The 70,955-nt window shown below is 41.4% G+C and overlaps 4 protein-coding genes and 1 long non-coding RNA gene across 6 annotated transcripts; 3 read left to right on the top strand and 2 right to left on the bottom strand.

Moving 5' to 3' along the window:
- Positions 1-3,222: 3,222 nt before the first annotated feature.
- LOC128450952 (hepatic sodium/bile acid cotransporter) lies at positions 3,223-6,781 on the top strand. The gene is made up of 6 exons (XM_053434715.1): positions 3,223-3,497; positions 4,655-5,083; positions 5,277-5,481; positions 5,739-5,917; positions 6,151-6,350; positions 6,515-6,781. The coding sequence occupies exons 2-6, from the start codon at positions 4,695-4,697 to the stop codon at positions 6,565-6,567; spliced, it is 1,026 nt and encodes a 341-aa protein (XP_053290690.1). The 5' UTR covers positions 3,223-3,497; positions 4,655-4,694; the 3' UTR covers positions 6,568-6,781.
- A 420-nt stretch (positions 6,782-7,201) lies between these two features.
- On the bottom strand, positions 7,202-14,674 carry LOC128451368 (sushi domain-containing protein 4). Its single transcript, XM_053435165.1, has 11 exons — positions 14,221-14,674; positions 13,462-13,603; positions 11,861-12,052; positions 11,474-11,665; positions 10,945-11,136; positions 10,315-10,509; positions 9,918-10,109; positions 9,440-9,634; positions 9,227-9,356; positions 8,697-9,100; positions 7,202-8,544 (listed from the first exon to the last, which is right to left on the bottom strand). The coding sequence occupies exons 1-11, from the start codon at positions 14,221-14,223 to the stop codon at positions 8,519-8,521; spliced, it is 1,863 nt and encodes a 620-aa protein (XP_053291140.1). The 5' UTR covers positions 14,224-14,674; the 3' UTR covers positions 7,202-8,518.
- Positions 14,675-17,753: 3,079 nt separating this feature from the next.
- On the top strand, positions 17,754-49,856 carry fsip1 (fibrous sheath interacting protein 1). Of its 2 annotated transcripts, none has more exons than XM_053434923.1 (10): positions 17,754-17,998; positions 18,075-18,132; positions 18,646-18,806; positions 18,895-18,973; positions 19,068-19,163; positions 19,693-19,817; positions 20,056-20,175; positions 23,052-23,213; positions 38,842-38,994; positions 49,044-49,856. In XM_053434923.1, exons 1-10 carry the CDS (start codon positions 17,903-17,905, stop codon positions 49,146-49,148), a joined length of 1,155 nt encoding a protein of 384 aa, XP_053290898.1. In that variant the 5' UTR covers positions 17,754-17,902; the 3' UTR covers positions 49,149-49,856. The 2 variants fall into 2 exon arrangements, with proteins under 2 accessions (XP_053290898.1, XP_053290897.1); XM_053434922.1 differs by having other exon boundaries at positions 18,892-18,973.
- Positions 49,857-52,707: 2,851 nt separating this feature from the next.
- On the bottom strand, positions 52,708-61,557 carry LOC128450720 (thrombospondin-1). Its single transcript, XM_053434342.1, has 22 exons — positions 61,418-61,557; positions 61,245-61,326; positions 60,372-60,931; positions 60,199-60,277; positions 59,971-60,060; positions 59,771-59,871; positions 59,287-59,412; positions 58,773-58,869; positions 58,502-58,675; positions 58,228-58,404; positions 57,974-58,147; positions 57,573-57,853; positions 57,271-57,489; positions 57,058-57,165; positions 56,476-56,635; positions 56,247-56,365; positions 55,608-55,842; positions 55,286-55,513; positions 54,913-55,184; positions 54,718-54,815; positions 54,486-54,625; positions 52,708-54,393 (listed from the first exon to the last, which is right to left on the bottom strand). The coding sequence occupies exons 2-22, from the start codon at positions 61,306-61,308 to the stop codon at positions 54,386-54,388; spliced, it is 3,510 nt and encodes a 1,169-aa protein (XP_053290317.1). The 5' UTR covers positions 61,309-61,326; positions 61,418-61,557; the 3' UTR covers positions 52,708-54,385.
- A 4,251-nt stretch (positions 61,558-65,808) lies between these two features.
- On the top strand, positions 65,809-66,756 carry LOC128451349 (uncharacterized). The gene is made up of 3 exons (XR_008340092.1): positions 65,809-65,913; positions 66,352-66,491; positions 66,608-66,756. It is a non-coding gene; the product is annotated as an uncharacterized LOC128451349 (long non-coding RNA).
- Positions 66,757-70,955: the final 4,199 nt, after the last annotated feature.

Below are 70,955 nucleotides of genomic sequence, written 5' to 3'. Positions count from 1 at the left end.
ATTTCATGCAGCTGTCTGATAAGTTCTGGAGGTTGGACAGAGCGACTTTGTTGACATTGTTTTGTTTCGTTGTTTTGGTTTCGAGGATCCTAATGTTTACATCAACAGGACATTGTTTGGATATAGCAGGAACATCATATTCCTTTCTCCAATGGCCCACATGGCATCAGCTGTCTCAAGTCCTTTCATGAAGAGAACATTTTGCTTAGCAACTATCAGAGTAGTAGTAGCGTCACGGAGAGCGGCTTCTTGTCACTTCCTGGATCCTTGACAAGAGGCGGTGGACTACAGCTTTGGACCAATAAGGGAGAACCAAATTGATTTGCGGTGACTCCCCTCCAATCTTTTATAACCAATTATATTAAATCTACTGTTAGAATTATATCAAACCCCTTTTGTTCAGGGCCATTATTAACTACCTATTGCTAACTGATTTAGCCTAGGCTGTGATAATTGTCCATAGCTATGTTGTTCAACTTTCATTGCATCTTAATAAATACTTAAAATGGACCAGTCCGGCTCATCTCTTATTTAGGATAAACCAACACGCCTGACAGTACATATCAAATAAATTTTCTCAGAGTTGGTTCTTGTCATTTCAGTATGTTCAAGTGTTCACTTTGACACTAAGTTTGGTTTACAATTGTGACAATCGACCATGCCACAGGGCTCTCAGTTGTTCACAGGTAGCCTAAATAAATGACTGTACTTCAAGTTCTGCACAGCAAAATGAATAAAAAATAAAAGGTAAATAGTAAATCAATAATAAAGTGAACAGTGCACTTAACAGGTGAGTAGCCTACTTAGGGGAGAGCGGGGTAATGTGGGACATCGGGTAATGTGAGACACCCCCTGTATCTAGGCAACGGAACACATTTGTGGTCATGTGACCATTATGTTTTCAAGCCCCTCCCATTCCCCCCTTGCCATGAAGGAGAAGTTGCTGCTGGTGCTGTGGAAAGTATGTTTTTTCACAAAAATGTGTTTTTTGCATGTAAAAGTAAATTTTCTTGCTTTGAACTTAATCAACTGTTGTGTTAAAACAAATTGAATCAGGTAGAAAAACTTATTTCATACATGTTGGTGAACTTCCAACATATAAAACCATGTGATTGATGCTAGCTGAAGATTAGCCTGAATTGCTAAGAGATGATGTTTTTTCTAAAATGGTGGCTTCGGGGTAAAGTGGGACAAATGCTGAGGGGTAAAGTGAGACACTCTCTCACTTTACCCCACCATGAAGCACAAGTTAAGCTTAGTCTTAAACATATTTTAGTGTTATATTACATTATGTTTTATTTTTAATGTCATAAACATTGTAGAAAAGCCATCATGCCAAGAAACTATACACAAGGAAGACAGCCTGGGGCCAAACACCCCTCGCAGAGATGGAGAGTGCAGCCGCTGAGGTCATGCAAGGAAAGAAGTCCTTAAGAAAAGCTGGAAGGGATAGAAATATTGACAAGACAACCCTCCAAAGATTCATAAAGAAAAAAGAGAAAGGGGAAGTAAAATCAGTAGCCTGGGGTGCAGTAGCTGAGGCAAAGAGAATATTCACAGATGAGATGGAGGAGGAGCTGGCCAAACACTTGAAACAACTAGCTGACCAGTTCCATGGCCTTGCTCCAGTTAAGTGCCGTGAACTGGCATTTGAATACGCAGAGAAAAACAATATCCCTGTCCCTGCCAATTGGACAGAGAAACAATGTGCAGGTAAGCTAGGGTGTGCAAGAGATCACAGGAATCATAATAATCATAAATGTGCTTAATTGACCAATCCCCATGATTCTGTTACTAGTCCGATATTAGTGGTTGTCAATCTAGCTGTCAGGATTTTAACTATTACAACATGTGTTGTTATGGTAGTTTTAAAGTGGAAAAAGTAAGTGGATCACTTTACCCCGTAGCTGAGGTAAAATGGGACACAGACCACTTTTTTTAAAACAATCATAATTTCACTGCCCTTTGTCCTGAAGACATTCTGATCATTTCCTTTGCTAGAAAACATCCTGAATTAATGGGAAATGTGTAAATTTTACTGATATATCATTTTAGCTCGCCAAGAGGGGAGCAAATGAAAAAATGTCCCACATTACCCCGCTCTCCCCTACTTACTCTTACTCTTTTACATTGGCCAGTGGCATGGTAGGCCACACAGTTCTATATTACAGTGTTAAGTGTCTCATACAGGTTCACACTGACATCTTTATGACATAATATTCCTTCCAGTTTGGTTCTTGAGACCCAACCACTGAGTAGCCCGTTTAGTTGCCTTTAAGAACAACTAACTTTTCAAATATTTCTGGTGTTAATTACCTCCTGTGTGGATGGAATATTATTCCTGCAGACGAGAACAGTCTCTCAAGCGGAGCTGAAGAGGGGAGGGTTGTGTTAAATCGAACAAAAAGGAGCTTGATAAGTGGGTACTGGTAAAGAGAAAGCAGGTCTTTTCTGGTGTCCTCCATAAAACGAAGGGTCTCTAACTTCGCTTTGCTGTGGCTTGTGATCTCCTGTCTTTCCTGGACTTGAGTTTCTTTAGCTGAGAAAACAAAGAAGTAATCTTCCTCGGCGTCTTGGAGGTTGGAGGAAGCCGTTTCACCCTCTGCCACCAGGCCAAGATCTTCAGCTGAGCGGAGCATAAGCTGGTGGATTCGTGGTGGTAGCCAGCACATTTTGAAGAATGGGTGAACTCATGAACTGTTTTTTGTTTCGTGGAGAAAGTATTTTGAGTATTTTAAATACAAAATTTCTCCATTCTGAAGTATTTTGTTACAAATTACGTTAGATTTTTTATCGGCCCTATCAAATACAAATTACAAAATACTCAAAGTAGTTGAAAGACGTATTTCAAATACAAGTAATAGAAATACTGCCCATCTCTGTATTAACCGGATCTCTACTTTACCTTGGAGATTAGGCAACAACATTTCAGTCTTGTCTAATATATGTGAGGTCTAAATAAAAGCCCTTGGTGTGCAAAGCGCCTCAGTCTCACAAAAACAGGGTGCCCCTTTTGAAAAGGCTGGTAACTTTGCCATGGAAACTCATTCCTCTGCCTGTTTGCATAATTTTAATTGTGAGTTCACACATGCCAATGTGGCCGAGCGAATACAGAGCCCCATTAGAGGTACAGAAGCCCACTGATGCCAATCTTTCCCATGGTTCCCAGAAAAAGGGGAACTACGGGAACAACTCATTAAGGAAAAGGGTAGCTTCCAGTAACACATGGAAGCTGGATTCACTGGAAGTCTGTGCAACATATGGACATGAAAACAGATGGGGAGGGAGTTCCCAACAGGATTAAAAAAACAAAATGTTTACTCCTGGAGTCAGTTGCAGTGATGTCGAACGTGTTGTCAGGAGTCCATGTGTGAGAGAGGGGAGGGCAGGCATTCCACACAGAGACAAAAGGAGGTAGTCACAAACATGTGAAGGGAGATGCAGATGAGCTTGAACGGAGCACTGTCTGAAACTGCAGAAGCTGACCCGAGGTGAAGGTAAGAAACGTTTTACTTAAATATCCTAATATAATATTATAATATCTTTCTATTCAAGATTAAGACTGTTGCTACGTTGTTGTGTTATTATTATTAGTTATTTCTATTGTCAGTAGACCCAGAATTAGATTAAACCTTATCCTTCCGTCCTGTAAAACTCGACTGCAAAAAAAAATTCACAAGATCTATGTTTTTGCAGGTTATGATAATTTCAGTTTTATGTGTTGAGTTGATTGTTTTATTTTCTTCTCTCAAGGGCATTTATTGATTTTAATAGAATTATAATGTTATCACTATCCTGTATTCCCTATCACATAAGAATCAATGACTAGTTGAATCAAGGACAACTGGACTATTAGATACTTGACGACGTTACATCTCTAATCCCGGATGCCTCTTCGGCTCTTCGGCTCAGATAGAAATGTACAGAGGTGTCAAGTAACGAAGTCCAAATACTTCGTTACCTTACTTAAGTAGAAATTTTGCGTATCTTTACTTTACTGGAGTATTTATTTTTCAGACGACTTTTTACTTCTACCAAAAAACTGCCCCTTAACTGACACAGGGGAAACTTATATAGTGGCTAATCAAGCCGCTCAAACAAACTAAGCAAATTAAATAAAGATTACCACCATGTAACTGAGTTTCAGTGTGTGGTTGCTGGGGCAGCCATCACAGAAAAGAAAAGGGGGCTTCCGGGTTCTGGTGTTTTTGCTCCAGTTACCTTCTGTTTCTCGGTTAGCTGTACACAAAGCTCTACTAACGGTATTAAACTTCCAAAGATTTGTTTAAATTCTACTCCTCTGTTGTGATCGCTCCCACCTGCTCTACCACTACACCAATCATGCAGGTGAGCGGTGATCCTTCAATTCTAAGTGGCTGATCGCTCACTACCTGTTGAATCTGCCAATCATGTTGAGCTGGAGGCGGGACTGAATCACACTGTCAATTCTGAGAAACTGACATCTCACTATTGTTGAAATAAATAGTCCTTGATGCATATTTTAACCAGTTATTGTTACTGGATTACAATTGTAACAGCTGTTCCTTGACTTGCATGTAGGAGGTGACAACTTTCATAAAATTCTATTCAATTTAAATGGAAATCGACAGTAATACATCTCCAATGTATTTATTTTGTTTGCTTTGTGTGACAGGTGAAAACCTAGGGGCAGTAGGATTTGGACAAGTGCTACAATGAATGTGACAGAAGTCCACCAGGATCACGCAAACATCTACAGTCCAGGAAATGTTTCTGGCAATGGAAGCAGGCCTTCCCTGGACCTCTTGTCCCCCCATGACACAATCATCAACATTTTCACCATCTTGATCCTCTTAATCACCATGATATCCCTCGGTTGTACGATGGAGATTTCCAAAATTAAAGGCCATTTCATCAAGCCAAAAGGAGTAGGCATTGCATTGGTGTCCCAGTTTGGCATCATGCCTCTCACTGCTTTCTGCCTGGCCAAAATCTTTCAGATGGATAACATGAAGGCTGTGACTTTGCTCATATGTGGAAGCTGTCCAGGGGGAAGCTTATCAAACATTTTTTCCCTGGCCTTCAAGGGGGACATGAACCTCAGGTAAACATTTATTGATGTATTGACTCCTGTCTTGTTGGAGGAATGCAAATTGCTATAATAATTAACTACCTAAGCTGTGTCAGCACAATCTGCTGTCATTAAGATTTCTCCTGATAAACAGAAAATCAAGGCTCTTGTTTTGCATGAATAATTTCAGACATGTCTAATAATGTTGCATCTTGTCCGCTTCCAGCATTGTATTGACCACTTGCTCCACCTTCGCGGCCCTGGGTATGATGCCTTTGCTGCTCTTTATTTTCTGCCGAGGCTTCCCCGGTCTTGAAAATGCCATCCCTTACACCGGCATCATCTCGACCCTCGTGCTCACACTGGTGCCTTGTACCATCGGCATCGCCATCAATCACTACAAACCAAAGTTGGCAGTAATGGTGAAAAAAGTAAGACTCGTGTATTTCTGTCTCACATAAACACAAACATCACACGAGCAGATCATTTGTTGTAGACCAGGACCCAGAAACTGAGGGAATTCAGCCATCACTCACCTTTTCTCTTCAACATCCAAAGGTTGTCGGAGGAAAAAAAAAGACTATTGGAAACAAGTTGTGTTTTTACCAACATTATTCATCACAGATTCCTCTCAAATGTAAAGGACCCAAGTGGATTCTCTTAACATGCTTCATGTCTCTCTCAACAGGTTGGTCTCAGCATCCTCTTTATTTGCACCATCCTCATTATTATCCTGTCTGGCACTGCCATCAAGGACGTGCTGTGGCTCTCCCTCACAGCAGATAATGTGATGGTGGCTGCTCTGATGCCACTCATTGGCTACGTGCTGGGATATGTCTTGTCTCTTATTTTCGGACTCGATGCTCAGTAAGTAAACACACACTAGATATACAAATCTTTCCCGTGTCCCAGCTACTACAGAATAACGTGAGCCACCATAGTGCATATAAATGACATGTGCAGTAGTCTGTCATACAGCTGTGTTGAAAAGCCTCAGATAATGTGAAATCTGGAAAAGTGTTATTTTAACAGTGTTCACCTTGTTTAGTGTCAAATTGATGTTTGATAAAATCTAATGATATCTCTCCATCTTTTTGCAGATGCAGGAGAACCATCTCCATGGAGACTGGTTGTCAAAACATCCAACTGTGCTTTGCCATCCTAAAGGTGGCTTTTCCACTGGAGGTCCTCGGACCCATGTTTTTCTTTCCCCTGATATATATGGTGTTCCAATGTATTGAGGCCTTTCTCCTGATCCTTTGTCTCAGATGTTACCAAACATTCGCAGCACCAGCTGAGGGTAAATATCACAGCTGTCGGCCTGTGTGTGTGTCTGTGTGTGTTTTTGTAGAGCGAGGCTGAGAGAGGGTGGTGGAAGAGGTTATATGAGCACATTTGTCACCATTGGTGAGTTTGGGTGCAGATCAAACAATGCAGACATCTAATATCATCTGTCTCTTGCAGATACAAGATATAGCAGTGTTGCCATTAAACATGAAGCAGTGAACACAGCATGACAGCGTTACCAAAAAGGACTTGATGCTGGAGAAGGACAAGAAGAGGAGCTGAATCGTGCACACAGAGGACAGAGCTCTTCAGTGAATTAACTGTATTATCTTCACTCAGGCCTGTGATACGGATAGATTGTTTAAGCATGTGGATAAACCAACACTTTAATTGTCTAACATACGTTAATTTTAACATAGAAAGTAAAAAAAAAAAATTAGATTTAGTATTTATATTTTTGTATCTAAAATGTTATGAATTGAAATTAGCTATATATATATATATATATAAAATTGAGTATATTTGAGCATTTAGATTTTGAGAATGAAATGTTTTATTTGCTATTAAATACTTGAATTAAAATTTGTTGAGTGAAAGGTCAATGATATGACTATAGGGCGCTCTGAGCGCACACACTTCAACAAAGGCCCAGCAGTTCCCTTAAGAAACCTAATTAAATTCATTAGATTAGATAAAAAAAAATTATCAAGTCATGAATATCAGTCCCCAAAAAGTCAGATTTTCCACCATCCTAAACCATGAAAATGTATTCCTAGAAAATTGGGTTGGTCGTTTTATTGCTGACAGGCATACAAACCTCCTTGACGGAGGTAAAGAGCACTCTAATGAAAGCAATAGAGACAATTTGAACATCTCAAATCATATTTAATCAAAAATGATCATGTGTTATAATACAGAGCAAACATAATTTAAAACTTCACATATATTAAAATGCCATCTTCACAAAAAAAAGACAAATACATTTCTCAGTCCAAAAGTAAACTCAAATGACAGTCAAACAAAGTGAACACTGACATTACACTAAACCATACACTTAATCATTTTTTGTGTCTTGCCACTTTTTAAAGCGTCACATTGAACGTGCCGTCATTAGAAATCAAAATGAAGCAGCAAAGTGAAGACCTTTTTTTTCAAGAACTGTGAAGGCATCAAAAGAAGCCATGGCTGATCAACAGCATTCTGGACACATAAATAAAATATGCAGTTTTAGTTTCCTTAAAACAGGAGTTTCCAAGCAGCCTGAATAAATTAATAAGATAATATTTTCCAGTGTACAAGTGATGTGTCTGACAGAACACACATGATATCACTAAAGCAGTAGAGGCGTTTAACTGACATTCATGTTTGAAATTCCTTATTGTATATATATCATAGATAAACTGTGCATAGAAGTGGAAAGCTAAGGCCATTGGGGGAAAGGGTAAGTAGAAGAGAAGTAGTGATGAAATGTGTTGAATGCAGGCCCCACAAAAAAAAAACCTAAGTCACTTTAAATGTTTGTCCTCAATCCAAAGAAAAACTTAGAGGTGATCTCTTCGGTTGGACAAGCAGCCTTATACTGTACAGTGACGTCTGGAATGGTATGAATCATAATTAATAACCATTAAATAATGATAAATATAATTACAAAAAAGACAATGCTGCGATTGGACATGACTTGGACAGCAATCTAGAACCTGGCTTTCATGCAGCTCTTCTAACGTGTGTCTTACATTGTGTGATATGATACGTGGTTAAAGATAAGGAGCAGTAAACAGGACAATGATGAGATTAAAAGCTCCCAAAATAAGTTTGCAGCTTCACCCATCTATCAGAAGTATGTTAGTGTTTTTAGTTTTCCAAACGACGCATTCTTTCAGAGCTGAGTGTTCCTGTTTCTGATTTTAATCTACATTTTCAAACCGAGCTTCAGACATTTGATGTGATATGAGTAGTGTAGGAATTCCTATAAAAAAATGTAAGCATGTATCTACATGAGAATCCCTCCTCTGTTCTCCTTTGGTGTGGCCAGAGAAAGTGTTTTCTGAGTGAGCCGCGGCTTCACTCTGAGGCTCTTCGGCCAGGCTGGCCTGTTTTGACAGCTGTGTTGACAAACTCTCAAGAGGCATCCCGCTCACCAGTAGCAACTCTGGTTGCCGCAAATAAGTCCAGTGTATGTTTTCAGGCCTCCTTCAGCAATGGCATATCTGGGGAAAACAGATAAAAAGATCTTCGTCATTTTCTTTTTTGTCACTTTCATAATACACTTTACTGCAAACATAGGAGTGAAATGCCATAAACTAAAGATAGTGGTGGCTCGTAACAAAGTACATTTGTATGTACATGAAGAGGGTTTTACCATCAGAGTAGTCCATTTCAGAGTCCAGAGACAGGCTGTGTTGATCGCTGCCCGAAGGCGTCCATCTTTGTGAGGATGAAGGAGCCGTAGCACCTGCATTCTCCAGAACCCAGGTGGAGGGTGAGGGCAAGGGTGAGGGGGATGAGGAAGATGAGGATGGTGGTACAGGGTGGACCACAGCCATCTCTGAATGTTGCTGTTTGAGGGATGAAGGCCTAGAGGGGCCAGCCTCTGGCGCTGTGGCATGCTGACCCTCAGATAGCACGATTTGGACTCGAGACTCAGAGCTGAGGGCCGAAGCTGAGGCTCCACTGCGGTTCACAGCCTCCTCATACGACGGCAGAGTCACCTGGACACCTTCCACCATGATGGACACGGGCTGGCCGGACACACCTGGATCACGTCTAGATGTGAAGGGCCAGGTTAGAGTTTAAATCCGCCAACCTCTGTTACTTTTCAGAACAGTTCCTTGAATGTAAAAGTATAGTGTTTGGGGTCAATTATAAAATGATTGTAGTGAACAAACTAACCGATTGAGGGATTTCAGTTTTGGCTGTAAAAGTACAAACAGCACCACGAGGAGCAGGATGAGGGCCACTGAGCTGGCTGTGGATGCTACTATGGACAAGGCGGGCATCCCCAGTGGTAAAGGAACTCGGTCTGGGAGACATGAACAGCTGATAATCTGAACAGAATATTGTAATTATCTATACAATAGTTAAAATGTGTCATCGTATCTTTACCTTGATCCATGAGGCAGCTGAGCTTCATTTGACTGTCCCACTCTCCATATTGGCAGGTCAGGTATTTATAGTCCCCCTTCAGAATATAACCTTCCTCACAGAAATACTCAATCACAGTTCCATGAGAAAGTCTTTGGCATGGGGAGGGGTGGCAGTTGTAACCCCCGTTCTCTGGCTCATACGGGGTCTGGCATACTGTCCACAGGAAAAAAGAAAAAGCAATAAATACAGGGTTGTACGTTGTTTCATTAAGCTTTTAACCCGAGTGACGACAGATTAATCAGCTGGTTGATTAAATTGGTTGATATCTGGCAATTTAAGATTATCAAAGCTTGTATCTCTGAGATAAAGAGACAAAAGTTCTAAAGAGATTTGACACTATAGAAATAGTATAATAATAGTTGTGATTGAATTGGTCTGAAGCTCTGTGCTGATTGGTAATTATGATTGACAGTACTTTGTAAGGTTTTGTCTTTACCTTCACTGCGTAAACATCGAGGAGGTTCAGAGGACCAGTGTCCCTCTGCACTGCAGGTGAGGATGCTGGGTCCGTCTAGCAGGTAACTTAGGTCACAGTTATATTCTAGTACTGTGCCCACAGTGAAGAAGCTCCTGTTCGTTTCTGTCAGATTAGTCGAGCCGTGCTGCACCATGGAGGGTCTAATGCAACCTTAAAAAGGGGAAAACATCCAAAAATAACATTAATATCCATAATTAATCTTTCATAACAAATATGTAATTTGTTTAAGCAGTCATTCAGATTTCATTTTTTTTCTCCAACTGCTTCATATTACAAGGTAGAACAGATAAAAGAAAAAAATGATGGTGATGAAACTAAATACAAATATTGTGGGAGAGATTTAATCTGCCTTTACCTTGCTCCAGGACGCAGCTGACTGGCATTAGGTTGTCCCATTTCCCATACTGACACGTAAGGAATTTATAATCTGCCTTCAGAACATAACCTTCATCACAGAAGTATTGAATCATGGCACCATGAGTAAGTCTTCCACATGGGGAGGGGTGGCAGGTGTAGCCTCCGTTGTCTGGCCGATATGGAGGCTGGCATACTGGCCATGGACCGAAATAAATACAAGAAATACATATTAACTCCAGTGCCCCTGTTTCACTAAGGTGTCGACTTCTCATATTGTTGAGTCCTTGTAAGAAATGTCAATTTTGTCTCCAACAATAAATGAGTCTATGGAGAGTGTGCTATGAACTGGGAAGCACGTAATGTGTTATCACAGATGATGGATGTTGATTAAAGACATGAAATGTGTCTCTTACTGTGTTTTTGTTCAACAGATATCAATGTATGTTATCAATGCAAACAACATCTAGGTTGAAGCTACTGAAGTGAATTGAAATACAAACAGAAAAGACACACAGCAAAATTGAAAATGAAACTGACACTAACACCAAATCAAAAATATCTTGTACTTACATATGTACTGTATGTATATTATGTAATGCAGAGGGATGTGGAGGAGATTTGTCTTTACCGTCACTGCGAATACAGCGAGGAGGTTCAGAGGACCAGTGTCCCAGTGTGGTGCAGGTGAGGATACTGGGTCCAGCTGGCAGGTAACCAGGGTCACAGTCGTACTCGAGTACTGTGCCCACAGGGAACAAGCTCCTGTTGCTGTCTGTCAGATTAGTTGAGCCGTGCTGCACCATGGAGGGTCTCACACAACCTTACAGAAGGGATGACATTCAAAACAGTCGATTTACCTACCAAAGTCTTTTAAGTTACTTAATCCTAATAGTGCTACATATACGTTTTCTAGAAAGAAAATCATTAATTGTTAACAAACAGCTATTTTTGCTATGATGAGCTTTGTAGTAATTATAAAAATTACATATAGTACCTTTAATAAATATGGTGTTTTGGTTATGTAGCACATTTCAAAATAGTGTTACAGAGTGATTTTACAAAATCTGCATATGTTAAACAAATCATTTTCCTGATAGGTGGATTTTAAGGCCAATGCATTAACCTACGGATAGATCGGAGTTCGAGGACTAACCCACCTTGGCTTACACAGCTGATCTGCATGGGGCCGTCCCACTGCCCATCCTGACAAGTCAGGTAGTTATAATCTCCACTGAGAACAAATCCCTCATCACAGAAGAACTCGATCACAGAGCCATGGGAAAACATTCGACAGGGGTTTGGGTGGCAGGTGTAGCCCCCATTCTCAGGTTTAGTGAGGGGTAGACATGCTGATGAAGAGGGAAAAATATACAATGTACATTTTGAGGAACCTGACCAACGTTTAAAGTGCTTTTGTGTTAAAAAATGAATCTTGAAAATGACTGGGAGTATAGATTCCTACTAGTAAAGGCAAGATATTAAATGAGACTGACTTCCTCTTAGTTTACAGGTCAAAAAAGACAGAGGTGGGAAGAATGTCTTACCACCACTGGGTATACAGTGAGGAGGTTCGGAGGACCAGTGTCCCAGCGTGGTGCAGGTGAGGATGCTGGGACCATCTGGCAGGTAACTAGGGTCACAGCTGTACTGCAGAACTGTGCCCACAGGGAACAAGCCCCTGTTGCTCTCTGGGAGGTTTACCCAGCTGTTCTGGACCATGTACGGCGTCACGCATCCTGGGAAGAGAAAAGCAGAGAAGAGGGAATTCTGTGAAACTCACTTTTTAGCGACAAGTATTTTGAGCCTGGTTGGAGACATGACTCAGAAGCCACCAGTAACACGGATACTGAATGACCTGTGGTAACCACGACAACAGGTTGGAGATTTTATGCATATACAGCACAAAGATTAGGTGATGGGATCAACGTAACTTCTCTGCAGTTTTTCATCTGGACAGGATGAACTTGTCTAAGCAATCACATTATATTGATATCACAATATTGTGTGTAAGTAGGAAATCTATGAACAGGTGGTGAAAGAGGAAAAGTGAATCGGTTACAACAATTAGTTTAATCTTTTAGAGGACACACGGTAAACATACATAAGCCCCTATTACACATGTATATTTCAGTCCCGATACCAATACAGTGGATCAGATGGTCTTTGTTTTATTACTGTGTACTGCAAGCATAGACTTGCTGTTTGTGGGGCTACTGGTTCAGGTTGATACAAATCTATTTAATACCTGACAGAAACATAGCGTGCCTCTTGGTCGATTAAATTACAATGTGTGAATGCACTCAAGACGTATTGAGAACACAATGTGGGACTGCCAACTCAATTAATGTCTTCCAGCCAGCTACAATCTCATTATGAACTTAATTTTTGTTTCACTTGTCAAAACAATATGCCAACACATTTATTTGTTTGTGGTGGCCAATCATAAGAACAATGTTAGCTGCCAGGTATTGATTCCAAAGTTTTGAGGAGCTGTGTGCAGAACACTGAAACACTCGGCCGCTCCTTGCCAGCACACAAACACACACTATTGTCTGTCTATCTTAGTGAGCACATTCAATGGCATTATGCATTTACATCACAACCAAATTAACCCTAAATGAATTCTAAACCTAACCTCTTAATCCTTTATGGGCAAAATGTCATCATGCCATAAGACCTATGTACAAATGGTCAACACAAGGTCATAAATGCACACACACACACACACACACACACACACACACGCACACGCACACGCACACACACGTACACGCACGTCATCGTCGACGAATGTGTTGAGCACAACAGATAAGTTCTTGCTTGGGTATAACCCTAACCCTACACTAAACATCTAGTATTAAGACAACGGGATCATGTCCCATAGTTTCTGGGCTGACCTTTTTCTGAGAATAAATATGCTTGGATAGCCTGTCTCTTACTAACATTGAAACCAGTGTCAGACACTTAAATAAGTCTCTGCCATCCTGTAGAACATGCTAAACGCTTTCACAGTCAGGACTCACCGACCCACTTAGGCAGTGTCATGACAAAGGAGACTTGATATTATCCCAGTAATGAAGGTGTGGATTCATATATTAGACACATAACCCACAAAGCGTGTGAAGCCATAAACCATGCGTCTTACCTGTCCCGTGTGCAGTGGACACTAATGTCAGTCCCAGCAGCAACAGAAAGGACTGTTTAGTGGCTGAGGTGTGGGCCCGAGAGGCTTTTGATATTGACTCTATCATTCCATTGCACATCTTCCACTGCAGAGTCAACTCAACCTGGTAGGGTCAGAAAGGCAGATCAATACGCGGGTAAAACACATGAAGAGGACAGTCCACTGCGGCATGTGTTGACACCTGCCTGGTGCAGGTACTCTGCAGAGCCTGGGCAGCTGCCAGCGAAATGGGCGTGAGGGTGGAACAGAGGTACAAAGACGGAACCCAGAGGAGAATAGAAGGATGCTATGAGCATCTGTCAAGCTAGCGTTGATCAGAAGCTCCTCTCGTTAATAATCTTTATCAATGTTATCTAAGCATTCACTTTAACTGATGAGACATCAGACATTTAAAATATAGCAAACGTTGGTTCTGAGTGGTTTCGTCTCTGCGGCTGCACGCCCATTCTCACTTCTTCATCATAATTTACGATGGCTAAGTTTGCTAAAGGGAACAAAGCCAAAACACAAAGTAAAACATTTACAGACACGGTACATGACATGACGATGGACGACAACTAGCTAGCAACCTGCGCTACCACCTATATATAATGAATACTGAACAAAGCAAAACACAGATCATACTCAGCGTTAGGCATAGCGACCCCTGAAAATCAATATTAGCCCTCTTAGCTAGCTAACGCTAGCTAGACATAAAAATTACCAGTTACCGTTACTTACCATAGGTACACTGCCTCGGGACCTCCACCCTCGCTTTCTGACGCCGCAGCCTCAAACTAACAACGCGTCAGCTTCACCGGAGACATTTAAAATCACCGTGGGGACAACGAACAACAGGATGTATCGAGCAGAGCGGCACCACTACAGCTAACCGCTAGCTAACTTGGTACCCGCTAGCCGCAGTAACGGAGAGACGGCAAGCTCATAGCGTGGCATCGGCAGCTCGTAGAGGCAGGCACTCCTTCTGCTGCCACTGACACGTAAAGGCAGCTGCCAGGGGTCACTCCTGCCACCCTGTTTGAGGGAAAGAGGGATGGTGTGTGTCTTCCTGTGTAATGACCTTTATCCAGGCATCATCTTTAGATGTTGATGGAGAGTTGAGCTGTTGTTAAAACGATGTACAACAATCTGCTACTACAAGAATGTGGTAGGACTTGGCATTGATGTCAACAGTGTTGTGCAAGTTCACTACTCTCATGAACAAGTTCAAAGTTCAGTTCATACAAGTAAACATGAATAGTTCACGTTCATAGTTCACCATTTAAATTCTGAACTAGTTCATATTTCAGTTCATTTCATAGTTTTAAGGTGGAAAGTGAGAATGAAAGACTTAACTTGTTAAAGAAAACCTTATCCATCACTACCCCTTGCCTTTACTGTCGGAATGTTTATCAGACAGTGTGTAAAAATCCCTCATATAATAATAAGGTGCATCGGATCTCGGATGTAGTTGCTGAGTCTGCGTCTCTGCTTTCTCTTGCCATCTGTATATGAGACCGAGAGCTGTTGTGTTGCAGGTATGGCCTGCCCCTTTAAGGAAAGTTTGTAGTGTGTGACGTAGTGCACCAGGGTATTGTGGGAAAATACGCTAAAAGTGTGTTTATAACGAGAAGTGACGGACCACCTAGAGGTGATTCGAGTGTTGCTCCTGCTGTATATCCGAGAAATAAAGTGGCCGCATTCCAAGTAAAGAAACATCTCCTCCTCCTTCTTCACGGAGCGGTCCGGACGGCTGGTTACCGACCAGACAGCGAGCCAAGATAACCAGTGACAGGGGCGGCTGCTGGTACAGGCAACATAGGAGACTGATTTATCAAGACGTGACACATGCAATGTAAAACAATACATTAACGTCACACCATCATCCTCTAACCCCGGGACGCACCGGAGGTAGAAGCGCTGTGAAAAGAGTATTTACCCCTGAACCACCGCGGAGAAATGATGATGAAATGTAATATAACATTTTTAAATATAAAATTAAATATAAAGAAATTTTATTAAATTAAATTTAAAAAAAAAAAATTTAATTAAATTCTGCGCAGAAGCCCATTGCGCACATCCTGCGCAGAAGCCCAATGCGCAGGAATTGCGTGCGCAGCTTTTTTTTTTTTTAATTACATTTTTTCCTGTTTTTATATTGAATTAATTTAAATTAACATAGTGTAATAGAAGAAGTCCTGCCAATTTTAAGTATAACATAATGCCAACTTGAAAATGGGAATGAGTGGGATTCGAACCCGGGTTGCTATTGGTAGAGACCAGGCCACTTCAACTGATGGTTTCCACTCGGAACTAAGCACCATAAGACGATGGACAAATTATCGTGTGTGTCGCTGTCATTTTTTGCTGCTTTTGATAAACACTTCAGAGAAAATATGTTCTACTTTACTACATATATCTGACAGCCTTACTTAAAAGTTACTTTTATATTTTTGGCTTTTAGATACTAGATGAAACCTATCGTTAGAGAATAACCCAGTGGGGGGGGGGGGGGGGGTAACGTAGTGCGAAGTCTAGTTAGTTGGTTTCGGTTAGGCTAAATCAAGGACATTTTACGGGCACTGAGCAACGACATGATGAAAGCATTCGATTTAGACAGCGTCTCTCCTGAGAAGAAAGTATTGAAATGTCCCGAGGGTCAGTGAACAGGTAGGGGTGGGGCACGTGACAGTCTAGGCCAATGGCTGTACGGTTTTGTGGGATGCCAGGCTCTCATTGGCTGATGAGTTGGCGTATCAAGGGTGAATGAGGAAGGGGAGTGAAGAACACAGTGGTGGATGACAGGAGTGTCGGGGTTCGTGTTTGCTGGACTTTAATAAAGTTACACATAAAGAGAGAAGTTTCCTTTCGTCTATACGCGAGGACGCTACAATATGAACGTGTTCACCGTTCAAATTTGTCATTGAGTTGCGTTGAGTTCATCGTTCTCCTAAAAGTGAACGTGTTCAATGAGTGCGTTCTTTTGCGTTCGTTCATGCACAACACTGGATGTCAATGGAACATGAGGATCAATGACTGAAACTGGAACCCTGCTTTCTTTTCAATGAGATACATAAAAAGACTCAAATTTGCCCTGACTTTACTAGTCAGTCTGAAATGATGAGGGCGAGAAGCTGTTATTAATGTATCATTAGCCAATTCATGTTCGTGCCTCGTGAACTAAGAGTCTTTAATATCAAAGTCACTCTAACCCAGTCCTTACTACAATACCTTTGCTATCTTTGACAGATGTGAAACACATTTTGAATGTCTATCCGTTATAAATAGTAAAACATCTTTTATTTTTCAAGTTGTACTTGGTTACCTCGGTGGAGAAGTAATTGAAATTACTGGTTAGCCAGGAAAGTATAAATAGCAGTTTGCTTCAGTATCAGTATATTTCACTTTATTTTAACAGTATAAGCCAGCATTTAGCAGTATCGCTAAATTAAATGAATTTATATAAATACTGAAGACATGAAAATAAAACTTGGTTAAAAAGAAGTAGGTCAGTAGCTGATTGTTGTGTACAGCGTTTTTCATATGTCTAGTAAATGCACTGATGCTTTACATCATAGAAGTTACTAACTCTTAAAATTATAATTATAGTAACAATTAGACTATTTTAAATGTTCTTATGGATGTTAGTGTATTTAACTAAGGATCCTTGGAGAATGCCTATGGGATCCCATCATAAGGAAAACATTTGGGCAAAGGTCTACTTATTATAGTATATTAAACTGAATATGGTGTCTATGCAATTAGAAAGTAACATTTTGTGAGTCTCTCTTTGCTGTGTTGTAACACAAAAACACAGAATACATTTATCCAGCCTATTGTGCCAGCGGGTGCCTGATCGCACCGCTACTAATACCTCTGTTCCTTTGTTTACTATTTCCATCTACTTTGGTACAAGAAATTGCTCCAAGAGCAGTGGCATCTCTGTGCATCATTGCTATATTGAAGATAAGGATAACAAAGTACATTTTTCCTTTGGTCTATCACAGTTTAGTCAGGCAAAGTATCACAGAGTCTTTGCTAACAAACTATCTAATTAACTTTCGTAAACCAATATATCTCATTGAATAAATCACAGACAGCTTTAGTTGCTCACAGACAGTGTGGCGGCAGTGACAACTGCCCCCAAACAGTGTGGCATCATAGGAAGCTGCCTCGAAACAGTGTGGCCTCAACGGCAGCTGCCTTCACATTTCAGTGGCAGTTTCCTGTTGACAGCGGAAGTGCATCATCGAGCCTACAACTGAGCCCGATTTCCCTCGGTAACTATAGCAACAGATATAGCTACAACATCCGGTTTACGTTCCTAGTTAATAAAAGCGGAAAACAGCGGAAAGTTTCTGAGGACAAATAGATCATATTTAGCAAACAGCTACTTCAAAGTTACAAATACCAAGTTGTCACGATGGAAACGATCAGAGGAAGTTTAGAGGACATTTCCCGACCTGCTTCGAGTGAACCAACGAGCAGCCGTGCGTCCAGAAGAGGTCCTGATGTTCAGGTATAGAAGTTCACACGTGACAGAACAAAACCAAATCGAATAACCTCCACTAACTTTGGAAAACAATTTCCTGTAGATCCAGATGAGCTCTGAGGAGACTGCAACCAGTTCCTCAGCCTGTGGTCCTGACCAAGGTAGGTGTGATGTACTGTGCTGGAAAGTGCTTTGATTGGTCAAGAGTAGAAGTGCGTTATATTAATGCCATGTATAGTGAATGTGCAGTGGAGTGGATGGTCCAGTTTTCAAACTGGAAAGGTACTCTACCTCCCCAAAGGTTCCTTATAAAATCAAATTTAATTCACTTGATTCTTATTTGGATCTGCACCAAATTCAAAATATACTGATTCAAATCAGCTCCTGAAAGTAACCCAATTTTTTTGTTTAAATCAAGATCCATGAATTATTCTGTAAAAAATCAACAAAACTGTTACTAAAAAACACCTTGTAAAGAAAGTGAAGAAGAAATCCACTTCCTGTGGAGGTGCAAGTTACAATTACCATGTAACTTGCATCTTTTCACCAAGCTACGTGGTTATCGTTCCAATAGTTTTTGCATTATCCTGCTAACAAACAGACAGAAAAAAACATCCCCTGAGGTAATAGTGAAGTGTCCCCACATTGTAATAGAGCTTTTGTGTTTCTTTTAGGTCAGTGTCACTATGACATCACGGATGGAGATCCAGAAGTACAGAGAGCTATGGAGGAAATGAGACGTCTTGATGAAATACTGTCTGTAAAGATCTGCAGAGAAAAAGAAGTCAAGCGTCAGAGGAAAGAGCATCAAGCCAAACTCTGGCAAGATCTCCAGGTAGATACAGTCTGTGTGCAGTGCTGTTTGGACAATAAAAAAAGGAGATCATTCTAATCACACTCACTTGTGTTTTTTTCTACAGCAGAATAAACTTCAAAGTCACTCTGAATGTGCTCATGAAGCTTTGAACACAAAGCTGTTTTTAGCCCTGGAAGAAGACATTGGTAAGCATAAACAACACACGAGCAACACTGTTCAAATGTGTTGTGCATACAGTCACTGTGACACATCTAAAAATATGTTTTTTTTGTGTTAAAGGGAAAGAGGAAGAAGAAGAAAAGGAGGACAACTATGTGCCTGTCTTTGAAACCCAGATTCCTGACAGTGACCGTGAGAGACAACGTTTGGAGCCGAGTGAGATATTGAAAGTTATACATGAGAGAACATGCAGCACACATATTTTTCTATGTCTCCCACAAGCAAAACCAATAAATGTTTCTCTGTTGCACTGCTTAGAATTTGCACTTGATGGCGCCATGAGCTCAGAGAACTTAAGGCTGTTGTTTCTTTCCCCCTTGCAGTCTGGTGCAGACAGTGGTGCTATAACTTAGATATTACAAAGCAGGTCTCCTGAAGTGAATGCATGACAATTTACCCCTAATGTGACACTTTGAACTGTTTCCTCATCAAATTGTAGTTGTTTAGTTTGAAACCTGCGAGGCATTCATTGTGTTTCTCTGTTCAGGCGTTTTTTATTTTATCATTGGGACATCTTAGTTCTAAGGAAGCACTGTCTTCCCACCCACTATGCAAATTATAGCATTTAATAAGTAATTTCTTTATTTCTGCAGAAAGCCTTTGATTTTCTTTGTATCCTCAGATTAAGCTGATGTTTATTAATAAAGCTCAATATTTACCTGGTGTAGTGTCCTTTATCCGACAGGTTATAAGAAGCCAGAGAACTTCACGGACTCATCGGAGATTGGGGAAGAGCAATGTGAAGACAGCCACTGTGGAGCTTCCAGAGGCAAGAAAAAACAGAGGGACTTTGTCAAGAGAAACATTGAGGTATGTCAAAGTTCATGCTGGGCCAAATGCAGTGCTGGGGCATATCACATGACTTAGAGCGAGTCCCTCGATCATTTTGTTTTTTCCAGGGAGGAAAATATTTGCCCGTGTAGTTCAAGAGAAAAGACACATATTACGCCTCTCAGGGCACCACTGAAAAGAATAGACATTCAAATACTTCAAACAATTATTCTCATGGTCTTTTTGTTCTTCTTCTCCAATGTATGTAATGCAATAGCTTGCAGTTGGTGATGGGGACCAAATGCTTTTGACCCAGGCTGAGAAACAGCGTCTGGCCGAGCTCCTCCAACAAATAGTCGAAGAGGAAGAGGACGTTGCCAGAGGCGCAGACAGCGAGGTAGGCTGACATGGAGCCCTAACAGACAACATGTGCTGTCGGATGAGACTGTTTTTCAAGTTCCTTAATACTTCCCCTCGTGTCTGGAGGTCTTACCAGTGGTGATCCCATCCCCTGCGACAGACATTTTTAACTTTTATTTACTACATTTGAAAGAAGTATTTCATTGAAATATTGTTGTTTAATCACAGCCTCTGCCTTCAACAATGGTTTCCTTTCTGACCTTATTTGTCGGCATGTGTGACATTATCTAACATTTGGCCCCTTTGATCAATGTTATTGAAGATTTTCAAATAGCTCAGCCACGCATTGGCCCAGAGAGCAGCACACGTAGCGTAACAATGGTCAGAGATCAATATTTTGATGACTGCTTGGCAGCTGAGACAGCCTCTGGGCAGACGATCACGACTCCTCAGTGCATTTCAGATTATGAACCAGATGTGAAGGAGCAATATGCAGCTCGTAAGGAATGCCCCATTTCAAGGATTCGTCTTTACAATCATGTTTTTCCAACAAATTCTTTGCGGTGCCTCTGTGAAATTCAGAAGCCGGGATCTCTCGTACAGCTCTACCATAAGCTGCAGCTGCTCTCGTGGTGAGCGTGTGCTGAGGAGAGGAGAACGAGGCCCTCTTTTTCCCCTCTTGATGGGTCTTCGTCCGAGACCCTGTGCCACCTGGAGCAGCAGACCGCTTTTCTGTTAACTCACCCACGCCACGCTAACTTCAAATGTTTTTATTCTCACTTTTAATTAGCTTTAATAGACCTTTGGCAGCTGCGAGGCCAGTTGGGAAGTGAGAGGGAACATACTAACCTTTCACATACGGTTCCATTTAGCTTGACCCTGACAGCTCTGCATCCGTGCGACGGCTCGCCAGGGATTTTTCTTTTATGTGTCGCTGCTCTTTTTATGATGTTTGCCTGGACTTTTTAGAACAACACTGGAGTAAACGTGGTGGCCGATACCAAACGGAGCGGAGCGCAGATGCTCGGGTTTTTTGTTTGTTTTATTGGCTGGAGAAAGATTTCCTGTTATTGTGAGGCGTGCTATTATGAATGGAGCGAGCACATTATTTATGTCACCGGGACTTTGGCCATCATGCGTCTTCAGTTCTGAGGACGTCGCCCATTTCGCGGCAGAATCCCTCAGGACACATCAACCACAACTCACTGTTTACCTCACACATGTGTTTTTTTAATGTTACCGACTTTTCCTCCACACAAGCTCTGCAGGTTTGTGTGGCTCTGGTAACCTGAGGCAGTAAATCAGCAGCAGTCAGTGGAACATTTTGGGGCTGCAGTGGTGGAACTCCAGCATTTATCTCTTACCTATGGGCTCAGGTTGAAATTATATATAAGGAAGAACATTTGTTCTCATTACTGGAATTCTGGAACAACCACAGAATCATTCTTTTGAAAATGAACTGACTGATCATTAAGAGAATCCAGATTTAGCAAAATGATGTTGCAACATCCTGACTTTGATTCCATCTGGGTCCTGTGCGCATGACATACACCATCTCTTTCTCTCTCCCCCTTGCTTCCTTCCCCATCTGATCACTATGGACTATCCAATAGGCTGAAAGAAAAAAGGGTTTAAGGAAAAGAAAACAGTAGTGATATTTATTACACGGGTAAAAAAAATGTGTATTTGCCCTTTTTTCCAGAGGTGTTGTAAAGAGTGATACCACTCTGTGTATTGTAAAGCTACAGACAGTTTGCTTCTTACTTTCAGCAAGAGAGCAAATAAATACATTTACAGATGGAATCGATTTCTTTCTTTTACGACTAAAATAAAACTTAACAGTGTTGTGTTCCTTGTTTATATAGAGTCATTCACTGAGAAAAAAACAACAATGTTTTTTTGTTACGGTGTTAGTGTTTTGTTTATACATTCAAATTTGAACTTTAATGTTCTCCAACAACATTGAAAACACATCAGATAAACAAAGAATCCCAATTAGCTGTAGCAGCCGTCTTAAATATCATCACAGTTTAAGCAGACAATTAATGACATAGCCCAACATAACTCAACATTGCTCTCATCTTGTTTAATTGAGTTATTGCCATGGGAAAAAAAAGTTTGGTTCGGTAGGTTCTAATCTCGCGGTGTCCGTACCTCCGATCTCCTTCCGATCAGAAGGAAGAGGCTGGAACTCCCCGGATGGGAAGTATCCCCGCAGACCTTGCCTGCTTGGTCAGTCCCCCTGGTCATGTGGTAGAGATCAGCAGATAATACAATAACACAGAATACTCTCTGGAATAGGAATAGTTAATTTTGTATCATATCAATGGGACAGAGTCCGAGTAGTGGAGTAGACTTTCTTAAGTGACAGAATGAGGTACTCAGCAAAGTCCAAGCAACAAATCTTTCTCATAAATATTTTTTGGGAGACATTTTTTACCTTTTGGCTTTGTTTGCTGCTCCACCTAATTAATAGAGCCTAATATTTGCTGTTGTCTTACGCCAAGTTTCTTCTACTCCCCCCTGACAGCGATCAAAGGTTACAGCTGCGTTCTTTGTGGAGTTGCGCTTTTGTTTTTCATCATAGCATTGCTACGAGATCGTATCTCACCACTGAGCCTGGATGAGCTCACCACCCACCCAGTGGTTCACATAGGATATGAATGAAACTCACTGGAACAGAGTCACAGTGAGAAAGGGGCGATGGACAAAGTGCTGGCATTTGACTATGTATTTGTTGTAGTGTGGCACCGTGTTCGCCTAACAGAAGTGAATTCCAAGGTCATTGTTATAAGATTACTGCTTAAGCAAAAAATTATAATGTTCATCACTCCCATATTTAGGCCTACCTTGAAATAAAGCAGGCTCATACTCAGTGGACTATGATTTAATTCAGTGATGCTTCTCTTCCAGGCGGACATGTGGGCGGTGTCAGTCCTGACAGGACAAGGTTACACCCCGGTGTCCTCTGACCTGGAGCAGCTGAGTGACATTGACTCCAAAATCCGCCTTTTCCTCCCTGTTGAAGAATTCGTCTCAGTGCAAAGTTCCTACACAAACATCAGCGTGGCCCAGGTATGTGTGATTCCAGTGTTTCCTTAGAGTGCCATCAGACACCATCCGTGGCCGCTCTGAGACGAGGTTATAAGTCTTATACAAGGTCAGCTCAGCAGGGCACCGATTACATTTTGTAAACTCTTTTGTTCCTGACCCTGGGGGAGTTACACCCTGATTCGTAAGTGGGGAAAAAATAGTCTTGCGTTCGCCACTGTAATTTGGAACCGAGGGTTGCCTCATTTTTCCATCCACTTAACCACGTCTCCATAGGAAGGTCATATTATAAAGCCTCTTGTGCATTATTTCCCACTATTAAACTTAGTGTAAAATATTTCCTAGACTGTTGTTTCATTATTAAAAAGATAATGTTATTTCCATATGAGCAGTGGTAACTTTTGATGCATTTATTTCTTCACAATATTTTGTTGTATGTTGGGTTAGTTCTGGGTTGGTTCATGTATGCTCCTTTTTTATGCTACTGTCAGCATTTGGACCTTGACAGAATCCTTTCAAATTTGGCACAAATGTTCACTTATCCCATGGATTAACTATTTAAATGTAGCTGGTCAAACGTCAAGTTCATGGTGGCTTTAAAGAAAAAATTTGGGCCACTCCAACATGACAACGCAAGTCTGCCTTCAGGGGATTCTTAAATTTTGACCAGTTGTAACTTGGACTCAAAGATGAACTTGTTAGATTTCAGTGGTCAAAGGTCAAGCTGACCTCATATGAGTCTGCAAAGGATTGAATGTAGACTGAATAGGGTTGCAAAATTTCGGGAATATTCAAAGTTGGAAACTTTCCATGGGAATTAACGGGAATATACGGGAATTAACGGGAATGAACAGGACATTTTGTGGATAATTTATACTAACTGTATTTACCTTGTCTTATACAGACATACATATAAACATTTGTTTTGTCATAGGCTGATTTGAGCCCTGAGGAAACTTTTGGCACTTGACTATATGCTTCTGGATATGTGTCATTCTTAACATAGGTCTTTGCACAGTATTTGCAAATGTACACAGCCTTTCCTTCTACATTGGCTGGGGTGAAATGTCTCCACACATGAGATAGTGCACGTGGAATTGTTCTGTAGAATAAGATGAGAGATTAGTAAAAAAAACACTAATGCAATGCCAGAGATATAAATAGTTGGCCAAACAATTGGAATTGTCTTTAAAAATATTTTACAATTGATGGATAAATGAATAGAAATAGGCTTACCTGACTAGTCCTGCACACTACAGCAGGGCTATTTAGGCCTGCTGTAGTGTGCAGGATGCTCGGAATTATCTGTGCATGTGATGGAGAAATGCACAGTGCAGGGTTGAAATTCAACGTGCAGCATGTGCTGCATTCCATACATCTTTAATATAGAGTTTTAAATGATGTTTTTATTGATCAGCGTTTAATTTGGTATATTTTTTTTTTTCAAAAATCCCGAGCTGAATATTCCCGAGCTGAAAATTTACGAGCTGAATATTCCCATGGAAAGTTTCCGGAAATTTACCGGAAAGTTTCCGCCCCTTTGCAACCCTAAGACTGAAACTGCCCTGGCTGGTGGAAGCATTCAACCAGAGGGTGGTACTTCTACAATGCTCACCTGAGTGCTCATTGTATGAGTGATCTGTACATATCTGCCACATCAGACAGTGGAGAACCAACTTCTCAGATATTTATAACTCAAGAATTTTCCAGGCCTTGGTCTTGGGCTCGTTCCTGATCCTAGAAGTGAGCTCAGGACCTTATCTGACTCTGTTTTAATGCCAGATGGCATGCTCATCATTTACGTAGCCTGTCAGCGGAAAATAATGTTCCTGTAGTAATAAAACCTTTAAAACTCTGTGTTGTGAACCCAAGATGCCATTTTCTACTATCAATTTGTAGACAAGGACAAAATGCAGTACAGGAACGCCGGTGCGGTAGATCTATGGCACAATGTCCAGAATAATTATGTTACTTGCTTAAATATTTCCCACTATAAACTTACCAAGTCAGTCATCGGCTGGTAGGGGAGAGCGGGGTAATGTGAGACATTTTTTACATTTGCTCCCCTCTAGGCGAGCTAAAATGATATATCAGTAAAATGTACACATTTCCCATTAATTCAGGATGTTTTCTAGCAATGGAAATGATCAGAATGTCTTCAGGACAAAGGGCAGTGAAAATATGATTGTTTTTAAAAAAGTGGTCTTGTGTCTCACTTTACCCCGTAGCCGGGGTAAAGTGAGACACTTACTTTTTCCACTTTAAAACTACCATAACAACACATGTTGTATTAGTTAAAATCCTGACAGCTAGATTGACAACCACACATTCCAAAACTAATATCGGACTAGTAACAGAATCATGGGGATTGGTCAATTAAGCACATTTATGATTATTATGATTCATGTGATCTCTTGCACACCCTAGCTTACCTGCACATTGTTTCTCTGTCCAATTGGCAGGGACAGGGATATTGTTTTTCTCTGCGTATTCAAATGCCAGTTCACGGCACTTAACTGGAGCAAGGCCATGGAACTGGTCAGCTAGTTGTTTCAAGTGTTTGGAAGCTCCTCCTCCATCTCATCTGTGAATATTCTCTTTGCCTCAGCTACTGCACCCCAGGCTACTGATTTTACTTCCACTTTCTCTTTTTTCTTTATGAATCTTTTGAGGGTTATCTTATCAATATTTCTATCCCTTCCAGCTTTTCTTAAGGACTTCTTTCCTTGCATGACCTCAGCGGCTGCACTCTCCATCTCTGCGAGGGGTGTTTGGCCCCAGGTTGTCTTCCTGGTATAGTTTCTTGGCATGACAGCTTTTCTACAATGTTTATGACATTAAAAATAAAACATATGTAATGTATGATTACACAAAAATATTTTTAAGACTAAACTTAATTTGTGCTTGATTACTCACTTTACTAAACAGCATTTGTCTCACTTTATCCCACAGCCAACATTTTAGAAAAAACAACATCTCTTAGCAATTCAGGCTAATCTTCAGCTAGCATCGATCACATGGTTTAATATGTTGGACGTTCACCAACATGCATGATATAAGTTTTTCTAACTTAATCAATTTGTTTTGACACAACAGTTGATTAAGTTCAAAGCAAGAAAATTTAATTTACACATTTTTCTGAAAAAAATACTTTCCACAGCACCAGTACCAACTTCTCCTTCATGGCAAGGGGGGAATGGGAGGGGCTTGAAAACATAATGATCAGATGACCACAAATGTGTTCTGTGCCTAGATACAGGGGGTGTCTCACATTACCCCGCTCTCCCCTATATAAAGAACACATTAAACCGCTTAACATTTGAACTTGAGCTATGGAAGTCATGTATGCTGTGCCCCTTTGTTGTCTGTTTAGATGATTGAAATTGTCAGTGGACGGCGGAGGTGGTAAAATGATGAGCACTGTCACCTACAGCAGGAAGGTCCCAAACCACTGTGGGGTTTGCATGGTCTCCTCATGTCGGTGTTGCTTTTCTCTGGGAACTCTCGCTTCCTCCCACAGCTATTTGAGACTCTATATTGCCTTTAGATGTGAACGTGAGTGTGAATGGTTATTTGTGAGCCCTGTTTGTTTGTCAACACTGATGACCTGTCCAGGATGTACCTCACCCCTCGCTTAATGTCTGCCCACGACTAATTTGCAGTAATCAATTACCAGATTATCAGTAATCAGCTTTCCATTGAACTCATATGTATCAGATAACAGTATTTGCCTGAATATATGTGCACAATGTTTTGCAGCACACAATTGGTAACTCTTTTAAAAATGTATCATTTTAGACATCAACAAATCATCATTAAAAAACAATAATGAAACGAAATAATTTAACTCCTCAAGCACATTTCTGTCTTCTTCTCTTGTGATAATACTCTGAATAACTTGGGGTTTTGGGCACCTGGTTGGATAAAAGAAGCAGTCTGCTTAACCCCGGGTTAGGTTCTGGGAAACTGTAATGCATCCTTCACTGTTTCACTGATTGACTATTTACTAATGCAGATAATTGGCAGAGTAACTGATACAGTAAATAATCATTAGTTGCAGCCTTAGCATCATGAAACACTGCAGTCGGACTCATGGGGCAGATTCATTGTGAAGATCAGAAATCAGTCTGTTGACTTGAGTGAATATGATTGACCTCTTCGCCTGACAAAGACAAACTACATCTCAAAAGCCCAGTTTTCACTACAATCGTTTCCACTGAGACTAGACTGAGCCCAGCCAGATGTGCACATGATCAATAGGGGAACTCTGGGGAGCGTTTAGATGAAGACATGACTCCGTGCTTCTTTAAATTCCCACATCTAAAATGTTCAAACTTGTTGTAATGGCTGAGGTGGTGCTGAAGTTCAACGTGTACACACACTGTCATTGTTTAAATAAGACAACACTCCCTTGTTGCAGGACTCTCTACTGTGGCCACTTGTACAGATTACGCTATTGCTGGACAGCTGGACTTGTGCAACCCACTTTCCCTCCCTTCCCACCCTTTAATCATCTTGTCTGGTTAAAAAAATATATTTTGAAGAAAGTAAAATCCCCCATCAGTCATCTGCTCTTCATTAGTGCTCGAATCGCTAACGCTGGCATTCCCGTTCAAATGATGTAAAATATGAATTTAACGATGACACAAAACTTTATCTCGCAAGTAACTGGTTGCAGATGATTCACATTCGCTGCTGTTATAACATACTGCTGCTAATATACTATTCTGCTGATAATGATGTAATGTAGTATGTTGCACAAAAAATGGAAATGTTGAGCAACATCGCACTTCTAGGCATTGAAAAGCAGTTGATTAACCTACTTAAATCCCACTGCACTGTTGTGGTATGCATTTATGAGGCACACAATAAATCTCTTTCGCGGCCAGTCACTCAATCCACGTAAGTGACCATAAATCCTGAAGGTGGTCGTAAAAGTAAATATGCTTTTGTCTCGTGGTTACGTTTCATCTCGGTAGTAGCTCACACTTGTCGTAGATCCTAACTCAAACCATTTGGGCAGCGGTTCCTGATCCTGCTAGTTTGCCTGCCTCATTCCAGCACTGTCTTTAATGTCTTATATTATAAAAGAGCTCCTCTTGTTTCTGTTTCAACACCACTGAATCTGTTTTTCCCTGCGATATTAAATCATGGCCTGCTGGATTTCCACGTATGCCATTGTCTTTTGCTCCTGGCTGTGTCGGATCGATCATCTGTCACGTCTTACACAGAAGAGGGAGTTATTCACCTCTCCCCAGTGAGCACTCGCTCATAAAGGATCAGTCAGGGCTTGAATCTGTGACTTCAGAACTTGGCGGCATCCAGCATCCTTAATAAGTCGTGATTGATATTCTGTGCCGAGAAGCAGCCTGTGCATTCCTGTGCAGTCACCTTAGTGGTACTAGAGTTCATCAATTGAGCCCGCGAGGGTGGATGCAGTCAGCAAGCTGGTACACTGCCACTGAGGAGAGTCAGCCTCCATCAGGAGCTAATTACAGAGTTGGTGGAGGTAAAGGAGTGCCAGCTCCAGAAAAAGAACGAGGCCTCCCCTTTCATTTGGAGACATTAATACATGTAGAATGGTTTAGCTACTGTATACGAAGCAAATCGTCAACCTATAGGAAGACGTTCTTTGTCCAAAAACTACTCGAAAGTGTGCTTGGGTTTTTTTGTGCGATGGAAAATGTCTTTAAAAGAGGTGTTTGTCTGTGAACTTGTATGTTTAGTGATGAAGTACATATCAGTGAGGTCAGCTGTTTCGTCATTAAGGTCAGTCTCATTATTTAAGGTGATGCAGTGACATGTGCATGCTTTACTGCCATGACTGATAATACATGTGCACATTATTTTAACCTTAACACACTACAGAGTCTGATCATGAACTATCATCATCCACTACTTCATATGTAGACATTCCTGTGATGTCTTTAAAAATGTTGTCATTGCAATGTTGGCACCCGTCCAAAATCGGCATGATGTCCCTCTAAAACTACAGTTTCTACCTTACCCCAGAAATGTGAATTCTTAGTAGTGCCAACAATCTGGTCTACGCTAAAATGCGCCATCAAGCAGCTGGTTACGGACATCTTTCAATGTCACAAAATGCTGTGAAGTCCCCAATAGAGTGTTATAATGTGATAAAGATGTGTATGTCTTAATCATGCGAATAAGGTTGTAATACTCCATGTCTTAATGACCTTATTTGGCTTACGGTATTCAGGAAATGCTGTTTAAGTGACAGTGTCTCATTCAGACTATTGTCTAACTCAGGTTAATATCAGAATTTTTAGGTTGTGGATGCACAGTATCACTCAGCACATGGCCAGACTGGGAGTCACAATAGAAGTCATGATGCAAAAATGCCCCGCCGGCTTTGAAGTGATGATAGGAAAAAGGTCAGGTAAACCCTTCTTTAATCATCTTGACTGAATGGGATCAAAATACAACTTTGAACCCTGCTGCAATTAGGCGACTTTAATATTGTGCTTATGAGACAGAAGCGCTGCCTGAGCATTCTTTATTCATCTCCTCTTCTCTCAGTCTTCAGCTGAAATAGGCTGCCTGTCATTAAAAACATCTGTTGGCACATACAGTATCAATGTACAGTGCACCCCTCCTACTGTAACACTGTGTGGTAATGCATGCACCACCCACAGTTTGGAGCCAGCGGAGGGGACTCTGTCATGAGAACTAGCTAGTGTTGGTGTTTGGTGACATGGGTGTGTGTGTGTGCCTGTGTGTGTGTGTCACAGATCAGGATTACATATGCCATTCACTCAAATGTGGCTTCTTTTTGAAAGAGTGGTTACAATGAACATTAATGGATGATATTATGGTTTTAAGAAACTGTCCTGCTGCGCTCGACTGCATCAGACGCCTCCGTTAACGACGAGCGTGTCAGCTCTTTGTGTTTGTGCGTTTGCATAGTAACTCCAGCTGTGTTTGTGTTGTGCATTGGATCGGCTATATTTTGATGTAAGACGATGAGGTCACTTAGTCACACTGTGCGGTTGCTGATGAGCACCCATGATTTTAACAAGAGCAAACATTAAGTCAGAGAGCAGAGCTTTGGGCAGAGAACGCCCTTTTGACCAACACGACGTGGTCAGCCGGCAGTTAGTAAATTTATCTTATTTAGTCCGGTCATGTAATTAAACATGTGTGGAAACGCTTTGGTCATGTTATATTCATCTTAAATGTAGGTTTGTTCTTTATTTTAATCACTGGCTCTATTAGAATACATGACATATTCCAACTGTGCAGACAAGTGATGCAGATATACGTGTAGTATACATATAGACGTGGTATATTGTGTATTAAATGTGTACTCTATGCGCCCTGTCCTCAAAACAAAAACTCAACTATCAAGTAAACAAAGAAGATGTACGTAGTGTATTTTTTGGTAGAACAATGTGTCTCTTTTCAATAAAGACGACAGCAGGAAAATAAAAGACACTATGTCCTCTCTGCTAACACAGAAAGTGTCTTTGTTATTGGATTTCCATATCCCTACTGAAATGTTGACAATATGCTCATACACAACATAAGGGGATGCGACTATATTTTATATAACAGTGGCTAAAGTTTAGCATATTCAGTTAAAACCACTGGATATCTTGGCTGTCTGATATAAATTGGCTGAGATGACCCTTTTCCTCTATTAATGGCTATTCACTATAATGTTTCTGATTAAACTGTTAAATATCAAGCCAGAGTTGGGCAGCTTAGGCTCAGGAGGAATATAGCGGGTTGTCCAGTAACCAAAAGTTTGGGGTTAGGGTTAGCTCCTCCATCCATTTTGCGTGCCTATGTGTCCTTGGGCAAAACAATGAACCCCAAATTGACGACTGTTTTTGCAGTGTGGGAGGGATGTTTGATATAAAAGGTGCTGGAAATAGCTGTACTGTATGAGTATGTGTGAAAATGTGGGAAATAGCTGTACTGCAAAGTGCACTGAGAGGTCATCAAGACTAGAGAAGTGTCAAGTATAAATAAATGTATACCGACCATTTTTAATTACATTCCTTTGCCACAAGGGTTTGATAAAGACTTCTTAGGAATGATTGCCACATTAAACAATATATGTATCAGCAGATATAAAGGTATCGGAATTTGCTTTAATAATAACGGCATCTGCCTCTCAAGATTCATATCAGTCGGGTTCTACTATCTAACGCCTATAACACTGGTGCAGCTTGCAAGTGACTGGGTGTCTTTTTGTAGTGTAATAGCATGGGTAAGCTAATTACTTTCAAATGTTCTGATTTTATTTTAAAGTGCTATGGGAATTGTTAATATCATCTTTGCAGCCTCAGTGGTTTTTATATTCTTCTGATGGCCGGACAGCTGAATGGTGAGAAGTGAGATGTCAGGGTTGCTATGTGGCACACTTGGGCTTTTTCACAAGATTAACTTGGCTGGAGCGAAGAGACACCACACCCACAACCTTCCCCACCCTGTAATTCCCATGAGACCCAGTTTATTGTCTTCTTATAAATGCCTCACCCACTGGCGTTATCCACAGCAGCAGTTGTGTTAAGAGTTTCAAGAGGTTTTTTCTTTGTCTTGGTTAAGATCTAAGTGTTCCACTCATTATTACGTTCCACAGTGGATAATTTAGTCACAAAGTCATCTGTTAACAATAAACCGACCTTAAAATATTCGCTAATCTCCCGTCTCCATGGCCCGTTAAATAGCATTAAAGCATTTTAGAATATCATCACAGGCCTTTATTCTATATATTATAACACAGGGCAGAACTCATCATACTGTGTATAAAATACACATTTTGATTTCGGACACAGCCCGGGTAGCTGTCAGCTGCTAACTATTATTTTAAGCATTACACAGACAGTTCCCACCTTCCTACATTTTCTCTGACATTGAAAAAGTGCAATGTAGCCGTTAACAGCTGAAATGTAGATATTAGACTCAACAATACACAGCTTTTATCACTGGGAGACAAAAAGTGCAAAAAGATTATTGGACCATTTCCCCCTCCAGATGCTTTCAATGAACATTTAGCATGGTCTGCTTCTTAAGTTCTTTGTTCAAATTTCTTTTGTCTGTGTCACTATTTGGCAAACCTTAAATAAGCATCTAATAGCACAGGGAATGAAACCAAACAATGGTCCTATACAAGTCTGACGCTAACAACAGGAGCAGTGATAACTTAAAACCGATCAAACAGTCTTTGACCTTCAAACGCTCTTCTGATTATTTTCAAATATGCTGCAGATATTTGAACCCAGTATCACATTCACCATGCTTTTTTCATTTGCGGGATGCACCAAGATTTTTTCATTTGTGCAACTCTGATCGCTCCAGACCACCCTCACATGTGAAACAAAAGTAAGTAGAAGATGACCCAGATCCTGATGACCATCAAGTGAATATGGTAATACTTCAAGAATGTTAAGCAATCACATTCAGCATGTCATCAACACAGGATCCAAAATACAGATGTAAAACCTTAACATCTGAAGGGGAAAAGGACACAGTGGACGCAAACAAATATTGTATCTAGGACTGACATCACTACACAGGGATCCACAAATCATCTTTCATGCAGCAGTAGTCACAGATAGCTCTGAGGCATATACTTAAATAATTGGGAGGGGAAAATTGAGATTATAGTTTTAAAACTTCAATGTTTTGCCAGGCAAGTGGTGCAGAATTAAAAACATTTATTTGAATTTACCTTGTTTACCCAAGTATCAACACGCAGGTCGGTGCACAACGCAGCACGCTTGCCTCATAACTTGGCAGATGACTGGGACACAGTCGGGCAGAATGTCAATCTGAGATACAGAGAAATAAGAGGAGGAGGAGGAGAAGGGGGTTACAAGGAAACTCTCAGCCATAGCTTCCGAGCAGTTTACTCTCGAGATCTCACAGGGAGTGCTCATTGCAAGGCATGTGGACAGGCCTTGGCAGGTAGCCTGGGTCCACGTGGCACAGTCAGATTTTCTACTATAGCTCAGATTCGCAGAGAAACAGAGGGAGACAAAAAAATAAAGAGAGGAGAGTGCTATTCTGTGCAACACGATGTCAGCCATGTCTGGGTGAGTCAGCATGGGTGGCTGTCTTTGATCAAAACGACACTGTCCCCTTTGCAATGTGTAGCCATTTGACAATACATGCCTGTAAACACAGGGGAATATACACCAATCAGTCCCAGCATGAACTGCCTGCCTGTCCACTAAATCTCTTCCCTCTTTATCCAGACTGAAGGCTGAGCATGTTTCGCCCTCACTTCGTAGTTTTGTCGTTACAGAACCTGGTGGGTTAGAAATCCAAGCTGCAAAAGAGGATACCGAATTTGTCTGGAATGTTTTTAGGTTTTTGTTTGTTTCTTTTTGTTTAGTTCCCATCGGTCTCCTCTTTTATAATTGTTTACATAGGAAGGTTGGTTATGTGTTGAGTGTGTGTATCTTCTCGGGAGATGCAATGGAGGAGTAGTGCCGTAGTTAGAGCAAGCATTTTATTCTGAAAGCGATTCCGTGGTGGTACTTCCTCTTTGCTTTGGACTCTCTCGGGATGATACATACTGGGTGTCAGTGTGAATAAGAAAATTCGGTGACGGTCCCAGTTATCTGTACAACTGTTTCTGTGCATACATCATCATAAATCATTCGGAAAGACATCTCCTTGGGAGTCTGTCTTCATTGTTATCCACAACTCAGAGTTGAAGACACTACACTAAGACTCAAGGTCTCTCTGCAGAACATCGTCCAAAGCGTCACCCTGCCTCTAATGACTTTTCTTCCCATAGTCCTGATACTGATCCCAGATCTAAACGACACACTCAGACCCGGCTGTCCACACTATGTAAAAGAATACATGAGCCATCACTCCATAATCCAGTTCAGAGGGTCATGTGACCATTGTAGGTGCTTTCGATGGTGGACATTGGTCATCATGGGCATTCTGACCAGTCTGTGTTAAAAGTTCAACTTTGTTTTAGGCTGAAATTAGACCCAATTTCAACTGTATTACAACATACTTAAAAAGTGCAGTTTATGACAACAATTGAACAAACCTTTACCCTTCGCATAGCCTGTTTCTTATGACATTTTGAATAAATCTGAGCCCCCCAGAGTAAATGCCAGTGAGCCATTTTGTGGCTACTGCATACGAGAGCATACTACTGTTTGAAATGTTGGCTGGCGTTCACATCACAGAAGTGCTTTTAGAGAAAAACCTATCGACCCATTACATTTTCTAATTGTTTAACTTACTCTTTTCATAATGTTTGACACTTTGGATTTTCTGCCCCAGAAAACAGTTTTTCTTGTCTTGACTGTGCAAATAAGGTCATAAAGCCACGTCAGTGATTCTTGGTCTGACTTTGAGCAGCCCTGCTCAACACCTGATGTGAGAAGGAACCTGAACTAAGCCTTGGACTGGTTCACACATGTTTGTAATAGGACACACAAGACACCGATACATGATGGTGACCTAAATATTAGTCTTGGTTTTTTTTTTATGAGATATATCTGAGAATGTGTCTGCGTGAGATGTTCCAGCTGTTATACTCGGCGAAGTGCACCACAGATGCAACCCACATTCGAGCAGGGAAGAAACTCCAGGCTTCCAATCTCAATGGCTCCCTCCTCTGTCTAGCAACTTTAATGTGACTGATGGGATACATTATATGTTCTTTTAACTGGAACGTAAGCTACAGCAAAGTCAGTGTTGAGTGTTAGGCATCCAAGATTTGTTTTTAATTAAGTTGAAGTGAAATGTTTGGCGTACGATAATCTTAACTATTATTCTCCATTTCGTCACTTTGGACAACAACGGATCATCCATCAACTGCTGCAGCTGTTTCACACTCAAACGCTGTGACAACCTCCAAATGGAATGTTTCGCCTCATTTGAAATTGTAGAGATGATCATAGGATATCAATATGCACTTAATGAATGTCAATGGCATGTTTGATTAAAATTATTTATAGGTCGTACGAATAATATACTAGCGATCGTATCGCTTAGGGCAATTGGCAAGTCATTCTTTTTCTGTACTGTGGGAAAGTAAAATCTGAAACATGCGGTAAACCAAGGACAGCTTGTCTGGAGCCATCATGTCAAGCAGAGAACTCTTCTCTGTTTTTATAACACTCGTGTTGATTTCAATGTGCACTTGGCAGTCAGTGGAATCCTCTGTGTTTACTATTTTCAATGCTTTTACTCATATCTGCATTTGACAGGAGAGTATCATCAAATCCCAAGGCACCGATGTACTGGCTGAGAGGCTTCTCTCTTAAACGTTAATTATGTTTGACGTGTTTTTCATATTCAAAGAAAACAGAGTCCAGATCTTTGTGGCCTCCCAGCGGTCCCGTGACCCCTACAGGTGACGTGATTATTGGACACCCTCAGCAGTATGTCAACTGGCTATATGTGGAGAGCCGATAACGAGTGTTTTGCTGAGGTTCAGATAAGCAGAACATGGATCTCTCTCCTCTGCTCTGTTTGGATGTCACTCTGTCTGACCTCTTAATGAGTTAAAGCTATCACACATTCCAGGAGAACCACAAATATCATAATGTACTAGAACAATCGCTGGATTCTACTGAAGTCAAAAAACTTTATTCCCTCAGTTGTCTCCAAGACGTGAATCATTACTACAATATGATGAGCTCAAGAGCACAGACTGATCCTCTGGATAGCCATGCCAATGTCTCAGAAATTGATCTGAACTTGTTGCACGGAGTTCTTATAACTGCTGCATCGATTATTAAGAAACACTGAACAAAACACTGCATATGAGAAGTTATTTGCTTGTGAGTCTTCTATGAAATTGAAAATGAACACTGCCAGTTTAAAAAAACGTATGATCTCATACAGTGGTTTTAAATCGTCAACAACGCTATTTCATAGCCTACTCCTTCAAACAACATTAAACCAGTTTCAACTGCTCTCTGAACCTCTAGTCACACTGATGTGTTACACATTAGGAATTGTTTTTTTCAGCTATGTCTCTGCAAATATGGAAGTTCTCTAGTGGGTGAGAACATTTTCTCTGGGTTCTGCGAACCACAACTGTACTCTAGACCGAAATGTCTCAAGAAGTCTTAAATGGGTTGGCATGCATTTTTGTGTAGAGTAGACATTCGTGGTGCTCAGAGGATAGATCATGATGATTTGGGAGATGACCTGGGATTAGTTATTCAAAAGATTTAATCACGTAATATGCTTTACTTTTATCCTGGTTGTTCAAAGCAACATTATATCGGATGCTTGGATCCAGATACAGACTTTTTAAGATTACCAAATTCGGGTTAAGCATCACTCTAAATAGGATTACACATCAAAATATATGCTACTAGCTATGTGAAGAGCTGCAGGTTGAATAGCAAGTGTCGGGTAACTTTTGTGACCGAAAATAGGGCCACAAGAGCCCTCCTCGGAACCACAACAACAACATAAACAAATTGTGGATAGTTTGTACACGTTTAAATTATAAAAGTGTTAAATGTCCACAAAAACACACACACACAAAAAAAAACTGTCCATTGTGTTTAGTGGTAATTGGCAATTGTTAGTACATTAGCATTAGCATTATTCCCATTTTGCTATCAGTTGTGGGATTTTGTGAGACCGACGTGTGACCTGCTAACTGTTGTAGCTTTTTGCAGCTAACTACATAAACTTCTCAGATTAGCTAGATTGGGTCACTGGTGCTAAGGTGATCCAGGACAAGTGTAGAGATAGCGAGGACCAGGCAAAGACAAAAGACGAGTCTTTAATCTTGCCATTAGAAATTAGTAAGGTCTAAGCAGTATTTGTTAGCGATTGTGAACTTACACTTCTCAGAATTCGTAGTGTGCTAATAGCCAAGGGAAATAGTCTCGTAAAGAAATACGTGACACACATGCCAACTTCATTCAGACTGTTATCCTTGATCGCTTTATCGCTGCTAAACTTTGCAGACAGCTTCAAAGTTTGAGAGCCTATATTTTTTTTAAAGTAGGGCAGCCGTTTGTTTCCAAATTAAATAAACTGTTTCTCCCAAAGATTTTGGCTTTTTTGGAAACATGCATTTAGTGGTGTGAGGATGGTGGTAAAGCTAGACTTTAATTTTTATTTTTCCTGGTTGGTATTCTGCGTTTCTCACTCTCGTGCATGACAGGAGTCTGATCCCGTTGTGTTTTGTAGTCTGGATGAGTGAGTTTTAACAGAAGGGCTCTAGTAACGACCACTTAAAAGAAGGCTTCAAATAGAAGCTGTCATTATTTCCCTATAGAGAAACAGAGGCCAGTGGAAGGTGAGACCACACACATGCCTCAGGGGGTTCTGTTTTGCAAAGCTTTCAATATTAGCTTCACACAGGTATCATCCAGTGGCCCAAAAACTGCGTACATGCATTACGTGACATTGCCTATATCTGTTTTGCTCATTAAGAGAAGCAATCACTCGTCTTCTCTACATGCTGGCTCGACTTAAATGAGATCTCCTTCTACTTTAATACTTCCTTAATCGAAATGTGTCAAAGCAGATTCCGCTTCTTGGTGTTTAAGTTAAGTTCATAATTTCTTCTTGTTCCTTCTGTCTCCTGCAACCAACCATTACGCTGTATTTGAGTCTCCATTGAGTTGTCGACATTTCATGAAATATCCATCAATTTGGACATTATTGGATCATACATACGCCTGCCTGGCATCCAGACTAACCAACAGAGATGGAGATTTCCACCACATGGCACTGGATTGACACTCCAAAACAGTCCTGTGGTTGGCAACATCCTTTCAGTCCCAACAATTTTTTTGGACATAGACGCCGGTTTTATAGAGCGGCAGTGTATTTTTACACAGGTCCTTTACTTGTCTGTTGCTAGGATATTGTTCATTTTACCATGATGTTTCCATCCATACTAAATATATATACAGTGTGCGGTGTGTGAATGGATTATACAAGTTTAACTTTGAGATTTAACACAATAATACTTTAGCACCTATAGCTACTGATCATCAGGCTGCATCCACCAATGCTATTCCTTCATTGTGATGTTGCATCTGAGTGTTCGCAAACCATGTGACAGCTGTGTGGCCTGTTTCAATATATATGTAGCCGACATATTGATGTCATTTGTAACTTTGGATCGTTCCATCTGTGTGACCTAGTCGGAGTGAAAGATCTAACGTTTGGTCAGAATGACAATCCTCTCACTTATCAGCTGCCCGTTGATGGTTGTCCAGACATGACGCTCCTATTTCCTCCTGACCCAGTTTCAGAGTTTGCTTTGGATGCAGCTTGTGGTTTACTGTGTCAACCCACTGCATGTGGATGCCATAAATGTGTGATTTATGATGGACCCATGTAGATTGCAGCTCTGGCTCAGCCTTGTGTTAAACTTGCACAAGTCCTAAATAAGTACCTGATTTTACTGTGTGGTCTGTAAAAAGCAGGATAGAGCTGTTGCGTATTGTATGTGTACCTCTACGTCTTTAGGCCAAACCTCGATGATGACATTTTTTAACAGAGCTCAGTGAACTGTAACTCAGGAAACTTGGAGCTGTTAAAAGATATGGTTTTAATTTGTTTTCTAAATGTTTCAGAGTGACCGTCATAAGCTGTAATAGAGCACCTACACGCGAAATGTGTTGTTTGCTTTCTGTGAGAAACAGTCTTGTCTGTTGTGTATCAGGGCCGCGGTTCAGAGGCTGGCTGGAAGTGCGATTGGGACCCGCAGCCAGGAGAGAAGGTCCTGCAGGATAGAAAGGAGAGGAGAGGGCTGGAGAGGCAGCTCCAAGAGATCCAACAGCAGCTGGAGCTCCTGGGCCAGAGCCCAGAGATGACTGTAAGTTCAAAACCGCTACGTTCATTCACACACACGCAAACACAAGCACACACACACACACACATGCACACACACACACATGAGTTTCTCCCGGTCTTCAGAGTACATTACATTGACTTGCATTCATTTCCTGGGGACTTGCTATAAATCATCTTAATCATAACTTAAATTAAATTAAAGCTGAATGATTTCCGTTTTTTTTCTTTTCGATAATGTGACAATGTAAATAGAGTAATACCTGGACCCCCCTCCCCCTCCACACACACACACACACAACATAACACATGGTTGAATTCACTCGAGTACTTGCGTCCACACACAGTCTGTGTTACAACACTTCTCAGAGGTTTTGTGCATAGACACGTGATTGAAAAAATTATTCCAAGCTCACAGCTCATACGTCACTCTCACAGGGGGACGATGAAATCACATGAATTAATCGTGTCTCCGCAGGCCCGTAATTTTTCCTCTTTTTCTTCATTTTCCTTCTTTCTCTTTGTATAACTAACACGCTCTATATACAGTTTAAAATGAGTTGTCATAGGCTTTTTTTAACTGTTTTAACTGTTTTTTAACTGTTCTCTCCGTTATTTGTATGCAGCCTTGTTCTTAGGGCGAGGATGGACGTGTACTACACTGATAGCTTTGTGTCCTCCATGGTGTTTTCATTGCTTTCAAGCATTCTTCTCAAAGATCCGATGTCCGCGCTCCATAGCGTTTCCTGGAAACCATTGAGCTGTGTCTGGTTTTAAGAGCTGCTGATGAGTTACAACCACAGAACGGTAGCTCTCTCTCCCAAAACCCAGTAGCTAAAGGCGCAACACAAGAATGTTCCACCAAACAAAGGTGAATAGGCCCGATTTCTGCTGTCTCTGATATTTATTCCTTTAAATTTTGTATCCGAGGTAGGGAAAACACGTGATAAATTCATCGGTTTGACTTAGTCATTGTTAAGTTGGGTGAGCTTCTTTCGCTCTTTCGCAAACAAACTACCTGTGTGTTTCGTCTAAGTGCTACTGTGGATGGAGGACACATTTAAATGTATCATCCAACAAATCTTTTCTAACACTGATGAACCACAGTGTGAGGTATATGCCTAATTTTTACATAAAAGATGCATAGTGAGGTAATAAACTCCACTAACGTGTGTGCCACTCCCTTACATCAAACAAGGCACCATGCCAAGAAACCTCAAACCTATTCCCGGTCTTAATGAGCAGAAACAAAGAGGATTTCTTTGCGTTTTAAGTCAAGCTTATAGGAGACTGTTCTTTCATTATAATTACATAACATCAAACCCACCAGTCTCTTAACTACTGGTGCTGAACACACTTCACATTTAGCTCTGTGTCACTGCAGTGTGTGTCTGCAATGTAAACAGCATTCTCGATGTGTACGTTCATAGTGCTACCAGGCTTTTTTCGTGGTTGGAGGAGATTTATTTGTGCGGAATTTGTGTGGGAGTGCGATCTTAAACACTTTCACACAGCTACAGTTGCTCATAAAGTTGATTTGTACAACAACCGTAACTCAAACGCCTCCTCACAGTCCTTTTGCACCTGAAGTGTGTACCAACCACGCAGGGGTTGTGCATAGTTCTCTGGTGGATTTAACAGCACAATGACGCTGACATTTCCTACATGCGCAGCAAGCAGTTGACCAATCACAGAGACGGCCAACTGGGCCAGTCAGAGCAGATTGGCCTTCATCTGGAGGGGGGGTCTTTAAAGAGACAGGAGATAAAACCAAGTGTTGCAGGCAGAGGCTGAAAGAAGACCTGCAGCAATGGACAGTCTGAGGAAAGTGGTGCATTTTTTTAACATAAGAGCATGAAAAAAAAGGGGTAATAACCCAAATTAAAATTATAAACACGAGCATGTATATGTCTCCTTTAAAATATTTGTTCATCATTTTGAAAGATGTAGGTACTTCTTAAAAGAGTCAAATGAGGAGAGCAATAACATTATAAAGTGCGAAACAAGAGATACTTATAGCTTAGCTTATGATATTAATGGTCTCAACTAACTCCACATGAATATAAATAAGCATATTCCCCAAAGTGCCAAACATTTCCCTTATGTACGAGTATCGGTAGCATTTTTATTATTCTTTCAATTTAGAACCAGATTTTTCTCTTGTCACGAGCAAGGCTCCAGTTCCCGAACAGTAAACCACTAATACGGCCGTGCAGTAAACCACTAATACTGCCGTGATCGTAATTATCTTGAATATTCAGTCCAAAATTAAACGTATAAAGGCTGGGATGCATTAGCCCAGATGACGCTATTTGTTTCTCTGTCCGTCAAAACTTTTCAAGGAGGAGTTTTATCTTTGTCCACTTACAGTCGGTATTGACAGGAGCAAGAAGTTTGAATCTTGAAATCCATAGGAGGAAGCAAATGTAAGAGGTTGACAGTCTTTGAATTTGCTTTAGCAATATGTTTGCAGTAAAAGTGTTTTACTGTACCATACATCCTCAAACCCCCAAGACGGATTGGGTACTAAATGTTTTCCCTGCAAGTGGGAACTGTGCTGCTCTGTGTTTAGTCTGGCCAGCTGCTGCAGTGCACCACTTACTGCAGAGGTGGAAAATGTCTCATGCGTTGTAGCTGTGGCTACAGATTCCTTCACTACTTCAGCCTGATTGATTCCAGGGTGTGATGTTAAGAAATCAAGTGTTTGTCCGGAGAGTTACCTGGTGATTTATTCAAACAAATGCCGTGTTGAGCTGGATTCAGATCTGAGACCAGTGATTGTGTGTGTCATCTCTGCTTCTCCCTCCAAGCAATACCCCTTCCAGTGCAGTTCACTGCCTTGCCAAAGAATCTCCACTTTCACCTTTAGATTTCTTCTTTAGCTGTTTGTCTGTGCAACAGAGGCTCTGTCCTTTCCTCTATCCGGAAAGGTGTTTTTTGTTTGACTCTTGCTGCTCTGTTATTCATTTTCAAAAACAACATAGTTAAGTCTGAGAAACTCAGCAGCGGATCTAGAGTTTAGCTTCAAATTTAATTGGCTGCTTTCCTACATCAACTGTGAAAGGAAGGACAATCGCAACATTTACCGTAAAGCTGGATGGTTCCATAAATCGGTTTAATATGGCCAACATCATCTATCATACTTTCTCTCTCATATCTCCCTCTAAGAAAGGCCCTTTTGGCTTCTGTGTCTTTTTGATGATACAGGAAGACAAACAACACTCTGTGTTTTGGTCACAACACACATATTGTATAACTTAGCACAAATTTGTTGTGTTACGTGATGCTCTGGTCTCAGATATCAGGGGTCCACATCTTTATACACTCAATGTTAGACTCTTTATTTCCATTGAGACTGAAATATGAATTGGTTTTTTTAGAACTTGTGTTAAAGGTGGTTATAATAATGTCTACACATAGTGTATAGAAATTACACAGATTGTGTATTAAGTTGAAACACACACCTACAGCCCTTGTAATGCAAAGGGCCCACACTTCCATGACCGATCAGATAAACTATTCAGGACAACGTCCTGAATGCCCAATCGTTCTTGCAGATCATCAGTTTCCCTCAATATAAAAGTCAGGTTTCCCCAGAAAAGAGGATTCATGAAGAGAGAGGGATTGTTTATTTAAAGGGATAGCTCACACCGAAAAATGAAAATTCACTAATCATCTTTCTCTCAGTGTTAAAATGTGTTGGAGCCAAATCCAATACAATTGAAATAACTGGGGACCACTTCTTCAGACGTAAAAAAAAAAACACAACATGCCTCCATGCTGCTTAAGTGGTGTCATCCAAGTGTACACAAGCCCGGACATTCATAATTGCCTAATTTACACCGTGTTTTAAGCCTTAAAGTCCTCTAATATATAATCTTCTCAGAGGCGCTTCCATATTCTCACAGACAAAAAAGAAACCCGCACACACTCTCTCCCGGTGCGCGGTGCACGTTAGCATTGCTACGTCCTCTAGCATCACTATTTCCGGTACTGGAATTTTAGGCTTAAAATCTGGTGTAAATGATGCCGTTTTGAGTAGAATATGAATGTTGGGGATTCCGGACACTTGGATGACACCACACATGCAGTATGGAGGCATTTTATGCTTTGATTGAATCAAGATGAATTTTCCATTTAGTGTGTGCTATCCCTTTAATGCCACTCTCTTCACACTGGCGGAAGTCTTTTGTGAAGGAAAAATGCATTATACAGCTGCAGTTATTATTATATAACAGTATATCTGTTATAACAGTAGGGGAGAGCGGTGTAATGTGAGCAATTTTTTACATTTGCTCCCCTCTAGGCGAGCTAAAATGATATATCAGTCAAATTTACACATTTCCCATTAATTCAGGATGTTTTCTAGCAATGGAAATTATCAGAATTTCTTAAGGACAAAGGGCTGTGAAAATATGATTGTTTTTAAAAAAGTGGTCTTGTGTCTCACTTTACTCCAGCTAAGGCTACTGATTTTACTTCCCCTTTCTCTTTTTTCTTTATGAATCTTTTGAGGGTTGTCTTATCAATATTTCTATCCCTTCCAGCTTTTCTTAAGGACTTCATGACCTCAGCAGCTGCACTCTCCATCTCTGCGAGGGGTGTTTGGCCCCAGGTTGTCTTCCTGGTGTAGTTTTTTGGCATGACAGTTTTTCTACAATGTTTATGACATTAAAAATTAAACATATGTAATGTATAATTACACAAAAATATTTTTAAGACTAAACTTTACTTGTGCTTGATGTCTCACTTTACCAAACAGCATTTGTCTCACTTTACCCCACAGCCACCATTTTAGATAAAACAACATCTCTTAGCAATTCAGGCTAATCTTCAGCTAGCATCGATCACATGGTTTTATATGTTGGAAGTTCATCAACATGTATGATATAAGTTTTTCTAACTTAATTAATTTGTTTTGACACAACAGTTGATTAAGTTCAAGGCAAGAAAATTTACTTTTACATGCAAAAAACGAATTTTTGTGAAAAAACATACTTTCCACTAGCCTGACGTTGTCATACTCACAATTCTAGTCAGAATGTGAGTCTGATACCGCTCCATTGGGCTGTGATTATGGGGCGTGTTTCAACCGAACCAGAAAAAAAAATGCCTCTTGTCTCAATTGGATAGACCTACAACCAATCAGATCAATGTAGTATGTGACGTATGTTAAGCGACGCATTGTGAGTTATTTACTAACGCCGGGTTCACACCGGATGCTGAAGCAACGCCAAAGCAATGCTTAAGCGCAGCGCCAAGCCTTAAATAACAGCTGGCTCCCATCCAGGGAGGGGGGGGGGGGGCTACGTATTCTCCACATAGGCTTGAGTGGAGAATTCGTAATTTCCCCTCGACACCCGACATTTAACGGAGCTAAAATTGGAGAAGTTCTTCAACATGGATTACATTCAATTAATAATTGAAGTGGAGAAGTACAGTGAGTTGTATGATCCACGGAACATGTTGTATAAAGACAACACCAAAAAAGACAAATGTTGGGACGCTGTTGCTTAATGTTGGAGCAACAAGTAAGTATATGTTTGAATACTACTGGATCAACGGCTGATAATATTAGCGCTGCCCGGCGGTTCAGTGTTGCTTCAGCGTCCAGTGTGAACAGCCAAGCGCCGGCGTGCTAGGGATTAGCGCGGCGCAGCTTTGGCGTCGCCTCCGCGTTCTCTGTTCCTCTTTCAAAATGAATGCGCTGTCGATGTCTTCTAAAACAGACTCAATGGCAGCATCTACACATCTCAGTTCTCCAGCTGCAGGCATGTTTGTTGAAAACCAATTCAACCCAAGCGCACTTTGATGACGTGGTTGAGTATGTTAATGTTGATCATCTGTCCATCATCGTATAAAGGCCACCCTGACAATCTGATTTGTCCGAACAGTTTCTGTTCGGGCATAATTTCTCCCCACGGAGCGACTCCAGACCGAACTTCCCGACCTCAAATGTTGTGGGCGGGGCTAAGTTTGTCTGGCATCCAGGCTAACTTTCCACAGCACCAGTACCAACTTCTCTTTCATGGCAAGGGGGGAATGGGAGGGGCTTGAAAACATAATGGTCACATGACCACAAATGTGTTCCGTTGCCTAGATACAGGGGGTGTCTCACATTACCCGATGTCACACATTACCCCGCTCTCCCCTATATCTGCGAAAACATGACCCTGTTTGCGGATGTCAAAATGTGAAAATCTAGTTGGAAAACAGCTCAGATCTCACATGAAACAACTTTTTAGGGAAATCAACATTAAACTTCTGCTATGTGTTCATGACATCACTGAAGCAGTTGGAGCTTAATCTGGAAATCACCTGAGAATGGAAGAGGTTATTTTCTCACAGTATAAGTCACATGCACACAGACACAGAGACTGTGTCCACATGCACACCATTTATGCATACAGCACCTCCCATGTGGGAAAATAACGGGTTGAAGTGAGGATATTGGGATTCAGCCAACAATCGCTTCAACAAACTGCCGTCGATGAAGTTCTGCAGAATAAACCTTAACTACATTATATTGTATAGTATCCACACTATCTCACATGTGACAAACTTGTATTTCTTCTAACCAAGATACATTTACAATGATGTCACAACTGCTGGCTCACAACACAAATTTGTATCAGCAGCATCTAAAGCGAATATGGTGTAATGAAGAGAATTCCTCCCTATATTAGTGGAGTAATGGCCCCCGGGTCTGTGGCCGATAAAGCCGAGGTATGTGACTGAAGTCGGTGACCTTGAAACCTGAGCAGCCCTGCACTGTGCGCTTACAGGAGCCAACAGTGAGTTGTACAGAGGCGGTGGTCCACTGCAGGGCAGATAGCTCTGGGGCTGAACAGCTCTGGCTTTGTCAGATTCAACTATCTGCTAGAAACTGATACAACACAGGAACTGAGAACTTTTATATTTCACTAAAGGTCAGGGGGTTCCTCCACCCTTCCATTGATTGTTGGGAGAGGAACTGGACGCCTGTGTCTGGGGGGCAAAGAACACATTAAACTCATTGTCATTTTCATGCTATTCAACGGACAAGGTAGACGAGTAAAGGCCATGATAAATGATTTTAGTAACGATGTATTACATGGCCGGTATAGATAGATAAACAACCATTCACTCTCATCAGCACCTCAATTCACTCAGTTCAATTTAGAGTCTCCCAATTTACCTAGCCCCCAATCTACATGTTTTAGGACTATTTCAGCCGCAGTCCCCGGAGAAACCACATGCAGACACTGCAAGAATATGCAACCGCAACAAGAACCTTCTTGTGTGAGGCGACAGTATTCACCGCCATGCCTTCCTATCACAATGTCATTTTTCCTCTACTATTTCTTTGTTGTGATTTAGCCATTGTTCAGTATAAAATGCACGGGGGGATACTCATAAATTAGTATTGTCTTTCCATGAAGCTTGAAATGACTCAAATCTGCTTCAAGTGTAACAGCTCGCACAACTGCCCACATGAAGCCTTTGACTGCAGCAAATTAAAAAAATAAATGTGCCTGTTCATGCCTTTCGTTGTCTGATACAGTGTTTATACACTTCTAACCAGGCTCTTCATTGTTGTTTTTCTCTCACTGAGGAAAACTCAATCAAATTCCTCATGTTTTTTTCCCTGGGCAGCTGCAATTTTCCTGTGATGTCTACTGAACGTAGTTCTACTGCTACAGCTTCAGTGGATGGACTGAGATCAGCTGATGTAGCTTTAATGCTTTAGATTAACTGCAGACAGACATTCAGACAGAAAACCATATCAGTCATCCGCAAGACACCCTCGTATTAAGGGTACCTGAGGTCAACCACAACTGCCACAGGTCACAGCATTTTGTCAGCACAGTAAAAAGCACTCCTTCTTTCCTTTATCTCGTTTTTCTCTCCTGTGTTTAGGAAAGTCTTAACTTTTAGTTGCCATCTACGAGACGGCTGTTACTGGTTAAAGACAGCTATGGCTATTAATACTTCAGCCGGTGGGACACTTTTTATATTGCCCCATTCATGAGCTCTCAGACAGTTACATGCTGGTAATTGACCACCAGTGATTTAATTGTTTGTGCCATACGTCTCACGTTGCAGTAATGGCTCAGTTGTGTTTGTGCAAATTTATGCAATTTCAAATAAATAATTTTTTTCTGTGAGGGCTAACCATGGAAGGGAAGCTAAGTGTAGGCCTAGAAGCAAAGATGTCTTAGGCATAGAGTTATGTACATACACAAAGAAAACCTACCCCTCCGTAGCCAATTCTCAAGGTTTTCCCTGGAGGTCAGGTCTGAAAGTGACGTTATGTCTTGTTCGGATTGTTGCCATTGCATTAAAACAAAAAACAAGATAAAAGCTAAGCTGTGAACTGATTTTTTGTTTCTGTAAACCACTGCCTGCTAAACAAATTTGTCTGTCCAAAAAGTTCTGTTCCCAAAAACCCCAGAACCAAACATCTGGCACAGATAGTAGCTATAATCTCGTAAACATTTAGCTGCTAAATAGCCAAATATTTCCCTCAAGAGTTAGTGTTGATGAATTAGGTGTCAAGCAGCACGATTCCAAATGAATCCTTATGTTGCCCTGTGAATTGTGAATGTACAAAAAGAAAACAGCTTAATAACACTTTGGCAACATAATTTTTTCTAAGGTGATAACGATGTGTTTAAAGATTGTTTGTTGCCGCAATTTGAGGAAAACAACCAATGAATCCTGCTTTTATCTGGATCACGGTCAGAATGACTGGATGACACGAGTTTCTTATTTGAAGGCAAGGGACATTCTGTTCGACTGGGATGACAGCTAGAAACACCAGCGCACATGCTGAGAGAAAGACAATGATTACCTTTCTGCTCCAGAGGTTTTTAAGCCCTGCTTTCCTGGACACATTTCTGGGTTATTGCTTATGTCACAAAAGGTAATGAGTTGATATTATTGGAACAAATTGACTGTTGAGTTGCAGCTGTCTAAACACAGTACAGGATCCTCAACATACCAAGAGATTGCAACTGTCTATGAGCATTTATGCATCGGTATATTAGTCACGTCTCTTATTAGGAATCAAAAGTTTTGTCAAATTATTTGGAATCAAAGACTTTACTTGCTGTTGCTAAATAGAAAAAGCACCTCCATGGAAACATATTGACCTTTAGTAAAATTCTGAAAACCCACTCCTCTCCTCGTAACCTACTTTAGGAAGGCTGTCTCTCCGCCTTGAACTCACATGCTGTCCCAGAAGGCTGGCTGTGAGGAGTCGGACTTAAAGAAAAAAACTGTGGTAATATACAATTGAAAGTGTTTTTTTCCTAGACAGCTTCCAACTAGGCAAAGGGGACAATCTCAGCAGTGCACCTTATTATTATGTACTGCCACTGTTATCGCAGGTCATGTTGATTTGTGAAAACAGAGTTTTAAGCCCAGTAAAGAATCTTTTGTAATGGGATCAGGTCTTGGGAGGATTTTATGGAAGAGATATGAGCAGTTTAATATATATATATATTATAAAATGCAAAGTACAAGCAGTTTTTAAAACACAGACAGTTTATTTTGGTTAGGTCATCTTTGGTTTGAGGTTTGTGTCGTAGTTTGAGGAGCAGGATAGGAATCTCTAGATTCTGGAAGCAGGTGGGGTGATGGGGTCTGGAGGATGAGCAGGGCAGCCAATGAGGTGATGATCTAGAGATGTAAAGATGCAATCAGGAGATAGATAACAAGGATGGAGCTTGAGGTGGCAAATATAAAATCGATGCAAAAATCCCTTGAGGAATAACAGACTAGAACTTAGCCATGATGTTGGTACCCCACGGGAGACTGAAGGATCTCTTGGAGCACACAGGCAGACAGCGAGAAGTGCAAACTGGGGACAATCAGCCACACAAGCAACGGAGAACAGAGGAAAACACACAAAATGAGGCAGCCCAGAGTCTAACCATGGCATCGTGACTTCTGTAATAATGTGACATTGATACTCCTACCAGAGGTCTGTGTGTGTGGTTGTAATAAAATGGTTGGTTTCTGTGTTTTCACACAAACACATTCTTGACATATACTTCTAAAATAGTACGTATTGTCTGTGTATTTTTGCAGAACGAGTCTTCAGACCTCACGGAGGAGGAGTTACTCAGACTGCTGGAGGAATGTGAGCTGACTGAGTGTTGGAGCCCACAGCTGGAGACGACTGACACGACGTGATGATCTGAAGCCTTATTATCAGAGAGTCCGTCTAAAATATGACATCCTGGCTTGGACGTCACGAGACACATGTAACAGCTTTAAGATTTATGGAGTTATAACTAACATGTCTTATAGCCATTTACATAAAATGACAAAGAACAAACATGATTCACGATGTGTCAGTGTTAATAAAATGATAGTTCGAACTTTTGGTTAAATGATAAATTAGGCAAGAGAAAACATATTTTTATCCTAATTGGCGTTTTCAACATATTGTTATAATTACTAGTTTTCAGGAACCAAGATTTTGCAGATCTCAGGTGAATAAAAAAACAGGAGGTTCTGTTGAGTCTTCAAAAAATAGCTAAAAACTTCCAAGGCCTGGCAGACAAACAGAGGGACAGGTGATGTGAGCACAGGAGAGATGATGTGAGCAGCCATCTAAATCTAAAAATCACCAAAATATTAACAGCAAGAGCGGAAAACACAGAGTCCAGAGCTTGATTACCTTGTGGGAAAACAGGAGACGATACACCGGAGTTTTATGGAACAGGAATTGGGTGGAGTAGTGAGCCAGATTGATATCAGCTCTAGGGGAGAGCAGGGTAATGTGGAATTTTTTTTTAATTTGCTCCCCTCTAGGCGAGCTAAAATGATATATCAGTCAAATTTATACATTTCCCATTAATTCAGGATGTTTTCTAGCAATGGAAATGATCAGAATGTTTTCAGGACAAAGGGCAGTGAAAATATGATTGTTTTTAAAAAAGTGGTCTTGTGTCTCACTTTACCCCGGCTACGTGTCTCACTTTACCCCGTAGCCGGGGTAAAGTGAGACACTTACTTTATCCACTTTAAAACTAACATAACAACATATGTTGTAATAGTTAAAATCCTGACATCGTAGAAAAGCTGTCATGCCAAGAAACTATAAACCAGGTAGACAACCTGGGGCCAAACATCCCTCGCAGAGATGGAGAGTGCAGCCGCTGAGCAACTCCTCCTTCATGGCAAGGGGGGAATGGGAGGGGCTTGAAACCATAATGGTCAAATGACCACAAATGTGTTCCGTTGCCTAGATACAGGGGGTGTCTCACATTGCCCGATGTCCCACATTACCCCGCTCTCCCCTACTTGATAATGAGGAGGGGAAACTCAGGTAGGAGGAGGGTGACCTAGCCACGCCCTGGAAAAAAAACTCAGGAGATACAGAGATTAGCTTTTTCAAGAAATTGTACTTTCTTGATTCTTGTTTTTCTGGGTTTGTACCCTCGTGGTTCAATGCACTTTTTGTAAGTTGCTTTGGATAAAAGCGTCCGCTAAATGTAATGTAATGTAATGTAATGTAATACAGGGAAGGAGTAAAGAAAAACACAACAGTCAGGAGAGGATGGAGAGTCATGCTGCCAGATCCTAACATATACAGCTGCATTGCCTTCTGTTGTTATATTGCATGTTGACATATTGGCCTATGTGTGTGTGGACAAAGTAACTCAACAACATACGGATAGATTTTGAACAGATTGGTTGCAACATATTGTACTTGGGTGGGTAAAATATTGAATGGTCAAAGTTCAAGGTCATCAAAAATATGATCTGAAAAACAATTATTAGGGAAACCCAAGAAGTCAAATGCCATTTGTTCAAAAAAGCATATTTGGAAGTATCTCTGCACCCTGTATGAGCCAACGCTTATATTGCTCAGAAATGTATTCCCCATCATGTGTCATATGATAAGTGACATCATGAACAAATCACAAAGAAGTCCAATGAAGTTCAAAAGTTTCTCAAATATCTGCATCCTACTGAGCTATTGACACGACCCAAAGAAAAATATATATATACAGTTATTTTTGATGATATGGTAGGAATGAAATCACCATGACATCCCTATGAAGTCAGACAATTACATAATATAGCGTAGAAATGATTTAACCTTTGCAACAAATAAGATACGGGAGAGAATCTTATTTATTATAACATTCATCATCTTATGGTTGTAATGAAATCAAAATGACATCATGATGAAACGCTATTATTGCAATATATTTAAATAGTTTCACCTGATTGGGGTGTATACAGTGTGAATGCATGATTTGTATTTGTTTTTATCTCTCGAGGACAAAGAGCAGCTGGGCCACACTTTGTAAAAGTATCATAGATGAGAACAGCAAATTACTCTCATTAAACCTAACAACTGTGTAGGCTCGCCACAGAATGTTCTCCTGCGTGGGGTCAAGTCTAGGCATGAAATATAGTACTGCGTGTTGGTAACGTGTGATCAGACATCCAGCGAGGCTGTTAATCAGGATGTATGCTCCACATGAGTGATACTCACATCCACTTCATCTCCTGCCGTTCCTGCCATTCCCACCTCTATAGTTGATCTGCTTCACTGTGGGCCAGATTAGTAGGATCTTCCGCTGACAAACGATTTCTATATCTCTAAAAATCATCCCATTTGGTTTGTTTGGGAGATTTGCTGAAGCTGCCCAGACAGTCCCTATTTGGTCCTGCATGCGCGGCGCAAGACGCCGGTCTGCACCTGGCTGACCTTAGCCCAGATGTCACGCCTCTCCTCTCTCCTGGCACTCCGGACACCTACGGGCCCATTCGTCTCACTCTTCACCTCAGCCACACATTCTGACCCCATCTAACAGACAGGAATTAGCTCACATTCCTCCGGATTGAAAACACGTCAGCCAGGTGAGCCCTCCAAGGTCAAACCCAGATGAGAGGCCTGCTATCGCTATCTGTCCAGGAATCTAAACAGACGCCCCTGCACACGTCTGACCGAGCAGTCACTTTTCAGAATGACCACACCCGGTCAGACTTGAGTTTTATACAAATTCCGTATGTTTGTAACGCCTTCATTCACATATTAGTCCCCATTTTACAAACACCATCCATGTCATGGATGTGATATATTTTAAGGAGGACAGATATTCTGCTCATTATGGTTAATGGAAACACAGTGAGCTCAGAATGGTAAGAATGAGGTCACTTCTAATGTAAAGAGACTGGCGGCATACTTTTGGGTTTTCTGTCATGACCCTCACTGGTGCCTTAGATTACAACCTTTTCTGGCCCTGGGGAAGATCTAAATTAGCAGTCTTCTGGTGCAAAGCATCACAGTCAGTGAACTGCTGATACCTCATCTGTGGTGTTTTGACAAGTTTTATTCCACAATGCACATTCTCACTGGCATGAGTTGGGACCACAGCCACAACTGGAAATTCTACCCCACAAGAAGCATGCAAAACTCCTCATGTGTTCATTTCCCATGGATTGTGTCTTTTGAAGGTGTAAGGAGATGCCATGTGCCGTGTTTAATCACATATCTCTATGGATGTGCCTTTAAGTGGGTTATACTTCATGTTGAGTTTTCCTGATGTTGACTACCGAGGATACATCCCTCTCTCCAAGGCTTCACCAGACTCAGCTAATGGGTTCCAGTCACTCGACAAAGTGTGGCTCGGCCCCCATTGCTTTTGAACGTACGATACTTCAATCAAAGTGGATATGACTAACTCTCTGACTTTTGTTTGCTCCTCAAAAAGTCACAGATTGTCCAAGACACTTAGTAAGTGTTTATTGTTCACTTGACATTACAAAATAACAGGTAGGAATATAAACAGCACTTAGGGTAGAAACTATAAAACAACGTTTATAGAAAAGCTTCACTAATAATTAAAAAAAGACATACAAAAAAAACAAAATAACAAAGACATCCTCATGTCAGTGTGCAAATAAGTTTATACAGACAGAAACGCTTCCATATGAGGCTACGCTTCTAGATAAATTATTTAAATAGCATATATCTACACAAATGAAATTACCTCAACATAAAACAAACACAATAATTTATCCCCCAAAAAATGCACAGGAAATACGTACAGCACATCATTTATTTTAATCCTTTACGTTCCTGTTTGGGCTTCTTTTGCTACAAAAATATCTTATATACAGCATATGAATGATACTAAAGTCTTGCTTAAAAAACAAAGAAGCCAACCAATTTATACTCTGTTGTTAAGAAGTGTGATTCTTGTGTATTGCTGGCCTCAATACAGAAAGAATTAATGAGGTAATATTTGTACATAAAGGGTTTCATTAGATTTTCCCTCGTCAGAAATGTACACACAAGCTCAGGCACACCAGTCATGCACACTGTGCAGAAGCAACAAATGGCGATAGTGATATATCTAACTGTTTTGGTCACATGTAATGCTTTATCTTGCCAAAAGTGAATAGTGATTTCATTTACTTGGTTGTTAATAACATTCTAAGATGGCAAGGTGCAAAGATGAACGAGAATTAAAGCCTCTATGATGAATACGTAAATACAAACATCCATACTTACAATGGTTAACTCATATCAGGAAGTAGACTGGCCCTTGATGTTTACGTCCCGTGACGCATTCAATAAAGATTAGAGATATGAACATAATATTTTCTAATAATTACTGTCCAAAGCAGTGTGCGATGTGCTTGCTTTGGGGCATGTGCTGCCCTGCATTTTGTGCGATCCTCATTTTCTTCTAGTGCTCTTTCCTGAGAAGACCAAGTCTTTGGGCCAGTCCTAAGCATCAGCTAAATACAAGACCTTGTATATACAGGTCTTTGTGAATGTGTGGGGGAGGTGTCATCAATAGAATTGAAAACTAATTTTGACTCAGTTGGGTGGCACATAAGCAGAAACACACTAACACCATTCATACTCTTTAAAAGCAACAGTCAGTCCATACTGTCCATGGTCCCTCAACAGTTCCTTCAAGGGGCATATTTACCCCGGCCTTAGAAACTACTACTGCTTTCTTCATACTGACACAAGCTTTGAGCCCACAGCAGATGTAGATTAATGCTCAAAAGCAAACAAAGGCAAATTTAAAACATCAAGCACTCTTTGGTCCCTCATCAAAAGAGGAAAACCTCCAACCAACAACAGTTCAGGTGTGCAAAGCAATAGAATGTGGCCCTTTTCCAATATAGATCAGAGCAACAAAGTGAGTCGGCCAATGTCTTCTGAGCAGAACTGCGCTCAACATTTGAGTTTGGTGCAGTAGTGCAGAATCGTCATCGAACTTTCATTTGGCTTTAAGTCCTGAGGTCAGTTTACCTCACTTCAGCTCACTTGCTCGTCATTCCTCCAATGTGCATTTCTCAAAGGAAAAGGTTAAAGATATTTCCAGGTCTCGTATTATATATTCATATTGACAGACTGATACATTCTTTCGCAAGGCTCTGTGCTCCATTTATGTATCTGAAAGAAATGAATGACAGAATTCATGTTACAAAAAAGAGTCTAAGGTGATGAAGTTGTAGTTAAGCGTAAAACATCAATTATGTGCCTACCTCTGCATTCGTATTTGAGGTCGGAGAAGTAAACCATCTCCTGAGAGAAGACGTACAAGCCTAGTCGCCCACCAGCGTATGTCTTGTCAAAGATGTTTCCGGAATCGGCCATGATTCTCTTGCCTTCAAACATGACCACCCTAAAAATATAAAGGTAAACATGAGCTTCTTTTCAAAGTAAAGTGTCCAGGTTTAAAGTTGAGTGAAAGACTGCATGAGGATTTCAGCTTACCTGATAAGTCCAGTCTTGGGTCTATGGATCAGGTGCCATCTGTAGGCCGTGAAGTCCTTCCAGCCGATGTTCTTGGGGTCATGCCACAGAGTGCGAACCTGGAGAAAATAATTTTAAAGGTTGATGAGTAACAGTCAAACATTGTGTTAACTTTTATCTGACATCTTAAACTCAAGTCAATGAATCTATGCTCACCTGGTCTGGGGTGTCCCCGGTGTGCCACAGGGCATTCCTCAAGTGCTCACCAGGGCCAGTGGTGGAGTTGACCACTTTGATTGACAGGCCAGAGTAGCCTTGAGCTTTAGTGGGTGTTTGGGACCAGTAGGTCTGTGTGATCTGTTTCCACATGACCGTGTAGAAGCGTGAGCTGGACTGGTATCCAAACACAAACCCAGCGTAATCATCATCTCTGTCCGTGTTGATGAAGAATGTTCCTTTGAAATCCACTGCACTGAACTCATCATAACCTGAAGTGAGAGAGGTGATGGTTCAGAAATGGTTGGCCACTACTTAGTGTCTGTATAGTAGTGTGTATTTGTAGTGAGATGTCTGTCTGTATATAACGTACCAACAGCAATGCCAGGATCACAATTGACTGTCTGGACCAACTCCTTGCCCTGATGCCGGACCACCCAGTTGGGGTCAATCTGGGAGGTACCCTTGGGGTCCAGAGGAACCATCTGGAATCTGCGGAAGTCTGTTTCGCTGATGGCAAAGTTCTCTGGACACACATCATTGATGTCCAGAACATTGTCTTGATCAAAATCGTCTTTGCACACATCACCACGGCCATTACCTGAAAACACAAAATATTAATATTTAAAAATAACATTACAAGAAGGAGTTAATTTCTAAAAGACCCGGTTTGACTCAGAGAACGACTGACTCACCATCAGAATCCAGTTGATCAGGGTTAAAGGCCAGTCGACAGTTGTCTTTTTCATCGGGGATGCCGTCATTGTCGTCATCATGGTCGCAGGCATCACCCTTGCCATCCTTGTCATGGTCTGCCTGGTTGGCATTAGGGATGTAGGGGCAGTTGTCCAAGTTGTTCTGGTGACCGTCCTCGTCAATGTCCTGGTTGTTGTCGCACTTGTCTCCAATGAGATCTGAGTCAGCGTCGAACTGCAGGAGAAAAACAATTAATTTATAATAAGATTTCTCAAAGACTGACTGTCACACTGTTAGACACTTATCCTCCCTTCAAATAACTCCTGCCACTATTTTCCCACCAGCCTCGATATGAGAGGAGGTGTGGCCCCTTGTTTTCATGTATGTAAGCAATGTCTCTTCAGATAAATGTCAATTGTCAAACTCAGCAGACCTACATATCCATATGTAATCCAGAGGTGAATCAATAGAGAAAAGAACATGGAGCTTTGCATTGTTCTTTTCTTAAAGCTCTAACATTCCTCTCCTTCATTAAAATGTTTGCAGTGTTAATGGAACTTCAACAGAGCTACATGAGAGATCGTAATATAATGATCAGTTGCTGTAATTGGAATGTGAAAGGTGAGATCTGTCTTTACCTGATCAGGATTGTGCTCCAGAGGGCAGTTGTCACAATGGTCTCCCACACCATCTCTATCCGTATCTCTCTGGTCCACATTGTAAACATAGGGGCAGTTGTCGTTCTCATTCAGAATGCCTGTTCAATCAAAACATACTCTTCTTAGACTTTAGGACAGTGTGTACATGCTCTCTTAATAATGAGGAAATGACAACATTTCTTGGACAGAAGTTAGGGAAATCTCCTACCATCGCCATCAATGTCAACTGCACAGGCATCACCCTCTCCATTGTTGTCCGTGTCGGTTTGGTCAGTGTTGGCCTCGTAAACACAGTTGTCACAACGGTCGCCAACATCATCTCTGTCTGCGTCGTACTGGGCAGGGTTGTACACTCTTGGGCAATTGTCCTAAAATCATAATGAAATATAGATTAATTTGGTAAAGTAGGTCAAAGAAATTATATGTAAAGGGAAAAAAAACTTTGCTTTCGAGGGCTTTCTTTCCTTTCTTCCTCTCATTGGAATGGGATATTCCACTGCATGAGAGCCGGTAATTTCTACCACAACATTTTTCTTGCCCAGCCTGCCAAATCTCCACTTAGAAATATGGGCCTCAAGCCACATCATCCTCAATCCTGGCTTCATGCTGAAGTTATATTAAACAATTCCTATGCTGCTGCCTTTCCATTCTAGCTCTCTGTTGAAAGCACACAAACACGGGAGCTACACATTCCTACTGCCCAGAGGAAGGATGGCTGCAGCTGATTGCTATGTCTGGTCTCTGAGGAAATCACAGCTTGAGGCTAAATAAAACTGCTGCAATGACTCACCCTATCATCGGGGATCCTATCATTGTCATCATCATTGTCACATTCATCACCCAGGCCATCTTTGTCATGGTCTTCCTGACCAGAGTTGGGAAGGTTGGGGCAGTTATCCTATGAGGGAACAAAAGGGTGGTTAAGGAGGCGTTCATGACAATAATAGAGTGCAGCTGGGTAATAATGGCCTTTGGTATTTCTGTCCACATGGGGTCTAGCTACCTTCTTGCAGTGGTAGGTAGCGTTCTCCACACACAGCAGGTTAGTGTTGGGCCATCCATCCAGGTCAGTGTCCTCGCCACAGATCAGGCCATTCCCGGCGTATCCTGGCCTGCACTCGCAGCGGAACATGGAGTCGGAGAAGACACCCAAGTAGATGCATTTCGCATTTTTATTGCAGTCATGGGTACCATCCAGGCAAGGGTTACGAGGTGTGCAAACCTGAAGAAAATAGCAGAGGATTAGCCAAAATCTAGGTAACTAGGCCACTAGCTACAAAATAGATAGTAAGTAATAAATCAAACCTGTTTTTTAGCAGTTGCCTGTTCCACTCCTTTTCCAAAGGGCTGAGGGCCAGAGAAACGTGCGGGGCAAGGCATACAGTTGTAACCAGGCTCAGTATTCTCACAGCGATGGATTCCGTTATGAGTGTGGCAAGCATCAGATACTTCTTTACACTCATCAATGTCCTTGCAGATGACGCCATTCCCACGATAGCCAAGGGGACACTTGCCACACTTGAAAGAACCATCAGGGAAGCTGGTGCACTTTGTGCCAGAGAAGCATGGGCTTGACAGACAACCATCTGTAGAAAGAAGTAATTCATTCATATTGAACTGCATGATAATAAAGGAGTCTATATCTATTCTTTAAAATGGAAATGTGTTGTGAGTTAAACTACTTTAATTCTATTTTAAATGCTCACCAATAGGACAGTCCTCTTTGTTACACAATTGAGACGTGTCGGCATCACCAACACAGTCTTTTCCACCATATTTGGGGACGGGGTCAGAGCAGAGACGTTTGCGGTTCTGAACTCCTCCACCACAAGTAACAGTGCAGGTGTCCCATGGTGACCAAGGTCCCCAACCTCCATTGACTGAAAGATAAATAAAAAGGAATATAAATTTTTCGCGCAAATGGCGCGCATTCTTAGATACTTTGGGGCTGAAAACCTACTAGGGCAAGGCGACTTCTGGCATATTTCAGTCTGACGTCCTTCTCCCTGGCAGTCCCTGCCATCCAACTGGGGCGTGGGAGAGTTGCAGAGGCGGATTCGGGTGATGACCCCCTCACCACAGGTCACAGAGCATGAAGACCAGGGGGACCAGTGACTCCAACCACCATCCTGTTTGACTGTGAGCAACACACCAATTAATTCATCATGCTATGAAATTGAGAATATCACTCTGGTTGTGTGATACTGTACTGTTTGTAATACTGAGTGACTTACAGCGTTTGTCACATTCCTGAGGATAGCAGTCACGGGTCTGGACAGATGTGCCCTCACAATTGCTGTTGATTCGGTCACAGGAGCGTCCACGTTGCTGGATGCCACGACCACAAGTCACTGAACAATGGGTCCATTCAGACCAGGGAGACCATCCATCCTCAGCATAGTCACTCGCTGTGGGGGGTGGGATAAAAGTTAAAGGATTATTACTTTGAAAGAGATCAGGTGACAAATGGAATCATAATTCGGGTAAATTGAAAATTAGACTTACGTGTTCCACAGCGAGGGCAGCACTCTCCGTCGGGCACGGTGGCATTAGCACATGGGATCAGAGGGCAGGAGATTTTGCGACACACAGTAGCAGAGTTCTGGATAAAGGAACAGTCAAATTAGTGCAAGAATAACGAGTGAAATGAATGCCTGACGGGCTGTCGAAAAAACAGGCTTTGCTGGTTCTTTTCCAAGCCTAATTGCTGTATTTCACAAGGGAACGATCTTTATCAGGGACATAACACTCCTGCTGTGGTGATAGAACTCAAGAACATTCTCCCACTAACACCTAACTAATTACACAATACACTGACACCCTTCACTAGATGTTACAGTGGGGAAAAGGAACCCTGCTACCATGTTTATAGTGCAAAAGAGGTGTTGATGGATTTCAGACAGGAGCAGTGTGATTATAACATTAGCACAACTTTCCCTTCATTACAGCCAGGATACAGGAAACATAATAGATGTCTGGCCTCTGACAGTTGCATTCCAGCAGGTGTGGTGACATTTACCTGGCAGGTGCACTCAGTGCAGTCGTCCACAGTCCATTCATCTTTGTTGTTGTACATGATGCCATTGTGGAAGCAAACTCCACTGTGGATGTTCATGTGAGACTTCAGCAGATTGCTGTCCTCAGTCTACGGGACGGAAAGAGAGGCAGAGACAGAAAACGGGGTTGCTCAGGATGGAGAATGGAAAAATTTCACTTTGCCAAGGTTCCAGCACAAATGAATCACTAACCAACACTGTGATTAAGACATTGCTTGACTCTAGTGAAGCAGTGCAAATGCAATCAGCCGCCAAACATATTTGTATATTCACATGGGTCTCATTAAGGACTTGGCCGGGGACTGCCATTACAGCGACAAGTGGCCACGCACTGGAAATGCGTAAACTGGAAGCGGGGGGGGGAGATGGAGAGGAAAGGGGAGGAGGGGAAATATAGGGGGAGCAAATGATGACGAAGAGCAGACCCCGATGACCCTTCAAGCTTACCACTTTGCCGAGCTTGTGCGACAGCTGTTTGACAACTACACCGAGACTCTTGAGCTCCTTAAACATACTGGCGATATCCTCACAGGAGAGGCCACAGACATCTGAATAACAGAAAAGGAAAATCCAATAAATCCCCTCAGCTCTTAACGTTTAGTAGAGCAGAAGCACAGACTTGTCTCTTTGCAGAGAAGAGATCTCACCTTTGGATTTGTGGCCGGTGTAATCAGTCCTAATAGCAGGACTGGAGCCGTTGACTGGGTTGTCCAAGGTCATGACATCAGTTAAGGATGCTGTTGGGGGAAAGAAGAGAGAAGGCAAATGAATTGTGGTGTAGTCGTTTTTTTTACATCCTTTTACACCTACAGATGTTTGCATAACATTAAGTGATTTATTAAGTAATAATGATAATTTTTATCTTAACTCTTTACCTCCACTCTGGCAGCCCTTATTTCTCAGTATGGCATCAAGAGTTGTCCCAAAGACAAAGCGCACATTCTGAAGGACTCCCTGATGAAAAATTAGTTCAAGTTCAGGTATTATGTGAGCAAGATACAGCGCACTAATATAATATTTTTAATTTTTAGAAAAAAATAATTCATACCATGAATCTTTCCTTTACAGCCCCCTTTCCAACCCTGAGCCTGGCGATGTCTGCCACCTCCTGGGTCAGCACCTTCTGGATGGGCACGTCCAGCTCTGACACATTGATCTCCTCGCAGCCAACAAAGAGCTGAGCACGGTCATCCTGCACGAACAATGTGACATTCTTCCAGTGTCCGGTAGCCAAGTCTGCGTCCTCAATGGACACCACCTGCTGCTGGCTCATGGTGGAGTAGACCAAGTCCAGGGTGCTCGCCTTGCCGTTGGAGATGATCTCAAAGATGGGTCCGGATCCATCGTTCTTCTCGATGGTGAGGAGGCTGCCGCGGCTCCTCTTGAACTGCTTGAGGTTGGCGAGGAGAAGGAAGCCCCTCTCGGCCTGGATGGAGTCAAGGAGGTCCCTGAAGGAGCTGTCTGGGACAGGGGGGATCAGGTCTGCGTTCAGGACCTTGTACGCGGGACTGTAGGGGTCCGCACCTTTCACCACGCTCACTCCGTGGTTTCTCTTGCCGACTTGTGCCAGGTCGAATAAGTCATATACACTGTTATCATCACGGTTCTCTGCAGCAGGAGGAGAGGGCAGACACCGGTAGATTATTTATTTATCGTCATAATGACTGTCTCCAAGAAGATGAAGGAAAACAAAGAAAAACAATCTAACAGAACTATAACTGACAGTACAACATTTGTAAAAATACAGTATTTATTATAAAGATTAAAATATTCAAAAAAATGTTTTATTGTTTGATCAACCTTCACTCTGAAAATAACCTGAATAATAACAGTAACAATTTAAATCCGTATAAGAAATATTTATTTCTATTATAAGGGAAAGGTTTTAACAGGTTAAATAATAGTCATTTTCCATTCTCACCTGCCAGTCTTGCACCTTCGCACCTCCAAAGCATCAAGAGCAAAAAGATGCCGCACAGCATCATCTTGAAATCTCAACTAAACTGCAACCAGAATAACATCACGTTAAGCATCTTTACTCTACATCTGCTAAATGAACACTAATGATATTATAATTAGAAATAATCCACAAACCTTTAGAATAAAACAAACTTGCTGGGAGAGATAAAAAAATGAAGAAGAAGAAAAGGAAAGTCCTTGCTAGTCAGCTGTATTTATCCCGTCTCTCCTACTGCAGTTCTGCTTGAAGCTCATCAGATTGGAATAAATAAAAGTGTCTCTGAGCTCCTGCTCATTTTATTCCGGTGTTTCCACTTATTCCTCTGACTTGTCTGTCCAAGGCAGGAGCTATTTAAACAGTTTAAGGACATTCCTTAGCTCAGTCTGCACCAATGGGAGGGCTGCAGCAGAGAGGGAGGGACTTGTTTTCTTACCTCACAGCCAGTCACAGTAATATCCGAGACTAACACACACACACAGAGAGACACAGCGAGAGAGGGAGAGAGGAGGGATGAATGCATTCCTGAGCCGAATTTCCATCACCGGAAAAATATTTCATACACGCACCTCAGCCAAGACGTGGTCGTTTCCGGTCAAATATAAGTCTGATACCTCGTCCAATAGTGTCAAATTCATAAAAAAATGTCCTTTTCTAAAAATATTTCCTTTTTTTCTTTCTTTCTTTTTAAAGATGATCCAAAAAAATTAGTAGGCAAATTAGGTGAGTCGACAGGTAACACAAAACCAGTTATGAGCAGATTTAAAAGTCATATAAAACTTTAAATTGGATTTCATACCCTACACTCAGATGTTAAATCCAGTTTATATAATGACATACAGCAGACTGGTTCATGGTGCACTCCTTATGTTGCTTTAACTCGTCTGACCACCAGGGGACTCATTGAGTAATGAATGTAAGTTTATTTGTCTGACTGAGAGTGAGAGGATGATACTTGTCGCTGTGTTGTTGTCTTTTGAAAGAAACCTTGGAAGAATAAAAAACAACATAACAATTAGTAGTTAACAAAGTAACCTAGTACTCAATAAGTAATAAAGGGTTTGGGTTATGGTTATAGGATATATGAATGTATACAATGACTTAAGTCTGTAAAAGTATTGTCAAAGTCAGTTTTGAACCAGTGTGAAGTTATTATTTAATCAAAAAATACGACTGATGTTGAAATGAGGTGGAAAATGTGTCCCATAAATATGTCATGATTTTTTCATCAAGATCCATAATTTATTCTCTAGGGAATTTTCAAAAATGTTAAAAACAAAATGTTAAAGAAAGTGTTTGAAAAGTTCCTGAATCCCCCAATAATATATTATAATATAATTATTAGATTGTTGCTAGTGCATTATACCGTTGTAACTGTGTGATAGCTTTAGCTACTTTTCATAAAGTTATGGGATGTTTAGTCTAGAGGTTTTAAACTCAGGGGTCGGGCCCCAAAATGCCTCAGAGGGGTCACAAGATTAATCGAGTATAGAGAGAAGAAAGTTCAGTAGAGTAGAAGCATGGAACAACACTTAAGTTAATGCACTCAGTAATTTTTTACTTCTATCCATACGGTTTGATGGTGAATTGAAGAAGAAGACGACATGAGACATTTCCCTGAATTCCATCCAAATGGTGACATCACCACTAAGATGAAGGTTAAAGTGGAAAGCTGACTATTTAACCTTTGACCTCTTCTCTCTCTCTTTCTCTCTCCTCTCCCACACAGAGCAAAGACTGAATCGTCTTTCCCGACAAGAGAAGCATGTTGGTCTTATTCACCGAAAAACAAAGTGGAGCTACTCGGCGACTTTTCTCATGCCAGCATGCAGGGCTGTGGATTTAGAGGAATGTTTAAGAAAGGGAGTGAGTGTTTGACAGTGATGAAAGTCTTCTGGAAAAACAGGGGGATCACTGAGGCGCCTACATGCTGTGATGACTGTAAAAAAGAGAGGTACCTAAAAATAGGTCAGATATATGGACAAATGATCACGACGAGACACAACATCTGGATTGTTCCTCAGCCGGCGTGAACTTACCACAGGAAACTCAGGATTTTTATGGCCTCTGAAGTCTTTGTGACATATAGAATTTACAACATATATTACTCACCCTGGTGACACATAAGCATTAAGGCTAGATACGGGGGTGATGATGCTTCACTGGACAAATGCTCGAACGTACACGCGTGTGGAAAATGCCTTTAAATCAGTGAAATGGGCTCATGTCGGAATAAGAGTGTCTGGTTTCATTGAAGTGCAGATATGAGAGTCAGGTGGGACTGGGCACCTCCCCCTTGGTGTGTCTGTGAGCTCCCTGTGTGGGTGGTGTGGCTGACGAGACTGTGGTGGAGGTGAAGCGATTTGACAATCTCTGATGAAAATCCACCGAACTGAGCCAAAAGCGCAGCGGAAACAGACCAATAGATAGCGACTGTTTACTCTGAGTGTGTTCTCAAGGGCTGGGTGAGATCACGCTCACACACACACACACACACACACACACACACACACACACACCAGAGGGTGTGGGAGTTATTTAGAAAATCACCCTAACCCTTACCCTAACCCTATCACAATGTTAAAGAAAGTAATACATCATTTCTAAATCCACCCACAGATGCGGTTCCACACAAACCTTCCATGGGTCTTCTCTGACCCATATACCACATCTTTCCACCAAGGTTGGTTATATTCTGGTTAGTTGTTTTTGTGTAATCCTGCTTACAAATAAACAAAGCAACAAACCAACAGACAGGGGTGAAAACATAAAAGGTGGTAATAATTTCCAGTTATTGCTGAGAAAACCACTTGAATGAGTTCCCGTGCTTTGATCATCATATGGTTAGCATGAGTAACGTGTCTTTCACAGATTGCCAGAAGCAAGAGTTTAAAATACAATTATTTGTCAGCAGCTGTTAAATATAACTTGTGAACTTTAGAGGTGCAGGTAGGTGGATTTTTCTTCCATCAGCTCATTAATTAACACAGTAAATCTGATGTTTGTTCTCAGCTGAGGGGCTGCTGGCACGAACCTCATGTTCAAAGATGTGAGATTCCTCCAAGCACTACATGCTCTTATCAAGTATTTACACTAGCAACCCCCAAAATCATCATGGAAAATAAGTAGGTGCAGTGCATTCAGAGATAACGCCTGGGGCTGCTTCTTTACTCTGCACGATTAAGACCTAAAAGTAAAGGCTCATGAGGCAGGACTAATATTATGAATAAAAAAGTTTGTACTCAGTAATTACTGTTGATAGGGCTTAAACTGGCATAAATTCAACATGAATGACTCATGAAAGTCAAGAAACTAAGCAACGTGGTCTCTATAGCAACAAATACAACCTCAGAAACAATAACGGAGCTGCACTGCATATATGTTGGACAACCGATGAGTCATAACATGCATCTGAGGAGCCAGGTGAAAAAACCTTGTCAGCATAATAAGTTATTACTGCTATGTATTTAACATCGATACTTTACACCACCATGAGTTTAAGCTGAACCAGCGACACAAGAGCCAATCATTGGGTTTTAGAATAAGAACAAATATTCAGCATTCATTCTGTTGCTGTACGAGAGGATTTACTGTGTTTGATGTCAAGATGTCGTGTGTGAGTGTGTATGTGTGTGGTATTACTGACTTTGTGGGGACCTAAATCTGTTCAGGAAGTCACATTATGGGGACAAAGGCCCCATACCGCAAATCATTGCATTTCATAGTAGAGTCTCATTTTAAGGTTTGGTTAAGCTTAATTTAAGGTTGAGGTTGTTAGGGTTAGGCAAGTTGTAACTAAGGTTAAGGTTAAAAAAGGTCTCTTCAAAAGTTGACTGAAGTTATGGAGACATGCCGTTGTGTGTGTGTGTGTGTGTGTGTGTGTGTGTGTGTGTGTATACTCGTTTTTGCCACCTCTTAAGGACCTTTACCAGCACCAACCTTGTCAGGACCAGTAGACCTCATGGGAACTAAATAATAATTTCAGAGGTCCTGGTTAAGGTTGGTGGTCCTCAATGCATGGTCGTCAATGCAAAGTCATAATAAGCATAGCTGCACAAACCTATGTGTGTGTGTGTGTGTGTGTGTGTTTGTGTGTGAATTGATATGGACTATAATGCCTGGATGTTGAAGTTGAGCTGAAATGTCAGAATCATTGTTTTTTTCCACTATCTTCAGTACTGTCAATCAGTATGTTTACGAGTGCATGGGAACGGCACACTGATCCAGTTTATAGGACTGATGTTAGGCAACGTATGACACAGAGAATCTGTGTTATAGGACCGACAGGTTGAGACCATCTCCTGAAATCTCAGTCGTTAGTCATCCAACATGGTTTCTACTTGTCCAGCTTCAGCTGCAGTTTGTAACTGCACGATAATCTGTTTATTCCAAGGAAGAGGAGGTGTGTGTGCGTGCAGTAACAACGCGTCATCCTGCATTTTATCAGTCAAAAACACGCCCGGGGGGAAAGCTTGTTTAAGTCATGCATTAGGAGGAAGAAACAAAAAACATTACAACAGCTGGAGAGAGAAAGTGGAAAAAGTTAGTCGCAGGCCTGCGCTGCTTCTAGTCACACACAGAACAACACAAGTCACTGATAAAAGAGTTAGAAGAGAGGGTCACTTTCAAGAAGGTAAGTCATTGGTCAAATCTGTATTTTTTCATTTTGGGAACTATTGTAAATGCATGTTACAACACTGACAATAATCCAAAAACACATTCAGTGACGCAGGTAAAAAAAGAAAACCCCTGATATTATAACCTAGTAATATGTTTGGTGGCTTTGGAGACTTATCAGGTAAACACTGAATATATGTCGAAGCATCTATTTAAATAGTAATTAACCATTCAAATATAACGGAGTGGCTTAGTGCTCATCCACAGAAATTCAGGATTCATAAGATCTGATTTATGAAAGGAGCCGAAGGCAGCTTGTTGCCAGACTAAACAAAATTGTTATGAAATTCTTTCAGCTGTTTTCTCTTCAGCTCTACATCCCAGAGCACTGAAATGACTTGGAGCGCATGGCCGCCGTAAATCATTTGATCGTTTTCCACGCTTTGCCTCGCAGGGATAAAAGAGGAAAATATGGATATTACCGGTGGCTTTGGAGTTCGTGTCGTTTGGCCAAAAAACGATTCTCTTTGAAACAGCCCTAAAAAGAATGTATCCTGTCTGTGGTGAAATACAAATGTGAAAAGCATTCTGCATGTAAGCGTTTTTCCAAACATTTGCACTTATAGTTATGCACCATAAATCTTTCATGTTTGAATCGTACAGTAGACGTTTTGCCGCGTGCGCCACAATTAATTGGATTTTATTTGCAGGGAATCTGTTGCGATAACACTGCCACTGCAAATGAGCAGAGAGGCATGAAATCTTGTGGTGGGATTCAGCTCAAGCTCATCTTTGGATGCACGCATGGAAGAAAATGATGAATTGGTTGCAGTGACTCCGCTCGATTCCGGCAAGTGATGTCAGGGTCTGATTATGTTGGAACTACACGCCGAAAGCTTGTCTTCTCTCAATGTTTACAGACAGACACCAAGTCATCCGTGGTACTCCCTGCATGCCGGTCGCACAGAGCACGGAACGCTTCGGGCCCGCTGAGTGATGCCGGTAAATGCTTGCTGCTGTGGCTGTGACGTTTCTGCCGCTAAATGCACACCTTTGACTAATGAGCTGACAGACCACACGCCACTCAGCTGTACTCTGGAATGTTAGAGTTCTTCAGAAAGACCTGGGAGAGAGTGTTTGGTTTTTGAAAGAACCGAGGCTCAACAGGCCGGAGCTGCTGATGACCACACAAGTGGATAATGACTTTTGGAAAGCGTTAAGTCAATGCTTCGACAAGAAACTTCATTTCCAGGGAAGAGTCCAGCTTAAGACAACACTAGGGTGTTTTTCTTTGGAGACAGCAAAAATGACATAATGGCTTTGAAAAATCGACATGAGAAATGTCAAAAAGAGTGAGAGCTTGCAGTAGCTGTATCGTCAAGAGTTTATCTCATAAAACGAAAGGTGATTATCAGCATAAAGTTTTTATAGCCATAATGTGCAGCGTATTTACACACTGAGCAAACACAGCTTAATTTTGCATTAAGTTGGAGTCATGTTTTCTGACTGCCCAGAAACAGTTAAGTTTATTAATAGGATAAACCCCTCGAGATGAATCATCTTGTTTTCAAGGAGGGTCCTATCCACGAACAACTCAAAACATGAGACAAAACACAGGAAGACGCCCTCTCACGCCCAGTCACACCCACTGATGACAAGTTAATCACCATAAGTATAAAGTAAATATACACAAAAGGCATACACATCCCCATATAAAGGATTTCTCTCTATAACTAAAACGGTGACTCTACAATAAATAAAATTATAGAAAACACTTCATTAAATGGGACCCTTTATATGGAACTTTATAAATAAAGTTCCATATAAATCTAATATGTATTCGAAATACATCAAGTCATAATCATCTAACACAAACATGCAGCTGCACATTAGGAATAAATAAGTTCAATATTTTAAGATGCAGAATATAACAAATTCCCAAATTTCCTTTCCTTTTCTAAGTTTCACCCACGACAAACTCCCAAGAAAGAGTAAAGCTTACCTATAGCTGAAAAGTCAGAGTCAGTTGCTCCGGACATGTTCCGTTGCTTTTCTTGCCGGCCGCTGGCTAAGAAAATGAGAACAGCAGAAAAATTCACCACGAACGAATTGGTGTGTTTCGTCACATTTCTTACACGAAAGTAAAACTGAAAACAACAGACCAACAAACTTCTCAGGGTGAAAGCGAGATGCCAAACACGTAGAAGTCGCTGATGAATTCACAATTCATGTGTTCCCTCCTGTATCCTCCATCTAAACGCCACCACTCACCTGAATGTTCCAAACGTTTCCCTGTTGTGAACATGTCTGACCCGCAGAATATTCTGCTGCGTTCTTCACAGGAAAAACCAACTGCGAATGTCTTATCTTCACTATACTAACTTTCACCAGTCAGTTGGCTTTGTCTGCCATCATGTACAGTTGACTTATCATGACATATCTCAAACATTTCTATCACTTGTAGCAGAGAAAATGATATTTAGCATTGTGAAAGATGTTAGTCTATTTGGTAGTAAAAGCCACAAACTCCCCAAGTAGAAGAGAGATGTTCCAGGGTTTACATTTCAGCATCTCAGAGCTATTATTTTCACTGACTGCTGGTGATGTAACATTTACTGTCAAACAAACTGCCCTGATGCGGAAATAAAAACATTCAGTTGCAAGTCATCGTGTTACAGTCTCCCGCTCGACATGCAGTTTGGCTGCTTTCAGCTGGAATTCTTGGAAACGTGCGGCTTCATCGCACACAACACAAGACTTCGTAGAAATTAATGGCGTGTTGTGTTTTTTAGTGCAGGGTCACCTGAGAATTGTGGCTGGGGTTTCATGTTCAAGTGAACCTACTGTAATTTCAACACTCATGGAAATGAGTGAACGCAGCGTGTGGTGATCTCAGGCAAAGCCTCCATACGGAGCACCACTGGAGCCCGTCTCTCCCACAATCCCTCAGTTTCCTCCAGCTACTGGGAAATATGCCCTATAAAAAAACATGCCTCACTGTTAGTGTTGTGCAGTGGGCTGTACAGTCAGAAGCAACCTAGAAGTTAACAGCACTACTTCATACTTCCAGTTCAGTTCACTATGTGACCCTGCTTTTCTCGGCCTTCGCACCTCAAAGTTCCACTGATTTTGGGAAGTGTGCTCTCACTGTGTCACCCTGAGGGATATCAAACCAACCGGTGAGGGCAGCCAGGTGAGACCCTGCACGCAGCCACCCCCTCAGACATTAACCAGCCCGTTTACAGCGCACCGTACAGTCAGTGCAGTGTGCCACTTTGCATCTCTCCCATGACATCATATTGCTCCGTGATGATGCACAGAGTTTAATTGTTGTCAAAACCACTTAATGGAGTTGGATATGAGCCCACGGGGTCAACTGCTGCTGGCTGCAGCCAAAATGAAGCCTGAAGCACTTCCAGTGCTTTTATTTGGCCTTTTACAGGAGCACTGGGCTCTACCAAACTGAACGGAGAGATCCTAGACCTATTTATGCTTCAAATGTGAGCAAGGATATGACTAATTACTGTACATTGAAAAGACAATAATGGCAGAGAGGTGCAGGGTTTAGAAATTACAGCAAAAAAGGTTGCTGGTTCCAATCCCACTTTAGCTGGGGATGGGTGGAGTTTTGATGTTTTCTAGTGTCTGTGTGAGGGTACTTCAGCTTCCTCCCATAGTCCAAAGACATGTCGATGAGGGTTAGGTTAACTGCAGACACTAGATTTTCTTGATTGTCTCTTTATAACCATTTATAACTCCAGAGAATGACAGCACATTTGGGTCCAGACATTTTCCGAGCTTTGCCTTTTTATAAATGAAGACTGCAACAGAAAATGCTCTGCTCAGACAACCCAGACATCTCCAGAGTGTTGGAGATCTGCAGCTGAACAACCTTCAACTCACCCTCCCCTTCCGAACATGAATTAGAACCTGTGGTGGCCTTCAGTTGTCATAAAAACTTAAAAGGTGTTTAGTTTGTCCAGTCTGGGTTACTGAGAGGTCTGCCTCTGTAGAGAGGACCCGCTCCCGATGTAAATATAAAGTATTGAAACATAAAGGGCATTTCAACCACTGTCCTGTTTAGAGACCAACTTTACCACCTCAGTGAAGTTTCCCAGCAACTCAATTTTGTGTAAACTTGTGTGGCTGTGCAACAAGCTGTAAACACGGTGTTTTCACATGATCACCTTGTAACATAAACACCTCAGCAAACAGTTGATATAAGACACAGAGCAACATTAATCTGGACTCATGATTCAGCTTCCTGGAAAATGTAACTCCTGCACCTACGCTCGTCTTAGCTCCCATCAACCCCTGAGAACTGTAGCTAATTAGCAGCTATATGTTGCAATATCTTCACCGGCTCTAACTGTGAATAGCTGTTTGCTGGGCTTAATGGGTGCAGTGGACTTTAATATGGATTTGTGCCATTGACGATTGAAATGATTGAAACAAGGACAGGACCTGCAGGGTGATAATTCTCTGTGTTTCATTACCCTCAATGACACGTTTTTACATTCTTAATACAAAAACATGGATTCATTCAACTTGAAAGCTACTTTTGGCACTGCATAGTCAACAAGTGAGGTTCGCAAGCTGCGGTTGTCAAAGCACAGAGAAGAAAAACGTCACCTCATCTGCACACGCAACCACACACAGTTCTGTGGAGTATTTCATTGCTGGGTATAAGTGTCAGGCAATGACTTTTCATCCTAGGTGTCGAGCTTTGAAAACCTCATCGCTCATGTGCAGGACGAACTCTCTTTACTGTGTAGGTGAGGAGATCAGAGACGACCCCCTGCGGAGGCAGGTTTGGGACAGGAATCTCTTTCGCCTCACCCCTCAGTGAACTGGGCAGATAAACGTGACTGACCTACCTTTGAGATGAGAGAAAAGAAGCTGGCTGTACACTTCTGCCTCTGAGCATCTATCTTCATTTTTGACCTAATAAAAACTGGAGTGCGGTCTCGTCTTCCCCACCAGTTTCTGGGGCGCTCTGCACAAGACACTCTGCTGATAAACTTTGTTTGTCTACGCTAGCTGTTGATTATATATTTT

This window comes from Pleuronectes platessa, chromosome 11, assembly GCF_947347685.1.
Source record: "Pleuronectes platessa chromosome 11, fPlePla1.1, whole genome shotgun sequence".
NCBI lineage: Eukaryota > Metazoa > Chordata > Actinopteri > Pleuronectiformes > Pleuronectidae > Pleuronectes > Pleuronectes platessa.
This window is presented reverse-complemented; position numbering and strand designations above follow the sequence as displayed.

What these genes read in the sequence shown, in the direction of transcription:
- LOC128450720 (XM_053434342.1), bottom strand. Translation starts at nt 61,308, where the DNA reads ATGATGCTGTGCGGCATCTTTTTGCTCTTGATGCTTTGGAGGTGCGAA. An exon ending in TGGAGCACAATCCTGATCAG is followed by an intron (nt 55,843 to 56,246) that starts GTAAAGACAGAT and finishes TTTCTCCTGCAG; the next exon opens with TTCGACGCTGACTCAGATCT. An exon ending in CCCAAGACTGGACTTATCAG is followed by an intron (nt 54,626 to 54,717) that starts GTAAGCTGAAAT and finishes TTATATTTTTAG; the next exon opens with GGTGGTCATGTTTGAAGGCA.
- fsip1 (XM_053434922.1), top strand. Translation starts at nt 17,903, where the DNA reads ATGGAAACGATCAGAGGAAGTTTAGAGGACATTTCCCGACCTGCTTCG. An exon ending in AGCCCTGGAAGAAGACATTG is followed by an intron (nt 18,974 to 19,067) that starts GTAAGCATAAAC and finishes TTTGTGTTAAAG; the next exon opens with GGAAAGAGGAAGAAGAAGAA. An exon ending in CCAGAGGCGCAGACAGCGAG is followed by an intron (nt 20,176 to 23,051) that starts GTAGGCTGACAT and finishes CTTCTCTTCCAG; the next exon opens with GCGGACATGTGGGCGGTGTC.
- LOC128451368 (XM_053435165.1), bottom strand. An exon ending in TCGCTGTATTCGCAGTGACG is followed by an intron (nt 10,510 to 10,944) that starts GTAAAGACAAAT and finishes GTCCATGGCCAG; the next exon opens with TATGCCAGCCTCCATATCGG. An exon ending in CAGCTGCCTCATGGATCAAG is followed by an intron (nt 9,357 to 9,439) that starts GTAAAGATACGA and finishes CATGTCTCCCAG; the next exon opens with ACCGAGTTCCTTTACCACTG.
- LOC128450952 (XM_053434715.1), top strand. Translation starts at nt 4,695, where the DNA reads ATGAATGTGACAGAAGTCCACCAGGATCACGCAAACATCTACAGTCCA. An exon ending in AAGGGGGACATGAACCTCAG is followed by an intron (nt 5,084 to 5,276) that starts GTAAACATTTAT and finishes GTCCGCTTCCAG; the next exon opens with CATTGTATTGACCACTTGCT. An exon ending in ATTCGCAGCACCAGCTGAGG is followed by an intron (nt 6,351 to 6,514) that starts GTAAATATCACA and finishes TGTCTCTTGCAG; the next exon opens with ATACAAGATATAGCAGTGTT.